This window comes from Mesoplodon bidens (assembly GCF_964165515.1).
Source record: "Mesoplodon bidens genome assembly, chromosome: 8".
NCBI classification, from domain to species: Eukaryota; Metazoa; Chordata; class Mammalia; order Artiodactyla; family Ziphiidae; genus Mesoplodon; species Mesoplodon bidens.
The window spans coordinates 98348992-98421080 of record NC_138165.1 but is presented as its reverse complement, the minus strand read 5'-3'; the positions used below and the strand labels follow the sequence as shown (position 1 = coordinate 98421080).

Sequence of the window (72089 nt, the reverse complement as noted above, 5' to 3'; positions counted from 1 at the left end):
CATTTTTTGCTGAAATGTAATTGAAATGGCTCATTGTTTTCTTTACTCTGAGTCCCCTATGAGCCAACAAATTGTCAGTACACAAATTGAAAGCAGTTCTAACACAATGACTGCTGAGTGTGTGCAATAATAAGGTGTAATAGAAGCTGGTAGGAAGGTTTTAGGGGGCAGTCTTGCTATCTTGGTTGTCAATAATGACAATAAGTTCATGTAAGGACATCGCCTTTCTCAAAATTCAGCATGTGTTTTCTCTTCAGAAGCTTTGAAGTATTTATTTTACTTCCCTGGTGATTTACCATTTGCTTTTTAAAAATATAAGACTTTATCATTTAGGTACGTTAAATATTTTATTTAAAATATTAAATATTTTAATGTAGAATTCACTGGGTTTTGCTATCACTATTATCTGACGCATCCTTATACATCAGATAATAAACGGGAAAATGCATGTAACTGTAGTTCTTTTGACCAAAGTATTAATGTTAAAGCTCATATGTCTTCCTATCTCTCTCCTGAAGTGTTCCGACTGTAAATGTTGGAGCACCTTGAAAGCATAGACCAGTATCACTAGCGGGTAAAGCCAAGTCCATTTATTAAAATATTATCGGTTCAAATGTCAACTTTGGGGCTTGGGAGAGCGTTGGCTGTATTTCTCTTGATGTTAAAGGCCGAAGCAGCTACTTTGGTGCCATCTTAATTCCATCCACCCCTTTCCCACATAGCCTAATTCTACAAAACATGAATAGAAGAAAAACCCATTGTGGTTGTTCTCCACCAATTCGATTTCAATTAAAAGAGTAGAATTGTTTAGTCACCCAGGAGCAAAGACCAGTGAATAGTGTTAAGCTTAAAAGGAATAAAGCAAAATTAAAAACAAAAACAGAAACAGGCCATCACCAATTGCTGAAATGCTACCCTCCAGACTGGTTTCACCAAGGGTTATAGCTTGTCCTCAAAATCAGTTACGGAAGCAAATTCACCAATTCAATAAATGTTAGTACTAAGTCCTTCTCCCATCCAGGCATTGTGCTATGCATCAGGATTAAAATACAAACAAACAAAAGCATACATAAGGAAAAGTCATGATTTCCTACACTCGAAGATCTCACAGTCTTGCAGGGGAAAATGACCTGCAGATGGCGCTCCAGCTCCCAGTCAATGATGAGCACCATAACCGTGGGCGTGGATACAGTGCTACAGGATCGCAGATATGAGAGAATATATCCCGTCTGCCTGAGATTGATCAGAAAAGGTTTTGTAACAGAGAAGCACTTATATCCGATGGACACTGAGAGGTTTGTAGTAGCAAACACTGGGTGGCCAAGGGATGGTAGGTGAGGAAGGACCTTCCAGGCAGAAGGAGCCATGTGAACAGAGGCACACGTGTAGGACAGGACTGGTGTTGTATATGACTATGCCCATGACAATACTGGTAGGAAATACAGAAATATGACAGCGGTTACCTGTTTCTTTGGATTTAGAAGTAAATCAATTTCAACTTCATCATTCTGTGTTTTTTCCAAAATTTGTACAAATAGACTGTTACATTTTTTAATAAGGACAAATAACTTTTTTTTTTTAAGTGCATGGCATATTTGAGAATATGGCTAGGAAGTGAAGAGATATCAAGATCCTGAGGGTGGCCAATGAGCCTGAAAAAGAAGCTGTGGTTAGGACGGTCCCAGATCCTCACTGAGTCAAGGAGATTGACCTATATCTGTGAGCAGTGGTTTTCAACCCCAGCTGAGGAGCTTGAAAAATACCGCCACCCAGGCCACACCAAGATTAATGAACAGAGAATCTCTGCGGGTGGGATTCAGGTCCCAGTAAAGTGGGGTGGATACAGTCAGACACGGATGCTCTAGAACGAGTGTGTTCCAGTGGGGAGAACCTGGAGTCGGGGAGAGGGGCCATGAGGAGGAAGAGGAAAAGCACAGAGGAGGGCAGTGACCACTGGCATCTTAGGGTAGGAGAGGGAGGACTATGACAGATGAAGGAAAGGAAAAGGGCATTTCAGGCAGAGTAAATGATGCACGAGGGCCTGGAGTATTTGGATAGAAGCAGGAAGCAATGTTGTGACTAGAACTAGGTGCAGAGAATGCTGCGGTTGGTGACAGTGGGTTTAATTTATTTTAAGATATCATTACCATTAAACCCCTGGCTTCTTATGCCATAGAATGTGATTTTGTAGCCACTCATCAGTTATGTCCATGACTATTGAGTCTACTACTGATTTTTCAATCAACTTCATCTTTCAAGTTTTAGATACATGGATTTTGTCGTTAGTTCTAATTGACCATTGCTTCCAAGCTACGATTTACTTTATTATGAATAATAACGTTACCATTTTAAACTCTAAAATCTGTTGGTCTAGAGCAGGGTTACACAGCCTCAGCACTATTGACATTTTGTGCTGCATCATTCTTCCTTGGGGAGAGGGGCTGTCCTGGGTAGTGTAAGGATGTGGAACAGCATCCCCAGGCTCTACCCACTAGGTGCCAGCAACATCCCCCCATCCTCACCATCCCCAGGTATGACAACCAAAAATGTCTCCAGTCATCGCCAAATGCCCCTTGGGGAATAAAATCACCACCACCACCCCTCCCCAAGGTGAGAATCACTGGTCTAGAGTCTAATTCTAGACCACTTCTCAAACGTGTGTGTGTGTGTGTGTGTGTGTGTGTGTGTGTGTGTGTGAATTTGCTGGGGATCTTGTTAAAAGGCAAATTCTGATTGTACTGGGGTAGGGAGCCTGAGATTTTGCATTTGTAGCGAGCTTTAAAGTGCTGCTGCTGCTGCTACTCTAAGAACAAGGCTTTTGAGTAAATAAGCTCTAGACCTTACATTACTAAGTGCTAAAGTAAGTACTGATTTCAGTGAGGACAGGAATCATGTTTATTGCAGCTCTCCGTGAATGCATTTGAGAACTGATCATAACTTCTGAATATTTAGAGGATCACTTTATACCATTTTATAGAATTCATGGTTATGAGAGTCCACAAATACACGAATGCCATAATCTTGTAGCCTACCACCTGCCATTACTTTATGTATGTAACACTATTCACCTGGAAAGCTTTTTCTTTAACTGCCACATTGTTAATCCTTTCGCATTGCAAGAAGTGCCTTTATAACTTGATCTTCATTGGAAGCAAATGTTTCCATCTGGTCATGTGATACTCTTATTCTAATCACACTCCATTATCTAACCAAAGTCCATTTTCAGATCATGGGTAAAATGTTGTCCCTTTAAATAGCCTAAGAGTCTGTCTTCGAGCTGACGTATATTCAAGTTGTCCACCCAGAGGAGCCTCACATGATGGAACAGATGTGATTCAGAAGAATTACACTGGAAGATGCATTTCTGAAAACTAAATAATATTTTCTCCAACTTACATAATTAGAAGTATATTTCCCCTGAAACGATACCCTTAGAAGACAGTATCCAGGAGACTGTCACTGCTAAGCGTGTGTTCAACATTTATTCAGTCCACAAACACTTACAATGGGACAGGGACAGTGCAGGAGCTGGCAAGAGGGCTGTGAGCCTAGCAGACAAGACGTGGTCTACTGGGGAAGACAAACACTGCAGGAGATCATTTCACAGCGTGGTAAGTGCCCGGAAGAAAAACAGTGATACAATGGTGACACCGGAGGAGGTGCAGGTGGTCAGGGCCGGCCTCTCCCAGGAAATGCTGCATGGACAGTGAGGTCCAGTCGAGAAGGAGACAGCCCTGCATAGATCTGGAGGGAGGACATTTCGGGGGAAGGCCAAGTGATGTGACCTAAGAATAGTGGACTGAGAGTGAAGGAAGAGGAAAGTACAAAATCCAGGGCCACAAAAGAACGACTTTGTCCCTGCTCAGCCCTTGGAAGTTAAGCAAAGTTCCCTGATCCTTTCTAGGTCTCAGTGTCTGGAAAATCAGGGGGTGAACCAAATTGCAATCACCTGGGAAACTTACCAAATGCTGATGACTTACTTCACCGGTCTAGGGGGCAGCCTTCGGCATGGAGACTTTGAACAATCAATCCCCGGGTGATTCTAATGCACACAGCAAGCAGCTTCAGAGCCCTGAGCTGGGTTATCTGGGAAGTTCTGTCTCACTCCTACCACCTGCAGGTTTAGAGCTGACCCTGTCACTATGTTAAGTGACCTCAGCCAGCCCAGCCTTTCTGGGCCTCGGTGTCTCCAGCTGCTGGATGTGGGAAATTGACCTGGATGTATCTATCCTCTTTCCTATTATCATTATGCTATGACATGGTTATATTGTTTGCTTATTTAACCACAGGGCTGAAATCCCATCTTGGGCCAGTCATCATTTTCCCAGTCTGAGGACGTAATGTGATATTCCCTGCAGGGTTTCTTTCTGTCTCTTAGCCTCTCCAAAGCAAACGTACTTTTCCATCCCTTTCAACTGTAGCGCGAAAAGAGGACTACAGCCATTATAGGCATTTCCTTTAGAAGCAGAGGCAAACAATAAATAGCTCTCAGCTTGCTATCCAGGTAAACTCAAGACAAATTTAGAAACGTCAAACTTGGACCCATCATTTGACAAAACAGAGTGAGAATGTTTGTTTTGTTCCTGAGTGATTTCATTTCCCCCATCCTTTTTTAAATTCTGTAAGATCTAATCCAAATAGATAGGTAGTGTTTGCAAAGGCCAAAGCTCACTAAAGGGCTTAACTCCTTTAATGACCGAGGCCACTGAATTCCAGCTCAAGCAGATTAGCCAAGTTAAGTCTTTGGCATTAGGGTCTCCTCTAACACCCAGGCGTGCTGAGAAGCTGTCAGCCCTCCTTCTCACAAATCCTCACTAAACTCCCAATAATAGCAACTTAATCTATGAAGAAGGCAACAAAGGAAGAGATCTAAGTACAGCCTGTGTTGCTGAGCTGTCCTCTAGAAATAGAATGTGATCCACATGGGTAATTTTAAACTCTCTAGTAGCCATATTAAACCAGTAAAAAGAAAGAGGTGGCATTAACTTGAATTAATATTTTATTTTACCCCATAATATTATTTCACCACATGATCGGTATAAAAACTTTATTAACAAGATGTTTTACATTATCTTTTTCTTAGCAACTCTTCAAACTCCCATGTGTATTTTATAGCACATCACAGTTCAAACTAGATATATTTCAAGTGTCAGTAGGCCAAATGGGGTTAGTCACCGGGACCTCAGAGGATCCTATTTGTTTTTGCAGTGCTGGCTACAGGAGGGGAAATAGAGCAGGCTGGTATAGCAGAGAGGGGTGGGACCCAATAACATTTCTTTAAACAAATACGAAGCAGTGTGATCCTACCTAGGAAAACATGTTGGCAAAGTTCTTTCTTTGTTAAAGAGGTGGTGCGGTGAGCTGGAATGGAAAATAGGCTCTGGCATCAAATAGATTTAGGTCAAATAGATTTAGGTTCAAATCTTGCTTGTTTAAGTCACATGATTTTAGGCCAGCTGCACACCTTTCCTCACCTGTAAATGGCGAAAACGTCTCTTCATTTTACTCTTATGAGAACTAAATGGGGAAACATTCAAAACATTCAGTGGAGCACTGATCACGGGCTTGTCACTGAGGAAATACAGGCATCCTTTCTGATGTGTGTGTCCCTGCATATGGCAGGTAACCAGCAAAGGTTTGTTGAGTTCATTATAAAATTGTGGCATAAACAAAAGCAGCAGTTGCAGACCTGACTCTGATTAATAGACATTCAAGAGCCTTAAACCATATGTGTTGAAATGAATCCTAAGGCTGTAAATTTCTGTGTGTTTTCCTCTAACTTTTCTGACTTTTACACAGGAACTGCTATTTGGAGCAAGTTGCCACATCAATTGTTAACATGGCTCCAAGATTTAGTGAAAACTTTAATTTTTCTTGAACTAAATTTTACTTTAACATTCTTCGAGATGAGTTGTCTTTATTAAAACAGAAGACTGTCATTGTCTTTTCTCTCAGACTTCCATTGTTTGATGAAAATCAACCTTCCTTCATTCTCTGCTTTGGAAAAGTCTCCTCCCTGATAAGGAGGAGCCCCAGTGTATATGAAACCAAGCGGAACCCTGCAGGGCCTTCCCGGGTACAAAAATCCCTCTGTGTCCCCCATTTGTTGTTTGTAGAGAAAAGGCTTTACTCTCCTAGGCCTTCTTCGAGTTCCAAAGAGCAGATTCAAGCAGTTAATGATTAGAACAATAGAGTCACAGGACTCCTAGTTCCTCCTGGAGGGATATAGATAACAATCGGATGCTTATCTTTGAGCTGTTCTGCAGAAACTAAGACCCCCCCACCTGGTGTAGGGTGATGACCAGCACTCACCACCAGCATGTAGACTCCAGACTGGTTGGAAGCATAAGGCTGATTGAGATTCCTGAAACTTCGCCCTCACCTCCAGCCAATCAGAGGAAGTTCCATAAACTGATCAGGCATCCTACAACCCTCTCCCCTAATGCTGTCTTTGAAAACCCTTGCCTAAAAGCCAGTAGGGAATGCAAGTCTTTTGAGCATGAGCTGCCCTTGCTTGGCACCCTGTAAATAAACCCTTACTTTGCTACAAACACCCACTGTCAGAGTTTGGCTTTCTGTACCATGGGCACATGAGCTCTTGCCTGGTAACACAGGGTCCTGTGAATCTTTCTGCCTGCCTTCGCAAGAAGAGTATGGACTGAGAATGGGAAGACGTGAAGAAAAAGATCATAGACAGAGCTGGCAGTGTCCGTAAATCACCAGATCACTACTTTCAAAATCTATATGATGTTAGACATTTTTTAACTTTCAAAAAGACAAAAAATAACTAACTTAAAAACAGTTTGGGGTTGATAGTGGAGGAGGCCACACATGAATGGAGGGCAGGGGGCATGGGAACTCTCTGTACTTGCTGCTCAATTTTGCTGTGAACCTAAAACTGCTCTAAAAATAGTCTATTTAAAAGGAGAAAAAAAGTTTTGGTTCAGGTAAAGAAGGCAAATTATAAACACAGAATAATACAATGGCCACTATGTTAGTGTGTGCAATTTAGTTCTTTTTTTCTTTTCTTTTTTCTTTTTTTTTTTTAGCTATAATGAGACCTAGTAAGAAAGGGGTTTCCAAGAAATCCAGCTGCTTAAACTAAATGGACATAGAAGCAAAGCTCAAATTAAGAATTGCAATTAGCAAGTCAATAACATTTGGATGTCAGACTTAGAGCCGACAGAACCAAAAACAGGCACAAGTTCTTGTGTGTGTGTGTGTGTCTTTGTCTATGCAAACCAATCTGCGTATGATTTCCAATGGATTCTAATATTATGTATCTAATAAGACTGAAAAGACACCAGAGTTAAACTTGTGCTAGTGTCCTAGTTTAGGTTCCATCAAAGCAGACCCTGAGACAAGTCAGGTCAAGTTTTGGGGGGAGGTGACCTCAGTAAGTGCTAGTGAAGGAGCAGGAAAGTGAGAAGGGGTAGAGAAAAAGCCCAATAAATAAATGGTACATAAAGGAGCAGGCATCTGGGGCTTAGTCTCCCTAGGGACCCTCTGAGGAGCCACGTAGAAGCTTCTCAGAATGGCCTCCCCGAGAGGGGAAGCTGACCTCTTTATCCACAGACTCTGTTCCCTCATTGGCAGAGTGCCGCCTGAGGTTATTAAGTTCCTAAGTCTTCCAGGCTTCCTTGATCTACCCAAATAGAACAGACACCAAAACTCTTTTGAATTAGAAAAAAAATCCGGACAGAAAAGCAGAGGGTAGGGGCTTCCCTGGTGGCACAGTGGTTGAGAGTCTGCCTGCCGATGCAGGGGACACGGGTTCGTGCCCCGGTCCTGGAGGATCCCACATGCCGCAGAGCGGCTGGGCCTGTGAGACATGGTCACTGAGCCTGCGCATCCAGAGCCTGTGCTCCACAATGGGAGAGATCACAACAGTGAGAGGCCCGCGTTCCACAAAAAAAAAAAAGAAAAGCAGAGGGTGCCTGCTCCTTTTTTTATTTTAATTTTTTATTTTTATTGAGGTAACACTGATTTATAACATTATATAAGTTTCAGGTGTACAACTAATTCAGAAAGGTATGTGCACCCCTATGTTCATCACAGCGTGACTTACAATTGCCAAGATATGAAAACAACCTAACTGACCATCAACAGAGGAATAGATAAAGAAGATGTAGTGTATATGCACAATGGAATATCACAATGGAATATCAGCCATAAAAAATGTTCCCACTACTTGAGCTGGGCACTCCGAGAGGGGGGCAGAGGAGACTGGAAGGGGATGGGCTGGGAGGGAGAAGAAAGTTGGTCTCTAGCAGCTCTGTTTAGAAAAAAACTTATCAATAGATGCATTTTGTTAATTCATAATGTTGTCCTGACATTTTTGTTGTAGTTTGGTTCCTTCCTCCCTCCCTCCCTCCTTTTCTTCCTTCCTTCCTTTTCTTCTTTTCTTCCTTTTTTGAAGTTAAAAAAAAAAACTGCTTAAGCTTTGTCAGTCCCTCACACTTCCCCTGGAAGGGAGCCTGTGCATCCAAACTGGCTCACCACCACCTGGTGGCAGCTCCTGGGATTGCAGGCAAAGAGCTTTGGTCAATGACATCCTGGGTAGAATCAATTTCAACCTGATTTATTTCCTTGGAGAAAAAGGCCACTGAAATGTAAAATGAAAATAAAGATGTTAAGGGATGATACTCTGTGTAGTTCCGGGGATTCTTCTATCCTTTTAATAGCCTCGGTCTTCTAATATGTATAGTGATACCACACGGGAAGGTAAAGGAATTGAATAATTGCCACATGTTTAAAAAAAAAATCGCATATCAATGAAGATTAATTTTGATGACACTGAAGTGATGCTGCTGAAGTGAAATGAAATATTTCATGAATTCAGAGCAAATGCCACAACAGCACATATGATATTAACCAGTGAGAATATTGAAAAATATTTTTCCTTTATTATGGGATTTCTTGAAGCTTTTACACTATGGATGTTACTGGGAATTTCCACAGAGAGGTTTTAGTTTGCAGCTTTCCAACAATGAACAGTGGCATCAGTCTACAACTCCTTAAACCAGTGTTTTTTATATCACTATTTGGTTTTTTATATCACTATTTGGTTATATCACTATTTGGTTATATCACTACGCCACCAGGGAAGCCCAGGACAGAAAGTTTTAAACATTTAATAAGTCACTAGAAGCTATAAACTATCCAAATGTATCAAATTCCCTTTACTATTGTAATACTAACATCTTAAAGGGATTCCCTTTTCCCTCTTTCCTCAGAGAAGGATGTTCTAATAATTTCTTAGGCCAAATCAGGACTGTCAAATTACTAGATTCCTGGTAGACAAGTACTTTGTAAATATGCTGACTAATTAGTATTTCAGTCTATCTATCATGCCTTGAGTATTCACTTTTAAAATGCCAAGAGTTTCTTAATCATTCTGTCAATTACGGATCAAGGGGAATGAAGCTTGGTTTGATGTCTGTGTCTAAAAGCAGGTCCACTGATAGAGCAATAACTTATTTTAATGTCCAAACTCCATGGCTATGATTTTGACTAATTTATCACATTGGCTGGAGAAAATGAAAGTCCTGTTTCAGGAAATATACAGCCTGGCCTAATTTCCCTGTGGAGATGGGAGTTGGGAGCTGGGAGCTGGGAGACTCTGCTTGGTACAATGCACTAGTGTTGCGCTAGGGAAATTCAAAGGCCCAGAGATTACCAAGAGGTACAGAAAGAGAACTCAAGGAGTGCAATTCAAATACACTGAATGGACTACATCTAACATCACTAAGATATCCTTAATGATCCAGAAAGAAAGTACCAGAGTTGAAGATCAAACTAAACCCTGGAGACCTTTTGTTTCAGTCATTCAGGTAGCTACTTAACTGTCTGAATAATAGTTATTATTATTAACCATTGTTTAAAAAAAAAAGGGGAAACTTTCCACCAATCCTCAGCATACACATTGAGATTTGCATGGTCCTAAGCTAACTGGAGCTTACACAGCCCCTTGTGGTTTCCCTCTGAGCCCTGGTCCTGCTTTTGAGCAATGACCAATTGCAAAGAGGAGTTTGCCATCCACCTCAGGAGCCATCAGACTTTTACTCCATATGTGTTTGATGTACTTTCTTTTCAGCACATATCTCCCCCCTTCAATTTCTACTCAGAAAGACCTACTGATTTTGCATTTGAGTGATGCAGCTCTTCTTGTCAAGCAAACCAATAAATTCAACTTTGTTTCAGACTGCTGTATGGCCATCTTTGTTTCTTTCTACACCATAAAATATTAAGATACCTAATAGGAAATCAAAGACCAATTACTGTAAACATTTTAGGGGCACTTATACCAGGGACTGAGAATCCATATACCTTCAGGGGCCAGGTCAGTAATACAGACAAGAGAAGGGGCCAGGTCAGTAATACAGACAAGAGAGGGGCTGGAGCAATACCAAGAGGATGAAAACTGGTAAGGATGTAGCTCTTCTAAAGCAGAAACTGATTCTCAGCTCCAGGACTTGTGGATTCCTGGCAATGTGACAATGCTAGTTTACTGTTGAACCATCTTCTAATTCTTTTAGAAAAGTTATAAATTTATATTTTAATGTGAACATTCTAATGTTTAAAAGAGTTAAATAAAACATAGCCACAGGCCAAGTAAGGACTGTGAACTGCCAGTCTGTGACTTTAGGATTAGAATATTTTAGACATTGTGTTGAGCAGTGGTGCTAATAAAAGAGCCTGCAGTCTAGAAAGGAAACAGATATGTGGGTATTGAGGTACTAAGTAAAATGCTATAATCAAAAGGTTCAAGGTTGACAAGGGGCACAGAGAAACTAGGAATCCTCCTAAGATCTAACTTGGTCTCATATTGCCTTTGCAATATGTATCAGACTGTTTATTAGGAATTTGAATGTGTGCAGGCCATGTCTCAGGTCTACAATGTTAGTACAGGAATCCAGAGTCCCAGTAAAGTAAGCCTGTTTCCTATTATGAGAACATTCATCTTAGTAGCTGGCTGTTGACCTCCCCCCTCCCCCCTCACCGAGCCCAAGAAAGTAGTCTTGACTAAAGATACACACAGTGTTTCTCTACCAGTGGTGATTTTGCTACCCAGAGAACATTTGGCAATGTCTGGAGACATTTTTGGTTGCCACGACTGGTGGAAGGGGGAAGATGCTGCCGGCATCTAGTGGTTAGTGGCCAGGGATGCTGCTAACCATCCTCCAATGCACAGGACAGCCCCATCAACAAAGAATTCTCTGGCCGAAAATGTCAAAAGTGGGCTTCCCTGGTGGTGCAGTGGTTGAGAGTCCGCCTGCCGATGCAGGGGACACAGGTTCGTGCCTCGGTCCGGGAAGGTCCCACATGTCGCAGAGCGGCTGGGCCCGTGAGCCATGGCCACTGAGCCTGCGCGTCCAGAGCCTGTGCTCCGCAACGGGAGAGGCTGCAACAGTGAGAGGCCGGCGTAGGGCAAAAAGAAAAAAAAGTGAAAAGTGCTGAGGGTGAGAAACCTTGGCCTCGAGTTTATAATCATACATCCTGCAGCAAATATTCGATATTTCATTTCTATCTGCTTTGATATACTGTGGATGAAAATATGTTATCTGCCATACCAGTAAACAAAGGATATTGCAGCTATCAAGACATCAGTTACTGCAGCTGCCCCCAGTGGTGCACCATGAGGGGATTCAGGATGGAGAAAAGCAGGATACTGACCCTAGATAGTTAAGGTGCATATCAAAAGAATGATTTCAATGAGCCCAGACTCTTGCATTTTCCCATAGAAAAACACTAAAGTCATTAACTTGAGATATCTGTTTTTCTTCAATTAACAGTAATTTTTTGATGTTCCCACCTCCAGGTTTTTTTAGCAAAAACTCCTCTATATCCTGGTTCCTCCCTTTACATCTTCAAAGCAGTCCCTCAGAGCTGTCAGAGAGGCTGCCTCCCGGCCTCAAGTCCTCAGCAAGTCCACCAAATAAAACATGTCTCAACTTTTAGGTTGTGGTTTTTTTTGTTTTTGTTTTTTTCAGTCAACAATACCATGGCTGAGAATTTTTTTCTCTCTCTCCTTCCTCCAACATTGCCCAGCCTAGCTGGGTCTTCTCTCTCTATTATGCAGAGAAATTCTGCTTGCCTCCTGTTTCTACTCCCAAACTGGCACATATAAAACCAATTCATAGCTCAGCTAAACAAATAGCCTCCTGTGAACAGGATTCAGGCTCCACAAAAGGCCGTTTACTATTATTATTGGGATTTCTACTTAATCATATCCTTGGGATCCCACCTTCCTAACCCAAGTTGCTTATCAAAATATTTCTTTCCAATAAATAAAGTGCTTTCCCAAGAGGAATCCGATGAATGAAGTTTTCTTTAAATTTTTACTCGTTGTTTAACTGATTGTTGTGAACTTTGAAGTGATATTTAACACAAAATCTAGCTCATTCTTGTGGACCTTTGTCATAAATTGTATGAAATTCTGATTGCATTAAGGTGTAGGGATTTTTAATACATAAAATATATTGTAAGAATTGAAACAACTCATGCGACTACACATCAGATTAAAACTAACAAGCGTGCTGTTTTCTCCTGTGTCCCAAAACAATGCGGAGTGTTGTGAAGCTGGCCTAGTTTTTCTCACTGCTCTTTGTCAATTTTTGACTAAATGGAGGTTGTGTTAAGGGAGATGCGGGGAGAAAAGAGAAACCGTGTGTGTATGTGTGCTAGTTTGAGGAAAGGAGGTGAGACCAGTTACCTCCATGGCTCACAAGACTGATAACATCAGGAAAACTCCTCCTGAACACACAGTTTATGTAACATTAAAACAAAACAGACCGCCTGGAGGGGTGGGATGGGGAGGGTGGGAGGGAGGGAGATGCATGAGGGAAGGGATGTGGGAACAGATGTATATGTATGACTGATTCACTTTGTTATAAAGCAGAAACTAATTTAAAAAATAAATAAATAAACTTTAAAAAAAAAAAAAAAAAAAAAAAACATTCACAAGTTAGAATTCAGGCAAAGAGTCCAGAAATTGACTTGATCTAAATTCAGAGAACTGGCCTGAGGGGCTACAATTCCCATCTGACTGCTCATTCCAGCTCTGTCATTGTTGGTTCTAACATTTCTCCTTTTCCTGCTGTCGCTCCCACTCAATAACTATGTGATATTAAAGTAAAGGTAAGGTTCTTCCTTCCTCACCTATGAGAACAGAAACCAGCATAATTTCTTGTGCCTGTGTTAAACAGTGCTGAAATGGTGCATATTGTCCTTACATTAAACAAGAAGCAGAAGTGTCTTATCTGCTTGCTCCAGGAAATAAATACTTGCTCCTGGAAGACTATGAGCCAACCAAAAGAGCTTACTTATCAAGACTAACATCTTGCTCATCAAGATTGGCTTCAGGGGGCTTCCCTGGTGGCGCAGTGGTTGAAGTCCGCCTGCCAATGCAGGGGACACGGGTTCGTGCCTTGGTCCAGGAAGATCCCACGTGCCATGGAGCGGCTGGGCCAGTGAGACATGGCCGCTCAGCCTGTGCGTCCAGAGCCTGTGCTCCGCAACAGGAGAGGCCACAACAGGGCGAGGCCCGCATACCGCAAAAAAAAAAAAAAAAAAGATTGGCTTCAGGACCCTTGCTCCACTGTGCCCACTAATGCAAAGCTATTGTGTTGTAACCCCTGCCAGTGCCAACCAGTAACTCAGCTTCCAAGACCTGCCTTAATGTCACATAACCAGGCCTAAAACCCTATAAGCATCCTCCCCTGACTTCCCCCTTCTGAGACACTAATACAACCTTTAAAGACATGGTCTTCCTTCCTGTAACAGGTGTAGTAAACTTGGCTTTGCTTGGCCAACAGGTTTTCTGGTGGTTTGAAGAGCCAACAGTTGACAAGTACTTCTTAAGAAAAATGGGGATGAACAATGAAACAAATGACTCTCTCCTAAAATGGAAATAAGTAGTTGTTTAAAGTCTAGACGTGGGAATGTAAAATGCAGCCACTATGGAAAACTGTTCATGGTTCCTTAAAAAGGAATTCTAAACTTAGAATTACCATATGATCCAGCAATTCCACTCGTACATTTAGACCTAAAGGAATTGAAAGGGACTCATGTTTTAGAACACCTATGTTCATAGCAGCATTAGTCACAATAGCCAAGAGGTGGAAGCAACCCAAGTGTCCATTGATGGAGGAATGGATAAACAAAATGTGCTATGTACACATTTATGAATAGAAGTATCCAGAGTAGAGAGTTAATACTTACTTTACTGTGTGGTTGGTTGCTCCCAGAGAAAACCTTTTTACATGTGTGGTCTCAGTTGTTACAGAGGTCTGGGAATTAGAACTTATTGTAATAGGGAAGAACAAATTACTTTAACCTTTGTATTTTATTGTTTTTGCGACAAGTTAATCACTAAAGGGATGTTGCCTATAAGCTTATATTATACATAATGGCCTACCTCTGGGAACCCTGCCGCCTATGTAATGAGCATTAAGCTAAAATATCTTTGTTTTGGTCACAGGAAACATCCTGACCAGGCCCACCTGTGAATGACTGCAGGGAGGAAGAAATTAACATATCCCCTCTGGAGGCTGACCAGAACCAGGAAATGTTTGACTTTACTCCCTCCCCTTTTAGTATAAAAAGAGCCTGGGGCTTCCCTGGTGGTGCAGTGGTTGAGAGTCTGCCTGCCAATGCAGGGGACACGGGTTCATGCCCCGGTCCGGGAAGATCCCACATGCCGCAGAGCAGCTGGGCCCGTGAGCCATGGCTGCTGAGCCTGCGCATCCAGAGCCTGTGCTCTGCAGCGGGAGAGGCCACAACAGTGAGAGGTCTGCGTACTGAAAAAAAAAAAAAAAAATTTTAAGCCTGAATTCTAACTTGGGGAAGATGATTCTTTGGGACACTAGTCCACCGTCTTCCGTCTGCTGGGTTCCCGAATAAAGTCACTATTCCTTGCCCCAACACCTTCTCTCTCGGTTTATTGGCCTGTTGTGTGGTGACCAGTACGAGCTTGGACTCTGTAACATTATTATCTTTGTTTTGCAGATAGAGAAGGAGAAGCTTGGAGGGGTTCCCTTTATGTGCTTCGTGGGTGAGCCATGGAGACACCAAGTCCATGCACTTTCTGCCACGTCCCCTGGTGTATGGCTAAGAGCAGGAGAGAAAAAAAGTCTGAGGACGAGGAAAGAGCCAAGGAAGCACCATGCTTGGTTGGAAGCCGGCAGAGTGCCACCAACCAGTGCTTTCAACGTCTAAATGGCAAAGGAATCTTGACTTTCTCCTGCATTGTAATTCTTGGCCCCTGTAAGTGCTCTGCCATCAGCTCAGCTTCCCTATGAGGAAGCTAATACACAAATCTCGAGTTAATCCCTTAGCCTCTCTGAGCCCCAAGATTTCCATCCATGCAAAAGGTAGGCATTCCTTAATGATCTACTGTTCATGGATGCTACAAGGAGTAAAAGGAACATCAGTGATCCCTGGAGGAAAGATCTGCAAGTGTTGTCACAATTTGAGAGAGAAATCTTGGGCTGGGTTGCTATGAATTAAACACACTAAACAAACCGATGTGGAAAGAGGGTGCTAAACTGGAATCCACAACTGTTCTCATGTTCACAGCTTTGTTTCACATTTCTTTAGCATGTGCAACCTTGGCATGTGCTATTATAACCTCCTAGCTTCTGAGTCCAAAGTGATGGTAAAGGCAGAAAAACCTCAGCCAAAAAAGGAAATAGACTTTCCCCTAAAGTGTCTGTTCCTTGATGATCTGAGCTATTTTTTTCCCATGCCAGCTTGCACAGCGACTTATGCTGCAAATGCAGCTGCAAATTCCATGCTGTCTGGTTATTTTAAATTCAGCCAACAGCAAACTTATCTCCCAAGTGCTTTATTGCTGGCAGTTGGAGGAGCAATTGCAATAGCTAGTTTATCCAATGGGCCCACTTTGAGAGGCGGCCTTCCAGGATTAAAGGAAGTGATGTCATGAGAATGAGGAGGAACTGTTATCCAAAAAAATAAATAAAGGAAATGATTCCAGTCACTTCTGCATTGCAGTGGGGGAGAGTTGTGTGAAAAGATGTGGGTTGTGTTTTCCACTAGAGAATCTACCATTTGTGCCTTACTGATTGAGGAAAGAAATACTTTCCTGGGCATGGTCTGGAAGACTATTACATTAAGAAATGAATAAAAATGAAAACATGCCATATAACAAAGTAACAGATAATCCTGGAAATAAACCATTTATGAGGCTTTAGAACTTAGCAAAATGGGAGCTGGGAAACATAGCTGGGGAAAAATATATCAGTAACAAAATAATTTTTAAAAAGAGAGGGGGGGTACTTTGACACCTGGAGGAGCCATAGTAGTAAAGGAAAGGCCCAGTGTCTATATTTTGAGGGCCTGGACAGTGGAGATGCGATGCCTGCCCCTCTTACACAAATTCTTTTTGTATAAAAGTAAGACGTTCCTTGGGCTTCCCTGGTGGCGCAGTGGTTGAGTCCGCCTGCCGGTGCAGGGGACACGGGTTCACGCCCCAGTCCGGGAAGATCCCACATGCTGCGGAGCAGCTGGGCCCGTGAGCCATGGCCACTGAGCGCGTCCGGAGCCTGTGCTCCGTAACAGGAGAGGCCACAACAGTGAGAGGCCCGCGTACTGCAAAAAAAAAAAAAAAAAAAAAAAAAAAAGTAAGACGTTCCTTACGCTAAGTAATAGGTGGTTAGGGTGTTATTTCTACTTTTAGCAAATTCATAGAGAAAAGTCAAATGAGGTGATCAGAAAGTGATAGAAATGTCAGATAGATGCTAAATCTGGGAGTCAATATCACACTCTTTCTTAAAACAGTCCTTGAAGAAGTGCTCCAGCAAAATGAAGGAATAAACAAAGAAAGCATAGAAGCCAAAAAATAGTGGGTCCAACTAAGAAAAGTGGTGAAAGGTGGCTTTAGAAGGAGAGCTGGGCCGCTGGCTGATTAGTCCTGATGGGAACAGAAGGATTGAGGGAAGGAGACGCTTCAGGGGAAAAGGGGAGGGACATCCCCAACAGAATATCTAATTGGCGAAAAAGTATGGGGAAAAACTGTGATTGTGATTAATGCAAACAGTGCAGGAATAGAAGAAAGAAAGAATAAAATAGAGACCATTAGAAACTCCAGGAAAGATGAAAAGGTGGATGAAAGAAAAGGCAATCAGAGCAATAAGCTGATTCTGCAGTGAACAATTTTTACATAGACATCACCATTTGAAACATACTGACTGATTTTCAACTTTTAGAAACAGCCTATAGACAATATATGGAGAACTAAGTTATGGTTACAGAAGAAAATATAAATGGTATTGACCTTGGCAGTGTAAAAGGAAAACGACAGATGGAAGGAGAGAGGACAACTAAAGGAAAGGTTAGGGGTGTTAATATCTTCTTTTGATAATTAGGGGATCACAAGATCTGGCTGTAGTCTAGAAGAAATAATGGTGCTTAAATATTATTCAAACCATAAGTGTAACTTGTTGAGACCATAGTGATATCATTTTATATGTTGAGAGAATGAAGGAATGGAGAATAAAAGGACCAGAGCCCAACAGTTAGTGACTAAAACTGAGTCAAAACAGCAGAATCCTATTATTTAGCAGCTTTAGACGTATCTATCAGAAGAAGTGACTAAGAGAGGAAAAAGTGATTGCCTCTGGGAAGCAGGCTAAGGAGGTGCAGGGGACAGATCAAAAGGCTATTATTTTTCACCATAAATATTTCACTTCTACTAGATTTGAAAAATAAAACTGTATGCCCAGATGACTTAGATTTTAAAATCATATTTTAAAAATCTGTCGTATGAATGAGGCCAAAAAGAATGCTTCCTTATTGTTACATCCCTTGTTTGCATAAAATTCACTTCAAAATATAATAAAGCTTTTTATGAGTATGCTACCAGTTGTGTAAAAGTTGGAGTGAGTGTGTGTGTGTGTGTGTGTGTGTTGTGATGGTTAATTGTGTGTGTAAACTTGACTGGTATATATAGATATAGATAGATATAGATATACCAGTATATCTATATACACTTATACATGCATAAAATATCTCTGGAAAAGCACAAAACATTGCTTGCAAGGAGAGGAACTGGGTGGATTTGTAGCTGAAAGTGGAGATAAAGTTCTCACTCCGTATCTTTTAATATTTAAAAAATTTAAATGTTAGAAATACACCACCTGCACATGATATAAAATAAAATAAATATGTAAATTCAATAAGATTTGCTATGTTTGGTTTTTAGCTAATATTTTTAATTAGGATCCCGTAAAGAATGTATTGTTAAAACATACATTTCTGGAAGTCTAAAAAAAACTAAAAAATGGAGCCAAAGTTTTTTTTTCTTTTTGCGGTACGCGGGCCTCTCACTGTTGTGACCTCTCCCGTTGTGGAGCACAGGCTCCGGACGCGCAGGCTCAGCGGCCATGGCTCACGGGCCCAGCCGCTCTGCGGCATGTGGGATCCTCCCGGACCGGGGCATGAACCCGTGTCCCTTGCATCGGTAGGCGGACTCTTTACCACTGCCCCACCAGGGAAGCCCCTTTTTTCTTTTTTAACATTTTATTTTGAGATGATTTTAGACTTACAGGAAAGTTACCAAAAAAATGACAGAATTCCCATATATCATTCACCCAGCTTCCCCTTCCATTAACATTGTACATAAATATAATATAATTACCAAAAGCAGTAAATCAACATTGGTACAATATCACTAACTAAACTTAGCAGAACTTGTAGCCAAAGTATTAACATTGATGCCCATACAAGCATTTAGAAATTGCTTGCTGACTGCAAGAAAAGTCTAGAAGTAAATAATCAGCCAGTAAGTTTCTAAAATGCTCTTTTGTTTTTTTCACTGTAGCACCCATAGCAATTTCTTCCATTGTCTAGATGGAAGAAAGGATCATCAAAGTTGTTGACTGTACCATTTTTCTTGTCCCTAAAGAGTGCCAGTTTCTGATTCCTTGTCCAATGCTCAGCAAAGCACTTCCATGATTTAAACTGCAGTCCATTTCCAGCTGACCCCAGGCATAGAGATGATGTGTGCTTACATATTACCTTCACCATCTCTTCCCCACCTTTCATTGTCACTTTCTGATTTGCCCTCCATCCAGGCAAACGACTTCTTCAGGGGAGCCTCAGGACTGATACTTCTGTACCCCACCAAGACCCACCCTGTTCCCCAGCTCCCACACACCTTTTCATGTCAGTCTTGCCTGGCTTCAGTCTCAAAAATGTTGGTACTGGATTGATATGCTGCTCCAAGAGGAATTCACCTGCCATATGGGAGTCCTATAGGCAGCGTGATACACTGGGACAGTGTTGATGTGGGAGGGGCAGGGAGTTAAGGAAACCTGAGTGTCTCTAGAACTGTCACTAACAAGTTTGGTGACCTTGGTCAAGTCACTCAACTGCTCTAGGTTTTCATTTTCCGGTAAAATAAGAGGATGAGGTTAGATGCACATTTATTAATATTTTTGGCATTAAAGATATCTTTGAAAATCTGATGAAATAAATCTAGAGAACCATACTTTCAGAAAAATGCACGTTGTGCCTAAATATTTTTGTATAGCTGAAAGGGACAAAAGTATGAAATTATAGGAGATCACAGACTTTCCTCTTCATTTCACATCCTAAAGAAGATACTGTATCAGTTCTACTTTCCTCAAGGCCTTTGTTATACAGTTCAGGGTGATGCGTAGAAAGGAGAATCAGAAGTAACAAGAGAAGTTAGATTGATTTACCTAAGGGTCAGGGCACTAATGTAGAAGGTGAGTAAGAATAGATCTAGGGTAGATAAAGTGTACTTAATCAAAATTAAAAACCTTCGTGCTTCCAATGGCATCATCAAGAAAGTGAAAAACAACACACAGAATGGGAGAAAATATTTGCAAATCATATACCCAGTAAGGGACTTATATCCAGAATGTATGAAGAACTCTTACAATTCAACAATAAAATGATAATCCAATTTTTTTTTTTTTTAATTTATGGCTGCGTTGGGTCTTTGTTGCTGCGCGCGGGCCTTTCTCTAGTTGCGTCTAGCGGGGTCTACCCCTCGCTCCGCTGAGCAGGCCTCTCCTGCTGCGGAGCACGGGCTCTAGGTGCCGGGCCTCAGAAGTTGTGGCTCACGGGCTCCAGAGCGCAGGCTCAGCAGTCGTGGCGCACGGGCTTAGTTGCTCCATGGCATGTGGGATCTTCCTGGATCAGGACTTGAACCTGTGTCCCCTGCATTGGCAGGCGGACTCTCAACCACTGTGCCACCAGGGGAGCCCTGATAATCCAATTTTAAAATGGGCAAAAGACTTGAATAGACATATCCCCAGTGAAGGTATACAAATTGCCAATAATATCATGAAAAGATGTTCAATATCATTAGTCTTATTAGTCATTAAGGAAATGCAAGTCAAAACCACAATGAGATGCTACTTCACACCCACTAGGATGGCTATAGTAAAAAAAAAAAAAAGATGGACAATACCAACTGTTGGTGAGGTTGTGGAAAAATCGGAAGCCCCATACTTTTCTGGTAAAAGTGTGTAAAACAATTTGGAAATTCCTCAAGAAGTTAAATATAGGGACATCCCTGGTGGCACAGTGGTTAAGAATCCACCTGCCAATACAGGAGACACAGGTTCGAGCCCTGGTCCAGGAAGATCCCACATGCTGCAAAGCAACTAAGCCCGTGCGCCACAATTACTGAGCCTGCGCTCTAGAGCCTGCGAGCCACAACTATTGAGCCCATGTGCCACAACTACTGAAGCCCATGTGCCTAGAGCCCATGCTCTGCAACAAGAGAAGCCACCGCAATGAGAAGCCTGCAACGAAGAGTAGCCCCCGCGCACTGCAACTAGAGAAAGCCCGCGTGCAGCAAGGAAGACCCAACACAACCAAAAATAAATTAATTAATTTTTTTAAAAAGTTAAACATAAAGTTATCATATGACCAGCAATTTTACTCTTAGGTTTATATCCAAGAGAACTGAAAACTCATGTTCACAGAAAAACCTGTGCATGAATAATCATAGCAACATTATGCATAGTAGCCAAAAAGTAGAAAAAATCCAAAGGTCCATTAATAGATAAACAAAAAGTGGCATATCCACACAGTCAGATATATTCAGCCATAAAAAGGAATGAGGTATTGAAGCGTACTACAACATAGATGAATCTTGAAAACATTAAGCTAAGTGAAAGAAACCAGATGAAAACAAGACCCCATATTGTATAATTCCATTTGTGTAAAACGTCCAGAATAGGCAAATCCACAGGCAGTAGGTTAGTGGTTGCCAGGGGACAGGGGAAGGAATAACAGGAAGTGACTGCTAGTGGGTACCAGTTTATTTACGGGGTGATGAAAATGTTCTGACATTAGTGGTAATGGTTTCACAAACTTGTGAAGACACTAAAGCTCACTGATTTGTAAAATAAAAGATCTGGGGGCAGAGGGGGAGAGAACAATGAGAAAGGGAGCCAGCATGGGTGGGAATTTGGGGAAGAAAAAGAGAAGAAAGTTTAAAGCACCTGCCTTATATGAGATATGGGAGAGATGGATGGGTAAAGAGGACTTTTAGGAAGTTTGATATGTATTGGGGATATATCTCCACCTCCCAGAAACTTTACAAATTACATATTTAAAAAATAATTTTGGAATTGGATTTGTGGGTTGGGGGATGGGATATTGAATTTAGACTGGTTCCAAAGAATCCATTTATTTGGGGTTTACACATTCATTCAGTCAACAAATGTTTATTGAGCAACTACTGAGTGCCAGGCCCTGTTCTGTGGACATTAGGGTGCAGTGGTGAATAAGACAGGAGGAGGTACTGCCCTCCTGGAGCTTACAGTCTAGTGGTGTGTGTGTGTGTGTGTGTGTGTGTGTAGCAGAATGGGAGGCTCAGACACAGGCAATGAGGAAAAGCAAAAACATGATCAATTTCAAGCGGTGATAAGTGTTTTTACTAAAAAGGTAAAGAAAAGGAATAAAGAGTGGCAGGTTCTGAGGGTTACATTTTAGGGGTTCATGGAGTCCTTAAGCCCATGGGTTTAGAGCCCCCAGATTCAGAATCCCTGGACGAGTTAATTTCTATATATCCCTTTTATCTAAAAAAGAAAAATCTGTAATATATGGAAGAGGTATGAGAGTAAATGTGACAAGAACTCAAATACAACGTTAGTAATTTGGAACCTGCCAATTTGGAATTTGTGCTAATGTAAAGAAGAGCTTGGCTGAGATTTAGTTTATATTATCAATAAAGAGTTTGTAGAGACTTTCCTGGTGGCACAGTGGTTAAGAATCTGCCTGCCAATGCAGAGGACACGGGCTTGATCCCTGGTCCGGGAAGATCCCACATGCCATGCCGCGGAGCAACTAAGCCCATGCGCCACAACTACTGAAGCCGGTGAGCTCTAGAGCCCGCCAGGCACAACTACTGAGCCCGTGCACCACAACTACTGAAGCTCGTGTGCTCTAGAGCCTGTGAGCCACAACTACTGAGCCTGTGTGCCACAATTACTGAAACCCATGTGTCTACAGCCTGTGCTCCGCAACAAGAGAAGCCACCGCCGTGAGAAGCCTGCGCACCACAACGAAGAGTAGCCCCCGCTCGCTCGCCACAACTAGAGAAAACCCGCGCACAGCAAGGAAGACCCAACGCAGCCAAAAATAAATAAATAGTTTGTAAAATAACGATGTTAAAGGGAAACCACTTAACTAACTCCCTCAATTAACTGCAGCATTTCCTCAGGGTCCACTGTGCCAGAGGCATTGAGATAGACAGGGAGGCCCACACTTGGTGGATGCTAAAACTGGAAGGAACTTTGGAGATGATCTAAGAATGACTTCAATCCTTTCATTGTACAGAGGAGGAAACTGATATTCAGAGGCTCAAGTGCTTAGCCAAATTTCCACGGTTTACTAGTCACAGAGCTGGGATCACAGTTCAGGTGCCCTACTTCCAGGTCCAGTCAGAACATTCATTTAAAAATAATTGATATGTTAGTGCAAGATTGTCTATTTACTAAATCAAGGACCTAAAGTTCCCTCTGAAACAACACATGGCTTCTTTGTTCTGCTTCTACCCGTTAACAATAATGAAACAGCATTTTGTTTGGTAATTTTTTTCACTTATTCAGGTTCTCTATGAAACAAAACATTGCTTCTTAACTGTGTTCTTAGTTAACAATAATGACTGATTTTTTTTCATTCATTCAGCACAATGCTAGGCACCCACTTGGAACAGGAACATCGTTCAGACCTCAAAAAGCTAAACATCCAGAGGAGAAAATAAGACATGTTCACAAATAATTAGGATGTCAGATAGATCTTGATAAGTCCATCAGATGCTACCATGTGTCAGGAGGTTCCAGAGGAGCAAAGTCATGTCTGCTTGGGAGAAAGGAAATCAGGAAAATACATTCTGACTTTACAAAGCTTCAGAGAAATAACTTCTGGACTTCATGGAAATCGTTGAAGTCTTTGGGCAACAAAAAACACAGAAACTGGGGCTTCCCTGGTGGCGCAGTGGTTGAGAGTCTGCCTGTCGATGCAGGGGACGCAGGTTCGTGCCCCGGTTCTGGGAAGATCCCACATGCCACGGAGCGGCTGGGCCCGTGAGCCATGGCCGCTGAGCCTGCGCATCCGGAGCCTGTGCTCCACAACAGGAGAGGCCACAGCAGAAAAAAACACACACAAACTACAAGGGGAAATCAGTAATTTCCTTAAAAGTACCCAAACAAACCTGTCTTTATTTAACCACAGGACACATTTTGTTAATTGACTGCTGAAACTTTTAGAATATTTAACCAATACTCTGGGAAAATATTTATAATTGCACCCAAGTTGACCTCAATTGTGACTACACTTAGAATAAGATAAATGTACTTTAAAAATTCAGTTCTTTCTAAACTTTAGCCTTCATATTTTAAGTTGGCCACCATAACTGTGTAAGAACCTTTTCAAATGACAGCGTTACATGTGATTAATGAGACTTGATAGTTGAAATGGAATAAATGTCTTTTTTAAAACCCTCAGATTTGTTCATGTATAATTTAGAGACACTAAAATTCGCACTTTTTAGGTGTATAGCTCCATGAGTTTCCACAAATGGGATGCTTTTACTGTGATTCCTACAGTTAGCTATAGCACAGTGAAGACCTACAGAACTGAATGGAGAGAAACAGCCTAGGAATCAATGATAATATAAAGCAAACATCTCTACATGCACTGTGTGCTCGGACAGGGGAGTGTGCCCTTTATGTGAACAATCTCAGCTCCTTCTTCCATCCCTATACAAAATATTCTTTTATAATCTCTACAGATAAGAAAAATGAAGCTCAGAGAAGTTGAGGTTTTTGACCAAGGTCACATACCCAGGAGGTGGCAGGATCCCAAGCAGGGAGAATTTCCTGCCTCTGTCACTAAGTCGTTTTGAGATTTGGGGAAATTCATTTGGCCTTTGGGGGCTTTGTTTTCCTCATTCTCATAAAGAGAAGGTCCTACTAGCTTTCTGGTCCCCCAGACCTCTTTGATTCCTTATCCAAGCCCCACCATCTTGGTTCACAAGTGGAAATAAAACATCTGACCAGCAGTAGCCTCGGGGCGGAGAGTCTCAGACGAACAGCCCCAGAAGTTAGAGAAACAAGTCAGAAATGCCACGCACACTTAGACGGAGCCCAGCGTTCACCCACGCAAACTCTTCCCCGTTTTCTCACCATGGGCAGCTGGCACGGGGCGAGGACAATGCCATCTAGTGGAGTTCAGGAGGCCAGAGAAACAAATGGTGAGGAAGTATGTTCGGCCTCAGGCCCGCAGAACAAGGCGGCCACTGTCTTCTGTACCAGCTTCTCTGCTCGCATCACATCCTCACCGACCACGATTACAGGGACTGGAGGTGGCCGAGCCATCCTCATTCTCCCAGTTTTCAGCTCTGCGGTTGGCAAACCATCCTCCAGCACATCGCCCCACTAGCTGCGTCCTGCCATGTCCCTTTCTCGCTGTCCCTTTCTCGCTGTGAACGTTCGTTATTGTCCGGTCGCCTCCGAGGGAAGCGGTAACGTGAGGATGGAGAGCTGGGAATAATGAGTGTGCCTCTTCTCTCCGCAGCTGTAGAGGGAGTCTGGAGACATACTTCTGAATTCTGACCCTGCCACCCAAATGGTTGTGAATGGGGGCACTCTATTATCTTTATTTTTTTGCGGTACGCGGGCCTCTCACTGCTGTGGCCTCCCCCACTGCGGAGCACAGGCTCCGGACGCGCAGGCTCAGCGGCCATGGCTCACGGGCCCAGCCGCTCCGCGGCATGTGGGATCCTCCCGGACCGGGGCATGAACCCGTGTCCCTTGCATCGGCAGGCGGACTCTCAACCACTGCGCCACCAGGGAAGCCCTTTTTTAAATATATATATATATATATATATATATGAATTTATTTAATTAATTAATTTTTGGCTGTGTTGGGTCTTCTTTGCTGTGCGTGGGCTTTCTCTACTTGCGGGGAGCAGGGGCTACTCTTCACTGTGGTGCACGGACTTCTCATTGCAGTGGCTTCCCTTGCTGTGGAGCACGGGCTCTAGGTGCGCAGGCTTCAGTAGTTGTGGCTCGTGGACTCTAGAGCGCGGGCTTAGGAGTTGTGGCGCACGGGCTCAGTTGTTCCACGGCATGTGGGATCTTCCCGGACCAGGGCTCGAACCCATGTCCCCTGCATCGGCAGGAGGACTCTTAACCACTGCGCCACTAGGGAAGCCCTCCATTATCTATTTTTATTTTATTTATTTTAAACGGGACTGAAGTCAGGAAGTAAACTGTATTTCCTGTATAACAGTTTGTTTCTCTTTGGGGTGCCGATGTTGAAGGACCTGGGGAGGAGTAATGCTTCCTCCTGATCATTCAACACCCTGTACTTCACCGTCCTTCAGACTTTAGAGCAGCCTTTTTTTTTTTTTTTTGCCATACCATGTGGCTTGAAGGACCTTAGCTCTCTGACCAGGGATCAAACCTGGGCCCCCTGCAATGCAAGCACTGAGTCCTAACCACTGGGCTGCCAGGTAGTTCCCTAAAGCAGCCTTTATCCATGTAAAACAAAACAGTATCACACCATGCACCAACCTAATAGGCTGAACCCTTTTCTCATTTTCGCCTGTTTCTGGCTTGCTTTTCAGGGAACTTCAGGTCACTGAGTCTTCTTTGAGGCCTTTAAGGACATAGCAGGTGCTCAGCAAATGCTTGCTGATTGTCTGTCATGGGAATCAACAGATAAAGATGAAAATGACCCAACCCTAGAGTGGGGATTTTAAAAACCTTATTTTATAGGATAAAATTCTTTTCTTAGTGGTAGAGTGTCTGATTATTTTTTAATCCTCAAATATCTAACTTATCCAGGGACTCAGTTTCTACCCTTGGAAGAGATTAATAATAACTTCAGAAGGCTCCTGTAAAGACAAAGAGAGATAACGCACATAAAGGTCATGAGTGAGTCCCAATGCATGGCTTCCTGGCACATTTTACTTGATGGTACTCAGAGTAAAGGATGATATTTGTACAGTGCATTGAGGGTAAATGGACAAGGCAACCAGAGGGATCTATCACTGCCCCAGGGGCTCCAGCAGCCCTAAAGATTCTTGCTACTCCAGTCCCCTCGAAGCAAACGCCAGGGATGAGGGAATCATTAGTTCATCCCACCTACAACATCTGTGTCCCAAGATCCACTTCTTGAAAAGCTGTTTTGAACTTTCATACAAATGGACAAATGTAATGAATGATCCTATTGATGTGAGTGGATCACTTTGCCTTCCTCCACTCAGTTGCCATAGGGGAAACTGCCTAATCACCAAGATCATAATATTATTTATGAAAGTAATACAATGATATATTTGGACCAGTGGTGAAAGTAGAAAAAAAAAAAAAAAAAACAACGGGCAAGACAGATTCACTTTGGCTTGGGGAGACTTGAGTTACACAGTTACTGGTATTGGTTTGGGATTTGTTGATGCCCGGGCTTTGGATTGGTGTCTTCGGAAATTCCCCTGGTCGTGCCCTTGTGGTTGGAAGACGTCCACAGAGAGCTGGAAAATGACATCATCACCCTGTTCAAAGCCAGCCTGCAGAATCTCTTTCCCAGTACTCTAACTCCTCATCAGGAAGGACAAAACTTCCCAAAGGTCCCTAAGCAGACTCCCTTATATGTCATTGACCAGAACTGGGCCACATGGGCACTCTTAGCTGAGACTAAGACTGAGAAAGCAAGTATCTGACCTGTTTACTGGGATGCCAGTCAGGGAGAGGGGGTTTTGAGAGGCCAATCAGTAGTGTCTGGCTTGTTGCTATGCAAAGCACTTCTGGTTGTAACTCAAAGGGAAAAGCAAGTCTTCATTTCCCAGTATTATCTGAACAGACTTCCCATTATTAAAATATACAAACAAAAAGGTTTAGTAACAGAGCATCTGTAATTTCTACAACATCTGCCAACCCTGTTGATATTTGGCTGCTTGGTCCATAATGATTTGCTCAGATTTCGTAAAACAGGAATTCTTACTTTTCCTCCTGAAAGTTTCAGGATTCTTTCAAATGCCTTCAGGTATTAAGCCCATGAGATCCCTTGTAAACTGTTTCTTCCCCTTGGTCCATTGTGCTGCTCTTCTCACTAATTACTTCACACAGAGACTTCGGGTACATTTATAGCTAAACATCTTATTGGGAAGCAGTCTTCAAGAAATGAGATATTAACATTTTTGCTATTTTAAAGTATATATAAAATATTTTAGAATAATATTAAAACTGATAAAACTGTTAAAACACATTTTAATGTTACACGCACGGTTTTGTAAATTAAATAAGTATTGGCTTATAATAAAAAGCTGCAGTCTCCTGTCTCACCTTTACCACCCTCTGTTCCCACTTCCAGTCAATAATTTTCTACACATTTAGCTTTCTTTATGTGTTTATATCTATATCCTAAATTACATGCTTAAATTGCTATTTCTTGACTTTTAATTTAGACTCCATCTGTTGGCTCTATTCTACGCAATAGGAGAATTTGACTTTGAATTTGAATTTGACATACACTGAATTTTGAATTCAATTGAAATTCATACATGGAATTTTACATACATTCCCGCACCTATTTTTCTCCTCCTCCCATCATCCCTCTATGGTTATGTCACTATCTTTTTTCTTAATCCTCTTTTTTACATAGCATTCTGTTCTTGTTTTATTGTTGCAAAATTTTCTCTTCTCTCTCTAAAGATATAAATTATCGTACGTTTTCTTCCGCTGCTGCCATCTCTCCCATGTTCCTCATCTGTTATATTTGCTCCTGTTGAAGGCTTTCTTGAAATGTCGGTTGATTCTTGGATGTCCATTACTGCCACTAAAAAGCTGACCAGCAGCTCTGTGTAAATAGAGTTTATTCATTGGTCGGCATCATTATATTGTGGCAGATGGGGACCCACAAGGACTGGAATCTATATGTCTTCTCTCTTGGGTTGGTTGCCTTCCCCAAACAGGAATTCTCCAGTCTCCCTTTGGGGGTAATAGAAAACTGGCTGCTCGGGATCATGGGAACCTAGTGTGAGAAGGAGGCTGTGGGAATTACCATTCAATATGAAGACTGTCACTCAATCTGCTGTAAAGGCACCTCACCACCCCATTCCCCTTCACTGAGCTTGGTGCCCCAAAGCTCAGAGTTTCTCTAGAATTTCCAAGAGCAAAGCTCTCGTGCTATGTTCAGGTAGGCGATGGACAAGCTGCAGCAGCTAGGGCAGGGAATATGGGAGTCTGCTTCTTCAAGAGATCTTCGACTACTCTCTGTTTCTGGTCCCCTCCACAGCCAACTTTTTTTGTTGTTTTTTGTTTGGTTGGTTGGTTTTTGGCTGTGCCATGTGGCTTGCAGGATCTTAGTTCCCCGACCAGGGACTGAACCTGGGCCACGGCGGTGAAAGCGCCGAGTCCTAACCACTGGACCTCCAGGGAATTCCCCTCACCCAAATTTTGATAGGTGGTGCCTTCCATGGTTTGACCTTTCCGAGAATCTGCAATGGGAATCAGCTTGCTTCTCACTGGACATTCCCCCTCAACTCTCTCTGGCATTAAGTTTCTGTTTTTTCTGTTCTGCCTAGTCAGTTACCACTTGTTCACCTGTTTTCCATTTTGCAAAATAGGGTTGACATCACTTTCTCCTCTTATTCCTCCCCTGTTCTCTTTGACTTTCTGACTTTTCACTATTTTTATCTCTTTATTCTCGTGTCAGTAGGGTTTCATGAAAGAGTAAAGATTAATGCAAGCATTCAATTTACCATGTTTAACTGAAGGTAATAAACGTTTCATTTTTAGGTATCAAATCTTAGCTGGGCGTATGCCCATTTAGCTATTTATGTATATATATGAGTGTGTGTGTATAGAGACAAGAAAAAATATATATTTATATCTTAGATGAGAGGAGGACTATACCTCAGCTTCCCTTGCAGCCTGTGCCAATACAATGAAAGTGGAAGTGAGGTGTGTACTTCTGAGCCTTGGTCTTAGCATACAACTCTGTGCTCCTCTGCTCTCTGTGTTTCCTCTGGGCTAGAATGTGGACGTGGCAGCAGCCAGCTTCACCTATGCAGACAAGGACAACTCCCTAGGAGATGGTGGTCAAACAAATGGAAGTAACTTGGGTTTCTGAATGAATAGACCCAGCATCCTGGACCATTCGCCTCCAGACTATTTTGTCAGAAAGAAATTAATTTCTTATTTAGGCCTCTGTAGTTTGAGATCTCTTTGCTATGGCAATGTATCCTGTACTCTAATGCAATCCCATTGACTGGTTCACAAAGCAAATCTACGGATAAGCTGCATATCTATTGCCTGGGGTGTTTAAAAATATACAGAATCTTGGACCTCACCCTCAGATTCTGATGCAGTCAGTCTGGGGTAAGGCGCAGAAATCTTTTTTTTTTTTTTTTTTAACTACCTATACTTTTCTGATACATTGCCAAGATTATGAACCACTGACCTTGCCCCCTTTCACTATAAAACATTTTCTTGACATTCCCATGGTTTTCCCACTCCTCCTTCATTTTCTTTGAGTGTCCTTAATGTCTTCCTGATTCGTTTGTTAAAAGTAAAATGCTGGGGCTTCCCTGGTGGCGCAGTGGTTGAGAGTCTGCCTGCCAATGCAGGGGACACGGGTTCGAGTCCTGGTCCGGGAAGACCCTACATGCCGCGGAGCAACTAAGCCCGTGCGCCACAACTACTGAACCTGCGCGTCTGGAGCCTGTGCTCCGCAACAAGAGAGGCCGCGATAGTGAGAGGCCTGCACACCGCGATGAAGAGTGGCCCCCGCTTGCCGCAACTAGAGAAAGCCCTCGCACAGAAACCAAGACCCAACACAGCAAAAATAAATAAATAAATTAAAAAAAAAAAAGTAAAATGCCAGTGTTATTGTAGTGGATAGTTGTTTGTCTTTCCAGAATCCATTCGCTCTGATTTTCCTTTGGGGATGCGCTTATTCTCAATTCTCTGACCATGTGGTTCAGGCAAACCAGCCAGCTACATAACATCGCCGGCTCTAGGGAGGGACACTCAACCACACAGCCCAAGCCAGGTCAGTCGGCATATTCCAACCTCTTGACCACAGTGATGTGTTCGGGGGTGAACACATGATCCAAGTCAGTTCAGTGAGACCCAATCCTAGGGAAAAGAACAGGTCTTTTTCCTCTGGGAATGCTAAGCTGGTAGGATGTAGGTGCCCATCTTACCACCATTGAGGCAGTCTGAGCATGAAGTCAACACAGTGGAGAGAAGAGAGGAGAGATGATGCAAGACTAGTTCTGATGATATCACTTGAGCATCTGGAATCGTGCCTAAAGCCCTAGACTCCCCCAGCTACATAACTCAATACATTTCTTTTTATAAGAAGGAAGTATCAGATTACATAGATATGTATATATTATATATTTATATATTATTCATAGTATATATATTAGGATTATTTCATATTAAAATTATACATATATATTTAAATATTTATATAGAAATACACAAACACAACATAATTATAAAATTAACTATGAAGTTCAAAAGAAAATAGAAAATGAACATGTAACATTTTAGAGATACTTTCAAAGAGAATAATCATTAGATCAGTGTATCTAACACATCACTTTCCTGTTTTAACTAGTATCTAGGGTAATATTGGCTCTGAATTTTTATGAAGTTGATGCAAACAGACCTTTGAGGGATTATGCAAATGCTCTTGTTATAGTGTCAATAATTTTCTGGTTACAGTTCTAGACTGTTCCAGAGTTTTCTCATGTAGAGTCTGATCCAGTTTTGCAGTCACTACAGGGCAACTTAAAACAAAATATGTAAAATATATAAGGCTTCCTGATCCAGGAAATCAGCAGTACAGATTTCCTGAGTTAAATGAATCTAGTAAACTTCACTTTGTTCATGACTAGGACATGACTGGGAAGCAGCTGTTTTTTTGTTGATCTCAGGAAAATTAATGTCTGCTTGATAGATTGAACATGTCAGCACTTTTCAATAATCTGTATTCAAGGTATAGGGCCTATTTGCTGCAGCACGTGGTGGGCCTTCCAAAGCCATTCACACTCTTCTCTCACAGAGGACTGGGGTTCTGTGTTTGTATAGCCCAGGAGCCAAGGATGATTTCCACACTTATAAATGGTGGAAGAAAGATCAAAAGAAGAATAATACTTCATGAATATTATATGAAATTCAAAATTCATTGTCCACAACTAAAGTTGTATTGGAACACAGTCACATTAATTCATGTACACATTATCTATGGCTGCTTTTGCATCACGTGGCAGAGGTGAGTTGTGACCAAATGGCCTACAAAGCCTAACATTTATTGTCTCAGTCTTCAGGTTTGCTGACCCCTGCTACAGAGAATGGAAAGTCAATACTCACTTTCCCAGAGATATTTGTAAGGGGAGGGGAAAACCATGTGACCCATTTCTGACCAATAAAATGTCAAGGAAAGTTTGCAAGAGGGATGGTAGAAAAGAGAGTGTAGATCCTAATAAAGTAAAAGAAGACAGTTGACTCCTCTCTCCTTCTTCCTGCCTTAAACACAGATGTGATGTCTGGAGCTGTGGTGACATTTTTATGACCACGATGAAACAAGCAAAAGGTTGACTGCATTTTTATCTGATATATTACTTTTTTGTTCAAAGATCTAATGCTTTCTTCGGTCTCTGGCGTTGGAAATGATTTGAAGCAGTCTATAGTTTTTCTAAACCTAGTCTAAACAATGGTCACCGGGGAAAGAATAACTTAGACAGATGCTTCCCATGGGAAACTTTCCATTTCTTTCGGAATTTGATTGTGGTCACGTAACCCCAGGCTCCAACTGAGGAGAGTTCAACTTTAGCCCGAGTTAAATCTGCCAAGGTACTTGGGGTGGGAAGGATATAAAACGTTTAAGAAGCTGCGTTCCAAAATTAAATGTGCTCATTTAACTGTGGCAAAGATGTAAAAGCATCAATCACTGCTAGTTCCTACTACTCAGTGAATCTTCTATAAAAGAGAGATAATTTTATTATTGTAAGTAAATACTCAGCTGGAATGTGGTACTCTTATATTCAATTCTCCTTTTTATTAAGTTTCATAAGCGACCATTTAGATCATGAAATCTCTAGCAGAGCTATTCCATCTATAGTCCTTCTGGGAGCAAGGTGTAAATAAATAACATTTATTTGAAGGACTTCCCTGGCAGTCCAGTGGTTAAGACTTCGCCTTCCTATGCAGGAGGTGCAGGTTCGATCCCTGGTCAAGGAGCTGAGATCCCACATGCCTCGTGGCCAAAAAATCAAAACATAAAACAGAAGCAATATTGTAACAAATTCAATACAGTCTTTAAAAGTGGTCCACATCAAAAGAAAAATCTTTAAAAAAGATTTATTTGAATGATATATATACTTATATTAAATGAAATAAATGTATTGTTAAAATAAATATAAATTTATAAATAATAGATTTATATATTTAACATGTACAAGGCAGAACAAAACAAAATAAAAACTTGGAGTATATGCTATATAAAGATTAGGGCATTTTCTAATATTTCAGACCTCTAAGTATACCTGGAGTTTCAAAAGTCCCAGGGTCTAGGCACCCATTCATTAAAAATATTTTAGAAGTCCATTATAGGAGAAAATAATTTCTCCTTGTAGAGAGAAAATGAAGCTCAGAAAAGATGGTCACAGTCACAGAATAACTCTCTCCACAGGACCCAGACTCTTGGGGAATACTCACTGTCATTAAGTTTGAGGCCAGTTGGACAAAAGGGAGCATTAAGGAGAACTCATGACAAAATCTCACTCACATGTATGGTGACCTTCCAGAGCCTTAAGTCCATCATTCGCATTGAATTCCCAGTACATGGGAAATTTCAGAGTATTATAGGCTATATAGCTAAGCTGGAATTATTCATTTTCCAAAGATTGGTTTAAAAGCTGCTCTCTAATACATTAAAAAAACAAAAAGCCTCCCTGCCATCCCTCCTACAGGTCGAGGTAGCCACTCGCTCTGCCTTCCTGCCTCGGGTGGCTGACCATCCCACTTTGCTTGTGATTGAGGGGTTCCTAGGATGGGAGCTTTCACTGCTAAAACCGGCAAAGTGCTAGGAAAACTGTGACAAGTTGGCCACCCTATCCTGACTCCTCTGCCTGAGATTCTCCTTTGTGTTCACCTAGGTCTTCCTCAGCTTTGCAAGCCCAAGTCGATTCCATTCCCTCCATGACCCCTCCCGGATCCCCCAGCCATAACTCATCTCTCTACATGGCCAAAGCTCTGGGCTGGTGCTGATCTTGTGACAGCTGCTTCCCTCTCTCTCCTGTAACACACTTTCTAATTATGGCCCCGTAGAGGGCAGAACACATGTCTTGTGCCTTGGTTCTTTTCACTGAGTCAGTGCTGGATCAAGATTGTCAAATTGACTGGGAAGATGCTCAGAACTGGACCCCAAGCATCTTCCTCCATGCTGTGCCCAGACTTCTTGCATTTACTCGTAGAAATACACCTTGCAGCTCGGGCCTTGGCCCCTCCAAGAAAATCTTTGAATTGCCAGGAGATGCAGGAAATTCCGATTGAATCTAGTAACTACAAACAAATCTGAAAATAATTCTTCAGCGGATTCTTGCCAAATAATTCTGGCAGGAAACAACCCTGATGGAACTCAGTGAATTAGCAGAAAACACATACCCCAGAGAGAGGATCAGACTGAAGTTACTGCATGCCTCTGTTTCACAAAAACTAGAGCCCTGAGCAAAGAGAAATCACAGACAGGATGGAAGAGAAATTTCTCCTTTGAAATAATGGCCCTGGGGCAGTTTCTAAGCCTATCAAGATGTGGAAAGGAAAATAATACCTGTAATAAAGTCAGGCCACAATGATGTGGTAACAGCTTCAGAGCAATTCAAAGTTCAGTACCAGTAGTTCCTTACGAAAAGGGGTTTCTCTGGCCACAAATGACCACTCAGGCACACTGCTTTGCATAAGCTCTGCCATTTAAACATCTAAACTCAGCAAATTACCCTTAGCCAAATTATCCTGATGGTTTGTTTCATCGAATTCTCAACAGTAACCATGCAAATACATAGTTCTAATGGTCACATTGCCTAGGCAGATTTAAACACCATTTTACTATTCTGTTTTCACTTGACTTGTTTTTTTTTTTTTTTTTTTTTTTTACAGTGCACGGGCCTCTCACTGTTGTGGCCTCTCCCGTTGCAGAGCACAGGCTCCGGACGCGCAGGCTCAGTGGCCATGGCTCACGGGCCCAGCCGCTCCACGGCATGTGGGATCTTCCCGGACCGGGGCACGGACCTGTGTCCCCTGCATCAGCAGGTGGACTCTCAACCACTGCGCCACCAGGGAAGTCCATTCTCTTGACTATTTGATCTTTGGGCTAGTTGCTCATATCATCTGTCAACCTGGCACAGTATTGGGGGAAAAAAATACTTTCAGCTAAGATTTTCAACTGTCCAGACGTCTAGGTAAGAGATAGTGGATTCATAACAGTAATCAGGTAAATAGCAAAGGTCCTTATCACAGTGGTCTGGTAGAGCTAAGAAAATGTGAACTGCTAACGCAGGAATCACTCCTTCACATTACCAGGAAAGGGCCAAGAAAAAGATAGATCTTCCTTCACTGGGGCACCATTTCTGAGATGCCATTTCACTCAGGCAGCACCAGATGTGTTCCTGTCACCTGTTACTGAAATGAAAGTCCTCCAGGACAAGGACACACCATGGAATGGAATGGGAACAGTCCTTTAACGTAAAATGTAGAATCGTGAGTCGTCCTCCTCCTCGTGCAGCCCCGTAGCTTTCTTATTAACTCTTCCCTACTTTCATGGTCCTTGACCTGACCACTGGCAAAAAGTAAGTTTCTCGGTTGCTTCTTGCAATTTAACTTACCCCTTCACTTCCTCTTATTTTTCTTTTTTCCTGGATTATGGACAAAGTAGAAGCCAATGTTTTGAAAAAAACCTGAATAACAGAAGAAGATAGAAAAGGGGAGGAGTGTGGGTGGGATGTCTGATCAAGGTCTTCCCTGGTTGGGAAGGTCAACCCTCCCTCTGGAGCTGCAGTGCTTTTCAGGTGCAAATATGCTTGTGCCCTGGTTTGAAACAATACACTATGTTGCAACTTCTGGAAACACTGTAGTGTCACTATGCCATATCTCCTATGTTTACTGGTAATAATAACCGCACTAAGTTCAATCAACTATATATTATTCAAAATACCATAAATCAAATCCACCTTTAAAAGTAGAGCTAGTTCCCAAATGAATCACATTTACTTTTCTTCTGAGTGATTTAAAATTTCCTTTGCCTGGGGCTTCCCTGGTGGTGCAGTGGTTGAGAGTCCGCCTGCCGATGCAGGGGACACGGGTTCGTGCCCCGGTCCGGGAAGATCCCACATGCCGCGGAGCGGCTAGGCCCGTGAGCCATGGCCGTTGAGCCTGTGCGTCCGGAGCCTGTGCTCCACAACGGGAGAGGCCACAGCAGTGAGAGGCCCGCGTACCGCAAAAAAATAAAAACAAGAAAAAAGTTTCCTTTGTCTGGATATTATTTCAATAACAGTAATGAATATATATACAGCTATACATCAATGCCTGTATCTATAGCGATATATTATATAAGCCCTTCTGCAAATCTCACTAAAATTATTTAATATGACTTACATTCCATATGCATGGATTCAATGTTATTTTAAAGTTAAGCGAATTTGAAATTACAAATTATGTGATCCTGCTTTTATAGAGTCAACCAATCTAAGATAGATCACAGCATTCCTTTATTTCCGCATCACATGTAAAATGCCAGTATCAGGTCAAACTAAATATCAAACTTCCTCTCCATCTTGAATTTTTAAATTCAAGTGTTGCTGTGGTGAACTGGAGAAAACAGGGAAGGAGATGTCAATCAGGAGACATTTCTTCTTAAAATGTGGAACATGCGGCAATTGTATAGAGAAAAATTTTAAAAGGTACTTAGGAACACACATAAACATACACACATGTGATAAAGAAAATGAATTTTAAAATACAGTTTGGAAAGGGGGGAAGGGATCAGTTAGGAGTTTGGGCTTAACATACACATACTACTACACATAAAATAGATAACCAACAAGGACCTACTGTATAGCACAGGGAACTATACTCAGTAGTTTGTAATAACCTATAAGGGAAAAGAATCTGAAAAAGAATAGATATATGACTGAATCACTTTGTTGTACACCTGAAACTAACCTACTATAAATCAACTATACTTCAATTTAAAAAAAATAATAAAATAAAATACAGTTTGAAAAAATGATCTCTCCCCTGCTAATGCTCTACGTAGTAACAGTTTCCCCCCAAAATCAAGACTTTTAATTAAACACGTATTCTTCCTATAACATTTTAAACTTTGACAACAAATATTAAGCCACTGATGAAACTCCTCACTCTGTCCTTCTAATGGCAAACACAACATGTTTCCATCTCACAATGGGTCCCCAGAGTTGTTCTCAGCGCTGAGAATGGCTGCCATGCCCACTGGGTTTGGGGAGTGGCCTGGAAATGTAGACGGTTTTAGAATAGAATCACGTCTAGGTGGACCTATAAGGAATCTTCACAATCATGTCCCACCTTCTCATTTGATAGGTAAAGAATACAAGGTCACTTACCCAGAGTCACGCAGCCAGTTACTGAAAGAGATGGCACACACCCCAGGGCTCCTGAGCCCTACACCCAAAGCATTGGCCCTGGCCAGAGGACCTGGCATCATGTCTGAGCTCCACCACCCGCCATCAGGGTTGCTTCCACTAGAGCTCTTAGCTGCTCTGAGCCCCAGTTTCCTATGGGATAAAAATAGTACCAATCCATAGGGCTATTTTAAGAGCTAAATTCCATGACGCAAAGTACTTAGCCCTGAATCTGGCACATTGTAGGTGGTCAATGAATGTTGATTGTTATCTTTACATGATAATATTTACTTAGTCTTCAGCTACAGTATTAATAAAATACTGGGAAAAATGAAAGTCAAACAGTATTTTACACCAAAATAAAACGGCGTGTTCTTTATCCAATAAAATACTTTAAAAGAGTACTGAAAACACCTGTTTTGAAAAGGAACAGCAGAAACACCAACAGGTCTCAAAAATCAAGGTATAAACTTTATCATTCAAAGAGCTGGCATCAAAGGGAGGCCATTTCATTTCTGACACATTAAACAAAAGAATTTTTAAACTTCTTCCTTTATTTTGGCAAGTGTCTGGTTGACTTGAGTTTATAAAACGTCGTTATTGAGACATAATTCACACACCATAAAATTCACCCATTTAAAGTGTAGAGTTTAGGGGTTTTTAGAATATTCACAGAGTTGTGCAACCATCACCACAATCTAATCTTAGAACACTTTCATCATCCAAAAAGAAACCCAGTACCCACTAGAAGTGATTCACTTGACTGAGAACCTGTAAATTTTTTGATTTCTGGATCTGAGAGGTTTCACACTTATTCCAACCACATAAAACCACAGCAATTTCCTGACTTGTTTCCTCTCACTGTCCTCTGCTTTTGCTTCACCCCGCACACTTGCACTTTTTCGTTAGCCCTGCCCCTGCTTTCTGTTTTGTCTTTTATCCCATCACGTGAATTTAAAGGACTGACTCTTCAGTAGGAGAATTTGCAATGCTCACCTTTTCACTGGAATTCCCTAGCTTGTATCCATCCCCAAGTCCAAGTTAATTCAGCCTTGTCAAGGTGTGAGAAAAGGAAAAGCACTCCATCCACGTGAAACACCACACCCACACAATTATAACTTGGGCAGAAAACACATTTATTGGTCAAAACTTTACAAACCGAGAGCTTTTAAAAAGCACACAGCCACACACCCAATAATGAAAATATAAAAATTCACCATCTCCTATAAAGAGTTTAACAAGTAATAAACTGTTATGCCCTAGTTTTGAATGATATAAAGGAGGAAGCCTCATAGATAAATTTCTCTGATTTTTACTTAGAGATTTAAATTATTTCTTAAAAACACCATGATGAAAGGTCACTGTGAAGAAATTTCAGTAGCAATCTGTGTTTTATAAATGACAAGAAAGTGAGACAATCGTTTGAACTCACTGCATGTCTTGGAGGAACACAATCAAATGAGGATGGTACAGGAAAAGGAAAAGTCATCACATAAATCTGCATCTCCAACTAGATGTCATCACAATGACAGAAAAAAGGCCAGGGAGAGACCACAGAGATAGAGCCAGAAGGAACCTCGGAGATCATTCACTCCTAACTCTATTTACATAGGAAGCCACTGAGCCCACTTCACACAGCCAATTAGTGGAAGGCCAGAGGCTAAAGGATGATTTGAACATAGAAGCCTGGAGAGCAGAAACGAATGGGATAGTTACTTTCTCTGGTTGTCTCAACATGACTGCATCCCCATAAAAGAGGGATTGAAATCCAACCAACAAGACGCTAAGCTCCAAGTTGGTTTGGAAATGGAATAGGAGAGAATCACGCCAATTCCCAAAGCCTTTGGGAATACAAGGAAGGTTGGATTTATCTTTATTCTCAAGAGAGTCTAAGATAATTCATAACCAGAATCTAAGAGCTATTAAAAAAAAAATCAGCTGTGACAAGCCAGCTGGAGGAGGCTGAAGCCAGAATGGACTGGGGCCTGGAGCGGACTGCGAAGTGGTAGAAGCTCTGCTTGCATCCCTGTCTGAGGCGTGGGATTGCTTTGGCTGCAGTAACAACCACAACACAGCTGAGAGGGAAGATGTGTGCAGGCTCTGTCACCCGCCCTGGGCCTGAGGCAGCTTGCCCCATCCTGCTGCTCCAATACATCAGGTTCCAGTGGCTAAGCCTGTTGTTGGAAACTTGGGCTTTGCCCAGGACGCATCACCAAAATAGCTCTTGCAAAAAGGAAAAGTCAACAATGTGGTGTACTGATCTCAAGAAAGAAAAATAGTCTTAATACCAATAAGACAGAGCTTGCTGCAGAGTTGTTAAATTCCTTGCCTTCAGTGTATTTTTAATCGTACTCTACTTCTTTGATGCTTTTGCTTTATAGGAGGATTCCTGGGTTTATTAATCAACAGTCACAGAATAGCAGTACCTCCTGTTCAATCTAGAACATGGGGTCAGTTCCAATGCGTATTAAACCTCACTGGGGTTCAACTGCTTCATCTGCAGAAGGAATAACTGACAGACTATGAAGTCCCTTCTAGCTCTAAAACTGGGCTTCCAGGGCACCATCCATCCAACTTCCTGGTCAATGCCTCAAGCATTCACGGAGAGATGGCAGAAGTCTGCTCTCTTTGGGCCAGGATCAAAACACACGCAAGGCACAGTTTCTGCCACCGAGGAACTCATCACCCCATGGGTTATCTATGGATTGAGATAAAACTTCTTCTTCTCATATAAGATATCAAGGCCCTAAGCTGATGGTGCTTGGGAAGGATTAATTAAAATAACTAAAATATTGGGTTGGCCAAAAAGTTCATTCGGTTTTTCGTAACATTGAAATCTGGAACAAACTTTTTGGTCAACCCAATACAAGGCATTAGAGAAATCCCTTTGTTTTAAATATAAAGAACTGCTTCTGTGTTTACCATCCCAGAGAAACAGGAGCAACTATTTGGTTATTTCGACACTGCCTTGCTTTTCTCCTTTAAAAAGATATACAAATTCTACTAGAAGGAACTCTCCCAGCCCCACAAATAGACATTTTATCACCTAGCTTAGAAAAAAATATATATATATGAGAACTAGCAAACTTGGGCTCTTGGAAAAAACCAACCAACCAACAGATCCCATCAACATTTTCTCCTGTTTCAGAGGAAGAGAAGACAAAGATAATGCACCACAAACATGTTTTCACATTTATCACAAATTTGGCAATCTGCACCAGTGAGGTAGTTTGGAAGTGACGCAAAGTTACAGAAGTAAGGGCACTGAATCTAGATTCCACCTCCTGTGCTTCCCTTGACAGAAATGTACCTTCTATTGGAAGTAGGGATTTTACTTTTAACCCTACACAAATAATAAAGGCTCACTCATCACCCCTGATTTATACAGACTTTGACTGTTTTCACAGTCATGGTGAAGGGTTTGCATAAATCACGCAGCATCCCTTGCCCTGGTTCCCCTTGAGACAGAGAAAAACTGGCTGGCTTTCCTAAGCACCAAAGCTGCAAACTTCAATGTGAACGTCATAGACCTAGCTGGGTAGGGACCATTTCAATACTTCTCGTTGCAAGACAAAGGAAATGACTCAGCCTGCACCTGGTGTGCAAAGGAAACAGGAGAAAGAGATGTCCAAATCAAATAGCATAAATGCACATTTTCTTAAGGCAATATGCCCAGTTTCTCTTCCGGTGTTCTGGGGTTACTTTTGTTGTTGTTGTTGTTGTTCTTGTTATTTTGTTTTGCTGTTTAAATTTTACATATAATTATATATTAGATGAGAAGCTTTAAAGTTGAGGAGATCTCCATCCAACCATACTAGTGAATACAATATATGGCTCACGTTTGTGTTGTAGCAAAAATTCCTATCGAAATATTCATTTGTGGGCTTCCCTGGTGGCGCAGTGGTTAAGAATCCGCCTGCCAATGCAGGGGACACGGGTTCGAGCACTGGCCCGGGAAGATCCCACATGCCGCGGAGCAACTAAGCCCGGGAGCCACAACTACTGAGCCCACACGCCTAGAGCCTGTGCTCCGCAACAAGAGAAGCCACTGCAATGAGAAGCCCGCGCACCGCAACGAAGAGTAGCCCCCGCTCACCGCAACTAGAGAACGCCCATGCAGCAACAAGGACCCAACACAGCCAAAAATAAATAAATAAATTAATTAATTTAAAAAATATATATATATATTTATTTGCAGTCTGTAGGACTGTATGGAACTTACAACTATGCTTTGAGTTTATGAAAGGACTTCTGGCTTTGCTGGATTAAGACCTCTGGAGATCAACTCCCTAATACGTACCTAAAAATAAGATTTTATGTATGCCAAAATTAAAGTTGCTGATGTCTAGATTTTTTAAATGGCATAATTCTAAATAAATTCATCAGAGCAGAACTTTTCCCATTTTTCAGGGCCTCTGCTTTCCACACATGGGCTTTAACTGCTTCCTAGACAATCCAGTGGAGGTTGGTGGTCATCTTGGCCGCCTCACTACTGAGTGTGAGATTAAAATTCATACCTTGTGAGATCGCAAAAGACTGTGTCATGAGATTTTCATAAACTTCTCCAAAGGAATGAAGTTCATGGATTTTATAATACTTTTTTTTTTGCGGTACACGGGCCTCTCACTGTCGTGGCCTCTCCCGTTGCGGAGCACAGGCTCTGGACGCACAGGCTCAGCGGCCATGGCTCATGGGCCCAGCCGCCCCACGGCATGTGGGATCTTCCCGGACCGGGGCACGAACCCGTGTCCCCTGCATCGGCAGGCGGACTCTCAACCACTGTGCCACCAGGGAAGCCCAGATTTTATAATACTTAAAGGCCTTTAGTTGTTGTGGTTACTTGGGCCTCACAGCTCTGCTCAGAAAGACTTACCCCTGACCAGCTAGGGCATAGTTTTATGTAAATGGTGCTCCTTTTATATTTGTTTGGTATTGAGTAATACCAAAAAAGGATTTATCGTCAAATTACCCACATCTATTAAAATAGGATGTGTCCTGGGAATTCCCTGGAGGTCCAGTGGTTAGGACTTGGCGTTTTCACTGCCAGAGGCCAGGTTCAACCCCCTGGTCGGGGAGCTCCCGCAAGCCACAAGGAGAGGCCAGAAAAAAAAAAGAGAGAGAGAGAATAAAATAGGATGTGCCCTATTCCCTGCTTTGACAAAAAAACTGATCTAATTTTAAGGCCTTGGGTCAGTGGCCTCCTGGACTGCTCAACCATATGAAGCCAAAGGGATGCTGGCCTAAAAGTCTTCTATAGAACAATTGAGAAGGTTCCCTTTTTCGTGTGTGAAATGCTTTTCTACTCACGGCATTACCCAGCATGATTGTGTTTTGCTGTTGCTACACCCAATCCAGGCTCTAGCCCAGGGACCAATGTTTTAAAAATTAGGGGTTTTAACACGTATTAACAGTAAGTTACAACAACTCAATAAAGTTGTCCCCAAATACTGAGAGTGGAGGAGTTATAGAAAGACATGTGGCAGTGAAGATCACTTGGAAACTAGATATTCTTCTTACTTATTGGATAATTACTTAATGCTTAGTGACTAATTCTCAGAAACCCTCCTCAACTTGCTCTTTACAAACCAGCCTGCGATATTGTCAATTACCGGCACGGGACAATCACACATAAATTACCTCCTTCGGAAAGTACGTCTTTTCTTAGAATAGGTTTCATACTATGGTACAGCTTTAAAATATTCTTCACCTATGGCAAGGTTTGTGTGTTCACCTAGAAATACGCCCATTCAACAAGTACTTATTTCATGCCTACTATGTATCATGAGCTGACCCAGGCGCTAAGGAGACATCCATGAACAGGAAGGACAAGGATCCCGCCCTCTCGGACCTGACATTCTGGTTTAGGGAGAATCATATAACCCGAGTCAATGGTGAACTGGTCACATCTCACCAGAGAGGGCGCTGTCTCTCAGAGCTCATCTTACTCGAAGAGGCCATATTGGAAGACAATTAAAACCCCTCCTTTTACTGTGAAAACCTTTTGGAATTTCAATGTCTTAAAACTCGTCCAAAGCATGTCTTCCAAAAGACCTCCTTACCTGTAGCAAATGAACATATCTCTAAGCAAATGGCAACAATGAATACTTCTAAGCATAATTAGAAAAGAGAAGACATGCTGTCATCCACATGGGTTTCCATATGGTAGATTCATCCTGTTTCCAAAATGGCATTAAAATTCTGCAATATTGTATAAAAATGTGTTGGTTGATATGACCTAAAGGATCAAATTATCTAAGTTTTAAAAGTAACATTATTCACTAATAAATGGTCTGTTCAAGCAGAAAAAAAAAATGATGTCCTCCAGTTCTACATGGCAAATTATTTTACACACTGTCTTGTAAATGTTCCAGCTGTGCTGAACAACAGCTGTCATATTCAGTGAAAATGCCACATTAAGTTATTGTAATATTTAGTAAAGGGGTCTAATTATTTTTTTTGAAGCTGTCATTTTTTTTAAGCACATGAATAATTTTGGGGGCTTTTTTGGCTGCATTGGGTCTTCATTGCTGCGCACAGGCTTTCTCTAGTTGTGGCAAGCAGGGGCTACTCTTTCCTGTGGTGCATGGGCTTCTCATTGCAGTGGCTTCTCTTGTTGCGGAGCATGGGCTCTAGGCGCACAGGCTTTAGTAGTTGTGGCTCGCAGGCTCAGTAGCTGTGGCTCGTGGGCTCTAGAGCACAGGCTCAGTAGTTGTGGCGCATGGGTTTAGTTGCTCTGAGGCATGAGGGATCTTCCTGGACCAGGGCTGGAACTCGAGTACCCTGCATTGGCAGGTGGATCCCTAACCACTGCGCCACCAGGGAAGTCCCGCACGTGAATAATTCTAAACCTTTTCTTAACTTGTAAAATAATTTTTACCTTCCTAAATGAGGAAGACGATTAAAAGGCTGATAATCATCTTCAACCTTACCCTATAGTCACCCACTGGGTTTTTAGTTACCATAGATAAACATCAACATCTGTCACCATACATAATACTTCTCAGTTGCAAATATGATTACTTTATCAAAGAAAAATTTTAATTTATTTAAAATATTTGTTCTTTCAATGGGATAGTCTCTCGCCCTCTTGCATGCCTTCTAAGAGGACAGTTATCTAAAAATGAGAGTTTCATTTTCTGGAATACCATACTTCCCTTTGTGCTCCTCAAATAATTTCCTTAGCTCGTCCATATAGGTCTCATGCAACTCCTCAATCTGCTCTGGGGTTGGGTGCAGGGTCTGATGAACAGGGATTGGGCGGCCAACTGCAAAAACAGAGAATACATCATACATAAGAAATCAAAACCACTCCACCACAAACTACCACCTCTAATGGACAACCCTAGAAAGATCTCCTGCTCCTCTTCCTCCTCCTCCTCCCCACCACCACCATCTCCATCACCCACCAACAACACCACAATAATCCACAGCCAAGGAAACTTTAAAAAATATAGTTGTGGGAGAGCCAGAGTCCCCGAAGAGGCTGCTCCTTTAACCCTGTCCTGTCTGAGCGAAGAACAGACGCCCTCCGGCGACCTACACGCAGAGGCGGGGCCAAATCCAAAGCTGAGACCCAGGAGCTGTGAGAACAAAGAAGAGAAAGGGAAACCTCTCCCAGCAGCCTCAGAAGCAGCGGATTAAAGCTCCACAATCAACTTGATGTACCCTGCATCTGTGGAATACATGAACAGACAACAAATCATCCCAAATTGAGGAGCCAGGAGTCAGTGCTGGGCCTCTGAGGTGGGAGAGCCAACTTCAGGACACTGGTCCACAAGAGACCTCCCAGCTCCACATAATATCAAACGGCGAAAATCTTCCAGAGATCTCCATCTCAACACCAGCACCCAGCTTCACTCAACGACCAGCAAGCTACAGTGCTGGACACCCTATGCCAAACAACTAGCAAGACAGGAACACAACGCCACCCATTAGCAGAGAGGCGGCCTAAAATCATAAAAAGTACGCAGACACCCCAAAACACACCACCAGACGTGGTCCTGCCCACCAGAAAGACAAGATCCAGCCTCATCCACCAGAACACAGGCACTAGTCCCCTCCACCAGGAAGCCTACACAACCCACTAAACCAACCTTAGCCACTGGGGACAGACACCAAAAACAACGGGAACTACGAACCTGCAGCCTGCAAAAAGGAGACCCCAAACACAGTAACATAAGCAAAATGAGAAGACAGAAAAACACACAGCAGGAGAAGGAGCAAGATAAAAACCCACCAGGCCTAACAAATGAAGAGGTAATAGGCAGTCTACCTGAAAAAGAATTCAGAATAATGATGGTAAAGATGATCCAAGATTCTATTTCCAAGATCCAAAATCTTGGAAATAGAATAGACAAAATGCAAGAAACAGTTAACAAGGACCTAGAAGAACTAAAGATGAGTCAAGCATCGATTAAAAACACAATAAATGAAATAAAAAATACTCTAGATGGGATCAATAGCAGAATAACTGAGGCAGAAGAATGGATAAGTGAGGTGGAAGATAAAATAGTGGAAATAACTGCTGCAGAGCAAAATAAAGAAAAAAGAATGAAAAGAACAGAGGACAGTCTCAGAGACCTCTGGGACAACATTAAACGCACCAACATTCGAATTATAGGGGTTCCAGAAGAAGAAGAGAAAAAGAAAGGGACTGAGAAAATATTTGAAGAGATTATAGTTGAAAACTTCCCTAATATGGGAAAGGAAATAGTTAATCAAGTCCAGGAGGCACAGAGAGTCCCATACAGAATAAATCCAAGGAGAAATACGCCAAGACACATATTAATCAAACTGTCAAAAATTAAACACAAAGAAATCATATTAAAAGCAGCAAGGCGAAAAAAACAAATAACACACAAGGGAATCCCCATCAGGATAACAGCTGATCTATCAGCAGAAACTCTACAAGCCAGAAGGGAGTGGCAGGACATAATTAAAGTGATGAAGGAGAAAAACCTGCAACCAAGATTACTCTACCCAGCAAGGATCTCATTCAGATTTGATGGAGAAATTAAAACGTTTACAGACAAGCAAAAGCTGAGAGAGTTCAGCAGCACCAAACCAGCTTTACAACAAATGCTAAAGGAACTTCTCTAGGCAAGAAACACAACAGAAGGAAAAGACCTACAATAACGAACCCAAAACAATTAAGAAAATGGGAATAGGAACATACACATCAATAATTACCTTAAATGTAAATGGACTAAATGCTCCCACCGAAAGATCTCCCAATCAGAATCTGTCAGGCATGCCAGCTCCCATCCCTTTTTCATTTTACTGGCTGCCTGCCATGGTCACACCATCTCTTTTGGTAGCAAATAAAGAGCTTTCCTTCTCAGCAGACGCTGGATTGTCAGGACGCTTGTGGTTTTGACTTTGAGTCAAATGAACTACTGTGCTGGCTGCAGCTGGGAGATAAGAGGACATCGCTGTGTGTGCACGTCAGCAGCTCGCTCCTCTGGTACAGCTGACAGCCAGACCACAGTGCTGTATTATCACTGCCTGGGAAACCTTAACTCATGAGGCAACAGCCCTCTATTCTGGCTCTGTTTAATGTCATCCTAAAAAAAATGAAAAGAATATATATCTTCACTGCTAAGTATCTGTACTAGAAAACATACATAATCACAAGGATTCCACTGTTTGTAATGGTGGAAAACAAAACCAACCAAAAGTCTTAATAGAAAAAAACATTAAACAAACCACAGACCATTCATTCAGTGGAATCCTAGGCAGCAATTTTTTAAAAAACTAAATAATATTTTTGTAACTGTGTATGGTGACTTATTGTGGTGATCATTTTATAATATATACAAATATCAAATCAACACTTGAAGCTGTTATATGCAATTATATCTCAATTTAAAAAATGAAATATGTATGTATGTACACACAGAGAGATGTTGAAAATGTTGTAGGTGGGGAAAAGTTGTAAAATAACATAGCATGATCCTATTTATTAAAAATTTCTATATCTAGGTGCATTATAAGCTTTTAGTGCACTAAGCAAATCTACAAGGTACACTGATAGCCCTTACCTGGAGGGAGGAAGGTAAAGATGGGGGAATTTACATTTTATCTGTATTGTATGAATTTTCTACAATGAGAAGGCATTGGTGTTATCTGTATAATTAAAAATGAACAAATTAATTTTTTAAAACCTAGCAATTTCTACATGTATTTTAAGAAATTTATGTCATAAATAACTTTTATCTCACTTGTGTCAGATTTTGAGAGACTAGATATACGTGGCTCCACCTCCTGCTGTCCTGTCCTCTCTGCTACTCATTGCGCCCTCTGCTGGCCTGATGCTGCTACCGATGCCAAGAGTTGAAAATGTACAGGATGTTCAATGAACGGCAAACTGCTTACTACATTTGATTAGCTTGGGCGTGAGGTCAAATGGGGCTGTAGGTAACAGAATGGCACTCGCAGGGCTTCCTTTGCCCATCCGGAGTCTCCCCATGAGACATCCAAGGTTTGATCCATGTTAGTAACAAAAGGTGATTAGTTAAGAAGATACCAGAGAAAGAAGGAAGTGATAAATATCAGTAGAAGGAAGTGTCACAATAGTATGGGAGGTAAGGGAGCACAGAGAAGGGAATGTATATACACAAACACACACACATATATTATAATATATTATATATTAATAAGATATCTATCTATATCTATCTATATTTATATACAATGTTACACATAATCTATATATCCTATGTATAGATATATAATCTCCTTATCACAACATTAGTATTCTCAAATTGCTAAGTTTTTAACCATATATAGCCTCAAGAAGCTCCTATACAGTTTTCCTTGAAAGCTTGGATGTCAAACATACATAGTAGACATCAATCCTTTGTAATTTAACATAACTATCTCGCTGTCAGTGTGGTTGACTTTTTTTTTCTTTTTTGCCACAGCTTGCAGGATCTCAGTTCCCCGACCAGGGATTGAACCCAGGCCAAGGCAGTGAAAGCACTGAGTTCTAACCACAGAATGGCCAGGGAACTCCCATGTCAGTTGTGGTTGAAATACAGACTAGGAGAGGCTGAACTGATGGGGTGGAATTGGGGGCTGGTGTTGCACAAGAAGCACCAGGCTAGACCAGATCCAGTGCTAGCTCACCAGCAGGTACACCGAGCTAGTAAGTAACTTCTTCTCTGGCCTTAATTTTCACATGTATGCAATAAAAGAGTAGGCGACCTTGAAGCTTCCATCCAGCTGTGATCTTTGTTGTTGTTTGAGGAAAGAAACTGAGAAATTTACATGCTCATTGAGAAATCTACCTGCAAATCTACTAGCAAATTTGTGGTGTTATAGAAATAGCTTCTGTTTTCTTAGTGAAATTATCCCAAGAAGAGAGGTTAAGTGCAGCTATTCTGGGTGGGAGGGGGGATTTATAAAGAGATACAGTGGTCTAAGAAGATGAAGAGTGTAGTTCCCAGCTTACCTCAATTAGGGCTTGTGAATTCTGAATTATTGAGTCTTATTTCCTGAGATATCCTATAGCTAATTCCAATCCTGTTCTTTTCCTATTAATGGTTTTATTCTATTTCAGATAGTTCTTCCAGAGAGCTCAAACACGCTCATATAAATTGAATTTGTCATCATTAGATTTTTCCCTTTAAACTGTGAGACAAACACCGTCATACTTGTCTTTCTCTTATTTACCCACAGAGAAACTGAGATGCTGAATGTTTCTAAACTATATATACACATACACAAAAACAAACAAACAAAAACCAAAGGAAATGAAGATTTAAACCCAGCACTTCTGCCCCTCATTACTAAACTAACCCAAAATTGGATTAGAGAGTAAGAACCTTTCTCAATTATTTTTTAGGGATACATACAGAGGTAACAAAACAAAAACTTGCAAATCTGAGAAGGGTCCCCAGAGCCCTAGAAGACCAGAGTTCCCTCTCTCCACAAAAAGGAGATTTTTACTATCAAGGAGAAGAAAGCTGTTTTCCAGTAAGACTGGGTTAGTTGCAGACTGCTGCCTGACTCCCTTTTTATAACACAAAGGAAAAACCAGATGCATCAGGCTGCTCTGGAGGTAGAACTCCTTGCCCTGGAAAAATCGGCTAACATCTACTTGTGGCAGAGTCAGGAATCTTAGCTCTTGTTTATGTTTCGGTGCTTTTTATAGCTGGCATGCTCCTTTGTTCCCTTTTCAATTCCATCCAACAATTCAGGATTAGTTATGTCTTTATTGCCTTACACAGCAGTCTTGCTCTAATTTCTGTGATGCTGTGTTGTATTTACCTAGATGAAGAATAAGCAGCTTCACGAGCTATTGTATTTACAGCTGGAGAAGAGCTTGGAGATGGGAGTTATTTTCTTCTCATTGAGGCAAAGAGTAGATATTTCACAATAAGGAGTCTTTTTTCTATTTCTCTGTAATTGTGAAAATTTTACAGAGTTTTCTGTCTCTAATGGTCTCGCATAGGAATTACTCTTTCTTTAGATGCTACATAGCCATACACAAGAGAGAGACCAGGCAGAGAGCTGGGCAGAGTGGGGTTTGGGAAGAGTCGAAACCTGGGTTCAAGTAAACCTCTGGCTTATGATGGAGCCTCAGAAGACGCCCAATGTTAAGTATGTGTGTATATAAGTATGTATATGTATGCACACACACACACACACACACTCATGAACATTTACTGAGCACTTAATACATTGTACTGGGCACCATACTAATTCCTTTATTATTACCTCCTTTAATCCCTACTTTACAATTTAAATTAGGTTCCCTTTCCTTCCTTTCTATTTCAGAAAATCCATTAGCCTGCTTTTTTTCCCATTAGGATAGAATAATGACTTGAAACAAAATGGACTACTTTTGTCCTCCAGTGGTTCCAAACCAGTTTTATTTAAATAAGGTACATTCCCTTCCCTAACTTTTTTATCAAAAAAAGAAAAAAAATTCAAACCTATAGAAAAAATAATACAATAAGCACTTGCATGCTCTTCCTCTAGACTCACCAGTTTTAAACATTTTGTGCACACACACACAATATGTATATGGATATACACATGTATTATTATTTTTATTTTTGTAGAACCATTTGAGAGTAAGTTGTAGACATCATTGATTCGATCATGCTATCAGCCTTAAAACTGCTCATGCTATAAAGACGAAGAAAAGTTGAAAACCTATTCCAGCTTAAAGTAGGCTAAAGAAAGTGAAAATTAAATGCAGCGTATGATCCTGCTATGGGGAAAAAAACTGCCCCCCACCCAAACCCATAGCTAAAAAGAATGTTATTGTGGCAACTGATGAAATTTGAGTATGGCATGTACACTAGTTAATAGTATTTAATCGACGTTCAATTTCCTGAATTGTACTGACATTATAAAAGAGAATAATCTTGTTCTTAAGAGATAGACATAAAAGTAATAAGGAACAAATGGTCATGTTGTTTGCACTTAAACAGTTCAGCAATAACAACAGTAAAAGGTGTATTTATGATACCATTAGAGAGAGAGAAAAACCGTAGCAAAAATGTTAACCGGTGAGTCTAGGAGAAAGGCACACAGGAGTTCGTTTTACTACTCATGAGACTTTTCTGAACATTTGAATTTTTTCAACATGACATTTTAAAACTTAAATCCAACACATACTAGGACACATGAAATTTCCTCTTTTAAATAGCAAGTTTCCCTTGTATTTTACTTTCTTACCCAAACAACTTTCTGTCATACCACCTGTACCGGCTCTACGACTTGAACCTAATAGTAACATCTTAAAAAATTTTAATATGTACTTGTTCTATTTCTGAAAACTTAAGAATTATAATCAGACAGGCCTAAGTAAAGACTAGACTTTAAGAACAGTGTGTAAAGAGTCACAGTTCCTTGCAAGAATGTTGCTTTTTTGTTTGTTTGTTTCTGCATCACAGTCCTCCAGGAGGGCAGGGATTTTGCCTTATTTGTTCTCTGCTATATTCTCAGTGCCCACAGGGTAGGAGCTCAAGACAATTTGTGAATCAACAAATTAGTCTTCAGTTATGCAACATTCTTGCAAGGAACTGCGACCCTTTACACACTGTTCTTAAAGTCTAAACTCATCTCCTTTTTCTCTCCCAGTTGTCATGATGGATGTGACATTGAAATCAGTTTCTCTCCATTATTATGTAATAAAATATAATCTATGTGAACGCTTTATTGTTCTTGGATAAACTGATAATAACCTGGATAAAATATATAAATGACATACTATTTGTGACACATAAAGAAAATATATGGTAGCTTCTTTATAAATTATGTCCATTATGACCCTCAGGAAAGAGGAAAGAAGGTCTTGATGGAGGATGCAGAGAAACCTGATGGTTTAGCAAAGTCTGGTGTAAGAAATAAGCAGAGACTGATGATGGCACCTTAGAATTAGCCAGAGCACATTTTTAAAGGGATTTTAACTAATAGGACATTAACAGACAAAACCATTACAGTCCTAGTGAATCTTAGTGAATCTTGCTCACACTGCAATGAATGCTCTGGGGACTTCCCTGGTGGCGCAGTGGTTAAGAATCCGCCTGCCAATGCAGGGGACACGGGTTCGAGCCCTGGTCCAGGAAAATCCCACATGCCGCGGAGCAACTAAGCCCGTGCACCACAACTACTGAAGCCCACGCTCTAGAGCCCATGCTCTGCAACAAGAGAAGCCACCACAATGAGAACACTGCAATGAAGAGGGGCCCCCACTCACCTAAACTAAAGAAAGCCCAGGCACAGCAACAAAGACCCAACGCAGCCAAAAATAAATAAATAAAATAAATATATCTACTTTTAAAAAATGAATGCTCTGGTTGAAGTTGCTGATGAAGTGGGGTCTGAGAGATATGGGGGAAAACTATTTACAGGATGGAGAATCAGAGCATCTCTGGACACCTGGGAGTGAGAGGATTATAGATGCAGTAATGATTTAGGGTGAATTCAACTAATATCTAATGAGTTCTTGTGATACAAGGTAGAGTTAACTCTTTTTTTTTTTTTTTTTTTTTTGCTGTACGCGGGCCTCTCACTGTTGTGGCCTCTCCCGTTGCGGAGCACAGGCTCCGGACAGGCAGGCCCAGCGGCCATGGCTCACGGGCCCAGCCGCTCCGCGGTATGTGGGATCCTCCCAGACCGGGGCACGAATCCGTGTCCCCTGCATCAGCAGGCGGACCCCCAACCACTGCACCACCAGGGAAACCCCAACAAACTCTTAATTAAGTAGAGGGGGGAGCAGAAGGACCCCAAAATAACTTGCCACTCTGGACGCTGCCTGAATTCTGCTTGGGGTGTGTCAGGGAGTCAGCAGAGAAACAGCTCTGGGTTTGAAGCGCACTGATTTAAAACAGAAATGAGCATAGCAACTTAGATCATGGTTTCAAAATCATGTTGTGTTTTATTCTCTGGCGCACGTGAATGATACGTAGATTTGCTTTTGTTTATGGAACTGTAAATAACTTATCCCTAACTTGTGTTTCTCCAAGTAAATAAAAGTCTTTAAATACACATTGTCTGAGGGTCTGGTTCACACAAACCAGGCTGCTTTTAGCCGTCTGACTCCCACCTGACCACCATAAGAGCATGCAGCTAAGTCTTTATGAAACATGCATATTCTTAGCTTGGTTTTTAAAAGGCTTCACATAATAGCAGGATTCTGAGGATGCTAGAGACTAGAATTGGTGTTTCTGATGTAATCGTTCGGGGGTAAGGGGAAGGATGCACTGAAGCAATTTTCTTTTGTTCTGAGTCTTTAAAGAGATGCATGCTTGACAGGCATTAAGTAAAAAACAGAGCTATAGGGCTTCCCTGGTGGCACAGTGGTTGAGAGTCCGCCTGCCAATGCAGGAGACGCAGGTTCGTGCCCCGGTCCGGGAAGATCCCACATGCCGCGGAGCGGTTAGGCCCGTGAGCCATGGCCGCTGAGCCTGCGCATCCGGAGCCTGTGCTCCGCAACGGGAGAGGCTGCAACAGTGAGAGGCCCGTGTACCGCAAAAAGAACACAAAAAAAACAGAGCTATAAACACGGAAGGACCTAGAGAGGTGAGCCAGACAGAGACAGACAAATACCATACGGTATTGCTTATATGTGGAATCTAAAAAAAAAAAAGATACAAATGAACTTATTTACAAAACAGAAATGGACCCACAGACTTATGGCTACCAAAGGGCAAAGGACGGGGGGAGGGATAAATTAGGAGTTTGGGGTTAATGTGTTCCTCATCCTCCTCCCCCATTTTAATCCCCCCACACGTGCCATTTTTAAAGATAAAATCAGTCTATATTAGAATACATGTATCTAGTTGGGGAAAAAATGCTTTTGCCGTAAGAGCTGATACCTATGTGAACTGAACATGATGAAGACATCTATTACACAGAAATGTTCACATATTAATAGACTCTGATGTAACGTGTTCAAAGAACTGCTATGTTGTAATCTGCTAGTACAGAGAAATAGATTCATCATAGAGTATTAGAAATTCTATTTCTAAAATTGAATTCTATTTGTAGTTCAATAGCAATATTTTTAAAATAATTGATTCCCATTCAAATGGAAAACATAGTCATTTCATAAATAAAAGACAGACTGTAAACGAAGCTCAAATAACACCTATAAGATTATTATTTTAGGAAGTTCTTACTCAAAGTTATTTCAGTAACAATAAACATAGCTCAAAGTAAGGTAATCCTTTTTACTCAGTTTAACAGGCCTCGAGTCTTTGATGTACATACCAACAGTGTGGATGGGTTTCCTATAGGGCATTAGGCCAAAATTGTATTGAAAAATTCCTCTGGCGTGGAACAGTGGCAAAGCAAATCCCATGATCTTCTGTAGTTTCTCCTGCACAGTTCGAAGCCATGAGCCTTCAGGGTTGCTAACTTGTTTAAATAGTTCATTTTCACCAAAAGAAAACACTGGCACCAAATAAGCACTGCAAATAACAAGGAGGAAGAATAAGCATTTTCAATGAAAAGGATTTAAATATTTCATTTAGTCCAGCTGACTTTTACAACAGATTCCTAACAATTCTTTAATGTTCCCAAGCCTCCCTACAGCGCCAAGTTCATGTTCCATACGTTGAAACTGACTTATACTTGAGGTCCTTTGGGGAGGTACCTCAGCAGTCTTAGTGGTTTGTGGAATTTTATTCTATAGAAATTCAAGGTTCCAGGAAGCTTCTTTGTCATCTGTGGTTTTGGCCATGGTTCATTTGTTCATTTGGCTGGGAATTTATACTGTGCATATAAAATTTCGTGGTTTTTTGTTTTCCTCTTATAGACAAGTTGAATTGCTGGATGCCATGACATTGAGTTACCTTAGTGGGAAGGCTGTATTTCATTCCCCATAAACATTTACATCTGCTTTCATTGGGAAGCCGATTAGGAGCTCCGTCTTTAAGGGCCAGAAAAATTACTTTACTTCTTTGTGTTCATTTAATAATGTGTTCACTTCCCTGACCCAGTTGCCTGAAGTGAAAAGCCACTTACCCATGGGTCAAAGCAATTTTCACAAATCCCTTCCGCTGGCGGATGAACAGAGTGAACTTTCCAGGATGGGCATCCAGTGATTCCTCTGCACCCCCAAGCACAATGACTGAGATGTTTCCACCTCCTTCCTTGCTTAGCACGTGAGACACACTTCTCCTGGAAACTGAGACCGACCCTTAGTGAATAAAACAAAAGGCGTTAACTAATTGCCCTTTTACACTCTTATCATAATAGTCTATGGCACCAGCAAATATTTCACAGAATTTCCTAGACTGCTTACATTTGGAGCAGTTTGCAGGTTTATAATTTTTTCATAGCCGAACCTTTGGTAATAGATTCCATTAATAAGATCTAACATTCTGGCAGGTGACAGGGTTAGGTCTTTAAAATGTCACTTGCTTATTACTAGGTCTATCACTTGTTCAGGTAGGTTGTGTACTGCTCATTTCTACAGATTCCATTCATATTGCATTATAAGTGAAAGGTGCCCCCAGAGTTGTTCAGTGTACAAATCTGCATAGGTGTATGTGGTAGTCTTGCTCCTTATTCTGGCAGATCCTTGCTCAGAACCAAACAGTATAACCTCCAAGAGGTTGCCCTGGATCTTTTGAACACACAATGGTCTGTTTTCAGGTATTCTTTATGGATTCTTATTTCTCAGACATGGATTTATAATGTAAATGGTTTCAAAAATTCAGACATCTGACAAATAACCTACATCAATTGCTAAACCCGTGCGTGATTCCCAAATGTCTAGTTTGACTTTGGTAAATTGTTTATTTAAGATGTAAGTTACATAATTGTTCAGCCTTTATATCAGCCTTTCCCATGTAAAAATAACTTTAAAGACTCCTTTTCAGATTTTAAATGGACTATGTACTCTTGGAGGAAAATACTATGAACTCTTCGAGGAAAAGAATCACAATGAAAACACAAACAACTTGTGACCCATATTTCAGAGACAACCACTTTTTAATGTCTTATTGTTTCCTTCCATTCTTGATTTTACCCGTTTTCTTTTTTTTAGTCATAAAAGAATGTGGGGCTTCCCTGGTGGCGCAGTGGTTAAGAATCCGCCTCCCAATGCAGGGGACACGGGTTCGAGCCCTGGTACAGGAAGATCCCACATGCCATGGAGCAACTAAGCCTGTGCACCACAACTACTGAGCCTGTGCTTTAGAGCCCGCGGGCCACAACTACTGAAGCCCACGCACCTAGAGGCCATGCTCCATACTAGAGAAGCCACCGCAATGAGAAGCCCGCGCACTACAACGAAGAGTAGCCACCGCTCACCACAGCTAGAGAAAGCCCGTGCACAGCAACAAAGACCCAATGCAGCCAAAAATAAATAAATATTTTATTAACTAAATAAACAAAGGTCAGAGCCTTGAGAATGGGCTATCCTGTATGTTAAAAAAAAAAAAAAAAGAACGTGTTAGTTTTATCAAGACACGACCCTTCGTCTCTTGAAGGAAATTACATGCTCATTTTACTGTGGGTTCCTATTATTGGGGGAATATAAAATTAGGACAGGATTCTGAATGATCAGCGACTCTCTGAAGAGAAGAGGCGGAGGAGGGTAGGTTAGAGGGTAGAGAACCTGAGCGCAAATAGGTGTGAGCTTTCCCTGAGTTCAAAGCCACGGCCATTCTGCTCTGCGTGCCCTGAGTCAGAGCTGGAGGCATTGCTTCCACTGGAAAGGGGGCCTCGTGGATTTCCAGACACCTGGCAGTCCTCATTGGCCTCTGGACACTTCTCAGTTTCCTCCTGAGGCTTCCCTTCTTCAGGCCATGCTTAAATGCTGCTATTTCTCAGGGCTGTTAGGGACTAAATGTTTACGCTCCTCCAAAATTCATATGTTGAAACCTAACCCCCAATAGGATGGTATTGGGAGGTGGGGCCTTTGGGAGGTAATTAGGTCATGAGAGTGGAGCCCCCAGGAATGGGGTTAATGTTCTTATAGGAAGAGGAACAGAGCTGGCATGTTCTCTCTTTCCACCATGTGAAGATACAATGAGAAGATGGCCATCTGCAAACCAGCAAGTGGGCCATCACCAGACACCAGATCTTCCCAGCTTTCAGACTGTGAGAAATAAATTCTATTGTTCAAGCTACCCAGTCTATGGTATTCTCTTACAGCAGCTGAACTAAGACAGGCTCCTTTTTCGTCCCTGTTGTTTTTAACCCTATCTCTACACGTGGCACATGGATTCAAACCCCACTTATGTGTGCTGAGTTCTCCCAAATCCATCTCCTTAGAGTTTTACTCTAAGAAACTGTAAACCCAGCTGGTTTGGGAGGGGACATTCTGTGTGGTCCTGCCCACCCAGAACCCTAGAGAAACAGTGATCTGCCTTCACTTACCACCACTCATCAGATATTCTCGGAAGAACGGACACCGGAACCAAAATGGAAGCACGTGAAGATACGCAGTAAGGCCAGGAAACAGCTCCTTGAAGTTTGAATAATTTGTACAAAAGTTTCCAAAGGCTCCAGCAACAAGCACTCCATGGGGGTGAAACCCAAATATGTAGTTGTGACTTGGATTCAAATCCCAAGTTTTGACGAGCTACAGTGCATTTATATTGACATAAAAGAATAAAATGTTCCCTGATTAGTTTCCAATAAGAAACAGAAGGACTCAGAATTAGTTCTACGTTCAAGAGGAAATGATGAACATGACTCATTTTCGTTTCCTGGGGTAGAGCTGTTTCCAAATTTTTAAACTGTTTCCTGAACCCAGAGCCCCTCATACACAGCCTTCTAAATTTTGTCAATTTAGGTTAGACTCCATTTAGTAACTTGGGCTGAATTGCAGGCTCTCTCCCTCTAAAAAGGGAAAAGCTTGAAAAATATGTGATAAAAACACATTTGAATTCTTTTCCCAGCTTAAAACCATACTATATAAAACAAGTCTAGGGCTTCCCTCGTGGCGCATGGTTGAGAGTCCGCCTGCCAATGCAGGGGACGCAGGCTCGTGCCCCGGTCCAGGAAGATCCCACATGCCACGGAGCGGCTGGGCCTGTGAGCCATGGCTACTGGGCCTGCGCGTCCAGAGCCTGTGCTCTGCAACGGGAGAGGCCACAACAGTGAGAGGCCCGCCTACCACACACACACAAAAAAATCTACTCACATGAATTGGAAAATAGTCCTTAAAGTACCTCCAAATGGTCCAGCTTCTGACCCAGTCGGATCTCCTGCCTCCTTGCTCTGGGGTTTGCCAGTCAAAGTAAAGCCATGTCAAATAAGGGATGTAGAGGAACCAGTAGTTGTATATGATCAGGAACACAATGACTCCAAGGCACACCTGTGCTGTAAGAAAGGGGAAGACCTCAGGAATCAGGGTCAGTTAGCATCTACTCACTGTACTGTACAATCATTCGCCCAAGGTAGGGGGAATCTAATATATACAAAGTGTGTTCAACTGAACCTTGGTTCAAGTGAGGTGATGTAACAAGACAGCAATGGTACAGTATGACCTAACATTTCTTGGATGTTTAGTATATACCAAGTACCGTATTGTGGATTCCACCAAAATATTTTTAAATTTAATCCTCATATAGCCACAGCATCAATGAAGCAGCCCTAGCACTCCTAACATTCTTTTTATAAGAGGGAAAATAGCAGCTTAGGGAGGTTAAGTGAATTGCCCAAACTACACAGAGGTGTAAGTGGCTGACCTGTCTAAATTCAAGGTGCATTCTCAAAGCCCATGGCCCTACACCATCTCCCCGACATGATACATGGAGGAACTGTCGCTGACAGGACGAATTCCTACTACAAGTGTGCACCTTGACTGAGCAGCCATTATGCACGTGCCCATGAAGAGGGCACATTCCAATGACAAACTTCATTTCCCGGAAGTCTATTGCCAGAGGTAGACATGGCACAGGTGGGACTCTACACCTTAGCTCACTTACCACTTCTCTTGACATTTCATAATGACAGAGCAATCCTAATTGCTTGTGCACCTAAGGCTGTAGCTTCAAATAGATGAAGCAGGAATTGATAAAACTTGACCTGGGCAGTAGGAACAAGAATAGTTGCCTTAAAGTAATACGTTAAGCTAAGCTAGACATTTTCTTTTTATGCCTGTGCTATGTGTTGTACTAAAAACTATTTATGAAAAGAAAAATATATCAGTGGGGCGGAGCACAAAGACTTAAAGCCTGGCACAGAGTAAGTGCTCAACCAATGCCAGCTATTACTATTGGGTTAAGGAGTGCCATTACCTCTTTCTTCTTTATTATGTGCTACAGTCTCTAATCTAGTACTAACTTTGGTCCCCCAAGCTCCTATCCATTCTCACCTTTATTAAGAAGAGCTTTGTCCCCAAACAATCCATCATGGTATCTGACATGAGCACCTCGATCTATTATTGTTTTATAGCTATAGATGTAGGTATAGATTTGGGTGTGGTTTTTTTTGGCAAAAACAGAACACATGTTTATATTTCTAGAAATATATAAATCAATACATTTCCCAGTATAGATTTAACCCAAATACTGAATTGAACCCATTAGAGGACTGACTTGCTCTCTCCAGGGTGGGTTAAAGGTTAAAAGTGTGTGAAAGGTTAAGGAAGCATGTGCCCTCCACCGTTCAGTGGGGTGTTTTCTTGCATTCTGAAAGTTTCCACGAGTCTAGAAGTGAGGCCAAAAGAGTGTCCTCTGCCCTCATTCCTACCAAGGTCACTCTATTTTGATTTACCTGCTTCCTTCTACCCAGGTCTGTGCGCTGACAATGTACCCCTGTTAATTAATTTTATTTTATTAAAATGTGCAAAACATTTACAAGAAACATAAATAGGTCTCATTATTCTCTACCCCAAGCTGAATCAGGTGAGCTATGATGGAGCAAGGGAGGGAGGGCATAGGTACTGAGTAGTAACTGTCTCGCATGGGCAACATTATTTACTCCTGCTTGCAACCCTCTGTCCCCATTTTGCAGTTGTGGAAACTGAGGCTCAGGGAGTTTGAGTGTCCAAAGGACTTGAACCTGGATCTGCCTAATCCTTAAACCCAGGCAGTTTTTTTTTTTTCTTAGAAAACCAAACTGTCCCCAGCTAATGGTCCTAACACCATAAACATGTGTTTATTACAAGTACATAAGCAGGTTCATAAGCATAAAGAATCAGGCACATGAAAGGTTTTATTTTCTTTACTATAAAGGTGGAGAAACTAAGACCAAAAGCAAATTGACTTAATTTCAACCACAGAGTGAGTCAAAAGTAGGTCCAGAAACAAAGTCCTCCGGCTACTAATTCAATGGTCAACTCACCCAACCACATTCCTCTAGGTGAATACACACTGCATGTCTCTAACATTTATTATGTGTTTTGCATGTACAGTGGTTAAGACGTGGATGGGAAATTGGACTCCTTATGTTGAAATGTGCCACCAACCAGCTTCCTGACCTGGGGTGAGGTCTTTTACTTCTTGAGCCTCGATTCCTTTAACTGTGAAATGGGCTAATAACAGCACCACTCTCCAAGGACTGTTGGGGGAATAAACAGAGAGATGTTACACTGCCTGGCACAGAGCAAGCGCTTGACAAATGGGAGCCATTTTTATAATAACTGTGTTTACTAGGATACATTTGGAGAATGTAAAAAGTAGAAGCAGACAAGATAACACTCATATTCCTGTCACCCAACAAAAGCTACTGTTAAATTTTCCTGTCTTTTTCCATCAAACAGGTTATGTTTTTTTAACACAGTTGATCACACATATTTTTTATTCTGTATTTGATCATGTACGATTATCTCATCTTAGCTGCTTGGTATTATAAATTTGGCATTAAAACCTCTCCATAAGTGTTTTTTTTTTTTTTGGTACGCAGGCCTTTCACTGTTGTGGCCTCTCCCGTTGCGGAGCACAGGCTCCGGACGCGCAGGCTCAGCGGCCATGGCTCACGGGCCCAGCCGCTCCACGGCATGTGGGATCTTCCCGGACCAGGGCATGAACCCGTGTCCCCTGCATCGGCAGGCGGACTCTCAACCACTGCGCCACCAGGTAAGACCCCATAAGTGTTATTTTTAATGACTGAGCAACATTCCATTGGTTGTCAGTACTAATTCAAATTCTTTTGTTTTTGAATATTTGGGCGTCTAACAACTTTTCTCTAATAACATAATCTTGCATAAAGATTCTATTTCATATCACAAACAGCACCAAAATAGTTTTTTAATCCCTTGAACCTAAATTGGATTGAAAGCAGAAAACACTATAAAAACCAGGTGACTAGATCACCTCTATTTTCTATTTTTATCCCACTAAGCAATCCAAGGTAACACGATTCTCCTAAACTGGAGGTCAAACAGAAGAGAAAGTTAAAAATATTTACTCCAAAACATTGTGCAGCTCGGAAAACTAATGTTGAAACTTTAAAAAAAATTGTTTAGATTCACAAACCAAGTTGCACTGAAGGCCTAAATTTCAGCTGCCTTTTGTTTTATTAGAAAAATTATTTATTTCTTCTCCTTTCATACATCTTATTGTTCAGGAAACAGTCTGAAATGATGTACTGTCACACACTCTGTTTAAAGGCAAAGCACCACAGGTAAAGCTGATCAGCTGTCCAGAGTTCTCAGCTTATGGGATCTCACTTCCTGATTTTACATTAATTTCTGAAGGTCAGAAATGTCATCTCCAAAAAATGTTAAGGGGTTTGTAAAAAATTAATCATTTTATTCAATATTATAGTTGTAAAAATGAAGTATATTTTCTTTAAGAAATTAAAAAAAAGAAGAAAATGCCACTTAACATCGTTGGTATGTCAGTATGGGCCAGCAGGAAAAAATACCGAGAAGCTTGTCTCTTTGATACCAAGAAGGCATTCTAGTCCAAGCTATAATACGCTTCCTATGTTTTCACTAGATGTTTCTTTTCTGCTGCTTTTCATCCTTTTCCATATTTCATATCAGAGGACTGGTACAACCTTTAAAGCTTCATTAACAGGAGCAAATTCAGTATCCACCGATTTCTTCTCAGAAGGCACTCTAACCCATCAGATAGCCCGGCAGTTTCATTCTCATGAATACTGTAGCCATGAAAAAACTCAGTAGGACACAGGAGAATCCAATGAATAGAAGGAAAAATCTATTGAGTTTGGGAATGTTTGGTGCATTGGATCGGTCCAGGATTATGAAACCTAAACCTCCCATTGTAAACAAGAAGCTGGATGGGAGTCCTTCCATAATATATTGTCCATTTACTCCGTAGGCCAAGAAAGCTACGGGTCTCTGATGCCCATGTTCATCAGTCATGGAGCCGACACTTGGAGGTTCGACAGTAACATCATAAATGATTCCTCGGGCGATGAGGAAGTAAGACACCACCACCGCTCTGGTGGTACATCGTCATGGCCGACGGCATGTGCCCCCAGGGCGGCTTCTTCAGCTTCAAGTTGGGACATTCGAGCACTAAGAACGGGACTCGGTACAAACTCTCCATGTTGGTGGCGGCAGGGGCAGCTGTCGGCCGCCAGCCCCACGCACCACCCAGGAACAGCTCTTCTTTTTTTTTTTTTTTTTTTTTCTTTGGCTGCATCACAGTGTGTGGGAATCTTAGTTCCCCGAGCGGGGATGGAACCGTGCCCCCTGCAGTGGAAGTGCAGGGTCCTAGCCACTGGACCGCCAGGGAATTCCCCTAAATTTCAGCTTCCTTGACTTGGGTACATTCTGGATAAGAAACCACAAGTCAGCCCCCAATCACTTATACTCACTCTATTTTTACTTAACTGCCATAGATTCTACTTTCTCTGCATCATTGAGGAAGCTGCCTCCTGCTATTTTTGTTTTTTGAGGTGAAATTCACATAACATAAATTAGCCATTTAAAAAAAAGCAATCCAGGGCTTCCCTGGTGGCGCAGTGGTTGAGAGTCCGTCTGCCAATGCACGGGACACGGGTTCGTGTCCCGGTCCGGGAAAATCCCACATGCCGCAGAGCGGCTGGGCCCGTGAGCCATGGCCGCTGAGCCTGCGCGTCCGGAGCCTGTGCGCCGCAACGGCAGAGGCCACAACAGTGAGAGGCCCGCGTACCGAAAAAAAAAAAAAAAAAAAAAAATTTAACTTGTATGTGTATCCCTTCCACTTGTATCCAAGAAGTTTTCATTTTTCCCCCTGGGAAAACTGTTTCTATACTTATTTTAGCCATTTAACATAGTATGGAGAAAGAAAACAACTGAGAGGCAAGCAAAATCCTTTAGCACGTCACATTCTTTTCCTTTTTATTCCTGAGGCATTGTATTTCAAAACATCAATCGGTGTCATCTGCTGAGTATAAGTATTTAAGTATAACATTCCTCTAATTTTTAAAATTCCTGCTTTAAGAAAACTTGCCTCTCAGAATTTCTTAGGATGAGGATGGGGCTCAAAGACAAATCTCAGAACACTTTGCAGAATTTTTCAGCCTAGTATTCCTCATATGTGGGTCTGCTCCATACCGCCTTTAAAAAGTATTGCCGTACAAGGATCCGCATTTTCCTTGTTTAAAAGTGAATTCATTATTGGACCTATTTCTTTGCCTAATGAAGTCAAATAAATTATAACAAGGATCCAGTTGAAACCAGTCCCATTTTCATACTATTTCAGAAAGCTTTACAAGCTGAAGGACAAAAGAAGCACAAATACTTTGTATACCTACAAACTGAAAACCACATAAATAATCCATGATAAAAGAGGCACAATAGTGTTCATGCAAGTCCAGGAATCTAGTATGAATCACTAGAGTGAATGCTAAAATGTGCTCCCTCAAAATTTTCCAGATTAAGGGAGACTAAAAAGATGTAACTACATACAACATGTGGATTCCTTTGCTATAAAGGACATCAGCAGGACAATCGCTGAAATATGAATAGGGCCTCTGGATTAGGTCATAGTACAGCAACACTGTTATTTTTCTGATTTGGATAATTGTATTGTGGTTATGTAAGAGATATATATTAGGAAATATGTGCGGAAGTACTTAAGGATAAAGGCAGACCATGTCTGCAACTTACTCTTAAAGAGTTCAGATGATGATGATGATGATATACATGTGTAAGAGAGAAAGATAAAGGAAGCATGGTAAAATGTTAACATTTGGGGAATTTGATGAAGAAATATAGAAAATTACAAAAAAACTTACAATTATTATTTTTGAAGTTACTTCAAAATAAAAAGTGAAAACAATTTTAAGGGCCCTCCCTGACACCTACAGAATCAAAATCTCTGGGGAATTTGCATTTTAACAAGTCCCCAGGTGATTCTTAGATATACTCTAAAGTTGAAAACTTCTGATATAAATAAAATCAACAGTGGAAGACTCAGCATTTTTTGACGTCAATTTTCTCCAAATTAAACTATAAACTAATCTCAATCAAAAAGCAATTCCAATGAAAACCCCAGCAGGCTTTTTAGTATAAACTGACAAACCAATTCTAAAATGCATATGAAAATGTAAAGAACCTATAATAGTCAAAACAACTCTGAAGAAAAGAACAAAGCTTGAGGGCTAACACTATCTGATTTCATGAATTATTATAACGTCACAGTAATCAAAACAACATGGTAATGGCATCAAGATAGATAAACAGATTAATGATACAGAATAATCCAGAAATAAATGCACACATATATGGACAACTGATTTTTGACAAAAGCACAAGCCCAGTGCAGTAAAGAAAAAACAGCTTTTTTTTTCTTTTGAACAACAGAGCTGCAACAATTAAACATATGCCAAAAAAATGAACTTGGACCTTGTACTACATACAAAAATGAACCCAAAATGGATCATAGATCTATATGTAAAACCTAAAACTATAAAACTTGAAGAAAACGTAGAAAATCTTTGTGAACTGGGATTAAGCAAAGATTTCTTAGATATAACACCAAAAACACAATCCATAGAGAAAATATGGATAAGTTAGACTTCACCAAAATTTAAAATTTCTGCTTTTCAGATACACAAAAGATAACCCATAGACTAGAAGAAAAAAATCTATGCAAAGTGTATGCCTGATAAAGGATGTGTATCCAGAAGAACACAAACTCTCAAAACTCAATAATAGGAAAGCAAGCAACCCAATCAAAAATGGGCAAAAGATTTAAACAGGTACTTCAACCAAGAAAACATACAGGGACTTCCCTGGTGGCACAGTGGTTAGGAATCCACCTGCCAGTGCAGGGGACACGGGTTTGAGCCCTGGTCTGGCAAGATCCCACATGCCGCGGAGCAACTAAGCCCGTGAGCGACAACTCCTGAGCCTGCATGCCACAACTACTGAAGCCTGAGTGCCTAGAGCCCATGCTCCGCAACAAGAGAAGCCACCGCAATGAGAAGCCTGCGCACCACAACAAAGAGTAGCCCCCACTCACCACAACTACAGAAATGCCGTGTGCAGCGACAAAGACCCAACACAGCCAAAAATAAATAAATAAAACAAATAAATTTATATTAAAAAAATGAAATAAGACTAAATTAAAGATTATTTTAAAAAAAGAAAACATACAAATGGCAAACAAGCACATGAAAAGATGTTCAACATCATTAGACATCAGGGAAATGTGAACAAAAGCTACAATGAGAGACACCACTACACACTTGTTAAAGTTGCAAAGATTAAAAGGACTGCCTATATCAAGTGGTGGCAAGGATATGGAGCAACTGGAACTCTCATACGGTGCTGGTGGGAATGTAAACTGGTACAACAACTTGGGAAGAAAGTTTGTCAATTTCTTAAAAAGTTAAACCTGCTCCAACCGTAACATGATCAACCATTCCATTCCTAGTTTTACCCAAGAATAAAGAAAGTATACATTCGTTAAGACTTGTAGGTAGAAGTTCACGGCAGTGTTATTGATAATAGCTACAACCCAAATATTCATCAATAGATGAATGAACAAACAAATTCCAATATATTCACTCACTAGAATACCACTTTGAAACAAAAAGCTATGAACTACTTAATACACATACAAAAAGAATGAATCTCAAAATAATTATATTTAGTGAAAGAAGCCAGACCCCCCCCAAAAAAGAGTACATATGCTGTGTCTCCATTTATATAAAACACTAGAAAATGCAAACTAGTATTATGAATGACGGCACCACATTAAGTGGATGCTTGTAGATGGGGGAAGGAGGGGTTACAGAAGGGATATGAGAAACCTTTGGGGATGATGGCTATATTCACTATCTTAATTGTGGGAATATTTTTTTCGGGTGTGCATATGTGACAACTTAAACTGTACACATTAAATATGTGCAGTGGGAATTCCCTGACAGTCCAGTGGTTAGGACTCTGAGCTCTCACTGCCAAAGGCCCTTGTTCAATCCCTGGTCGGGGGACTAAGGTCCCACAAGCCACACGGCACAGCCAAAAAATAAAATAAAATAAATATGGGCAGTTAATTGTTTGACAGTGTCACAATAAGGCTGCTTAAAGAAATAAGTAAATAAATAGACCCATTCAGTAAAAGATCACAGTCTCACCACATGGTCTTAGGTAAGATACATACCTCTTGAGCTTCAGTTTTCTCACCTAAAAAAATAAATCTAGGGCTGCCCTGGTGGCGCAGTGGTTGAGAGTCCGCCTGCCGATGCAGGGAACACGGGTTTGTGTCCCGGTCTGGGAAGATCCCACGTGCCCTGGAGCGGCTGGGCCCGTGAGCCATGGCCGCTGAGCCTGTGCGTCCGGAGCCTGTGCCCGGCAATGGGAGAGGCCACAACAGTGAGAGGCCCGCGTACCGCAGTCAATCAATCAATCAATCAATAAATAAAATAATCCCTGCCACAAGGAGTTGTAGATAGAAGATGATCAATAAATGTTGTCTCTTTCTTTTTCAGTTTTCCACTTTTCAGTTAGAAGGTTGGTAGCACACAAGCTAGTAAAGTAATGTTTCAGTTTCTTGAATATTAAGATTGGAAGATAGGTGATCCAGCAATTCCACTTCCCAGCATTTACTGAAGGAAATGAAATCACTATCTGGAAAAGATATCTGCACCCTGCCATGTTCACGGCAGCATTATTTACAATAGTCAAGACGTGGAAACAACTAGTGTCCATCAACAGATGAATGGATACAGAAAATGTGATATATACTACATATATGAAATAGAATATTATTCAGCCATGGAAAGGAAATCCTGCCATTTGTGGCAACATGGATAGACCTTGAGAGCTTTATGCTAAGTGAAATCAGTGAGGCAGAGAAGGACAAATACATAATCTTACATGTGTGGACAAACAAAACAAAAGAACAAGTTCATAGATACAGAGAACAGATTGGTGGTTGCCAAAGGTGGAGGTATGCGGGGGGGCCGGGGGGAGGCAAAATGAGTAAAATTGATCAAAACGTAAAAACTTCCAGTTATAAGATAAATAAGTTCTGGGCATGTAATGTACAGCATGGTGACCATAGTTAACAATACTGTATTGCATATTTGAAAGTTGCTGAGAGTAAATCTTAAAGATCTCATCATAAGAGAAAAAAAATGTGTAACTATGTGTGGTAATGGATTTTAACTAAACTTACTGTGGAAGTCATTTTGCAATAGACATATATCAAATCATTATGTTGCACACCGAAAAATAATACAATGTTATACGATTGGAAGACAGGCACTTAACATTTATCTCGAGGAAACAGTATTTGATTTCATGACTAAATGAAACATTTTACTTTAAAAAAAAAATATATATATATATATATATATATCCCGGGCTTCCTTGGTGGCGCAGTGGTTGAGAGTCCGCCTGCCGATGCAGGGGATGCGGGTTCGTGCCCCGGTCCGGGAAGATCCCACATGCCACAGAGCGGCTGGGCCCGTGAGCCATGGCCGCTGAGCCTGCGTGTCCGGAGCCTGTGCTCCGCAACGGGAGAGGCCACAACAATGAGAGGCCCGCGTACCGCAAAATAAAAAAATAAATAAATAATAATAAATTAAAATTAAAAAAATTAAAATATCTATCCCAAGTGCTAATAGCTTTAAACTCATTTCCTGATGGTGGAAAGAAAAATGCATTCCAAGATTTTGATTTAGAGACTTTAAAATACATAGTTAATAAAACTTCTCTTATCACCATTGGAAGGAGATACTACATGAACTCCTTACTTTAAAATAATTAAAATGGAAAGAAATAGGTAAGCGTTTATACTGCCTTTACTGTTAGAATTGAATTGTAGGGTAATCAATGGCCCTAGATGATGAGGAAAAATTATTCCTGGCATAAATTCTAGTTAATATGTGAAGAATGAATGATAGAATATGAAAATTACCATTTTGTAGTCCCAAATAAAACAGTTAATTTGGTCAAGGATCATTAATGGAGACTAGGTGAAAGGTCAACGGTCAACAGGGAACTTTTATCTGCAGCATGTCAATTACCACCCCTCACATTACTTCCTACCTGTACCCACTGACCACTCTCAGGCGCTAATAATGGGACAGCTAGACATCATGTGCATTCTGACATAATGCAACATGAGCACACAGCAGCACCTCGGAAAAGGACTTGCAAAAAGGTTTCACCTAAATCTAATCAAACCTTTAGCTCCAACTTCCATTTTAGAAGAAATACAGGGAATTGAGGAACATGTTAACCCTACAAAATAGCAATCAGAGAACTCCTGAAGGTGACACATCTTGCAGGACAGATAACCTGGCTTCTTCAATGCTTCACTGACAAGAAAACAAATGAGGGAAAAACTGTTCTAAATTAAAAACTAAATGCAACCCAGGGGGCTTTTTTGGATCCTGATTCAAGTAAGTCACACATAAAAGTGTATTGGGGGCTCAATTTTAGGAAATACGAATATTGACTTGGTTTAGATGATTTTAAGCAATTACTGTTAATTATGCTACATGGGAACAATGTTACTATAATTATGTAAAACAATTTTATAATAGGCATACTAAAGTACTTGGGATTAAAATTCAATGTGATTTGCTTTAAAATATTTTTGCAAAATAGGTAAAACTAATATAGCAAATTGTTAAAATTATTATAAATCCAAGTGATGGGTATATGGCAGTTTATACCCTTCTCTACTTTTCTGTATGTTTGGAATTTTTCATAATAAAATTTCCAAAATATATGATAATACAAAATAATATGCTCCTAGTAACACGAATGTCAAATGCATGCAATAAGAGCATTTAAATGAATTGTCTGTCAAGCCACTGTAGTTTGATTCAAATTAGGACTGGTGGGTCACGTCTAAGTCATTAGTCCATTCACATGTGACACATAAGGCTCTACCACCCACCTTGTGACCTTGAGCAGTTACTACACCTCCAAGCTCTATCTTTGGAAAATGAGTACAGGGGTTAGCCCCTACCTCTAGGGTCGCTGTGGGGATTTACATACATGAGTTGATACAAATAGGGACATGTGGGGTGGACCACTTCCCTTTTGGGTGACAGAGTGAAGACATCCAACCAGTACTTATTGTGTGCCTTCCATGGGCCAGGGACGTGCTGGGTACTCCCTCACTGAGCCTGTAAACTAGGATGTATCAGGGAGGAAGAAATTTTCCTCGACCCTCCTACGTTCCTCTGGCTGATCTAAGAATTAAATTGACATGAGACAGATTAATGGGAGAAAATCAAACAAAATTTTAATAATATGTATGCCTGGGGGATACCCAGGAAAACTGAGTAACTTGCCAAAATGGCCAAAACCCTCCCCTTAAATACCATCCTTAGCTAAAGACAAAAAAGGATATTGAACGTGGGTTGAGTCAGTTATGAGACGTTGTCAGGAAAAGCACAGTAAGGAAGGGTAAGGTTTTATGCAAATTTAAGTCCCTGCCTTCTTCATTGGTAGGTTTCTAGAGATTTGGTCATCATCCTCTTCCTGGTACAGCAAGGGAGACACCCTTACAAATAGAGATCTCCCTTATAAGTGCAAATGTTTCTTACAAAAGGGTAACTCCCGCTAGGTTTTCAGAATTTTTCCTATGTCTGCTGCTTCTTAGAAAATAACCAGCTTAAAATAATTAATATACCAAAGAGACATATTTTGGGATGGCAAATTCTGCTCTCCTACAGATGTCAATAGAGACCTTTCTCAAGTAACCACAGACATAACACAAATACAAGCAATGATAAGGGCCATGGAAGGAAAGGACAGTGGGCTATCAGAGATGTGCTGGATGATGGGCAAGAAAGTCAGTCTCCAGGTTCAAGGCATTAAATTGGACAGCGTAGTGGCTAAAGCAGGAACTCTGGGTACAATATTTAGGTTTGCACCCAGCCCCTCCACCTCCTACTAACTGTGTGACCTTGAAGAGTTCACTTCACCTCTTAGTTCCATCATCTGTACAATGAGCGCAGGAAGACACAGTCCTTACCTCATAGGGCTGTTGTGAAGATTACATGGTTACTAGTGTATGGTGCTTAGATTTGTAGAGGCAGATGGCAAGTGCCAAGCTGTAGCTGGCAGAACAGGACCTGACACACACGAGGCCCTCGATAAGTGTAGCTGTTACCTCAATGGTACTTTGGCCTAGAGCATAACAAAGTGTAATGCTGTCTCAACAGTTTGGCCTAGGAGGACTTAATGAGTTAATTATTTGAATTTCCTTTTTAAGTAAACTCTAGCTGTACTTGGAGAGTTTATTAAAAAAAAAAAAAATCCCGATGTGCAGGTTCCTTTCTGAAACAAATGAATTCAAAATTCTAGGGATAGAGCCTGGGCATCTTATTTTTTAGAAATTCCTCCAGTGATCTTAATGTGCAGCCAGGGTTGAGAACCACTGATCCAGGCATTCAAAATGTAAAATGGTTTCAAAATTGTAAACCTCTACAGTGTAATGAATTTATTATCACTGTGGCCTGGACAGTGTACAACCCATGATCTTATAGCACACAAATGACTTTAGCCTTCTGAAGAGTTTAAGTTCGCAGTAATTCCTGTCCTCTTATACCCCCTCCTCTTCCCTGACCCTCCCCATGCCCCCGCCCCCCTCAAGAGCAGAACAAACATCCAGAGAAAAAGCTCCCAGATAAGCCCCCTGCCCCATCTAGTGACTGGCTCCTGTGCATTTCTACATGGGCTTAACTTGGGAACTGGCTAGAACACACTCTCCTGGGTCGAATTATTTACAGACAGAGGCCATCCAACCCAACCTAACGTGTGGTGCAGTCTTCTTTGCACCAAGGTAGCTTTCTGCATCCGGAAAATCTTAAACACGGGAAAGCTAACACAGATATTTGTTATGAGGGTGGGGATAAGGAAGGAATCAGGTTTCAAATCCTTGGGCATTGCTTTTCCATTTATGAATCAATAATTCAAGAAACGAGTTTATCTACTTTTGAGGGGCTTAAGTGCAATGTCCTATAGCTCGATTGGGTCGTGGTTACACTTGGATGTATATATTTGTAAAAACTCATCGAGTTAAAATCTGTGCCTTTTACTGTGGGTAAAGTACACCTCGAGTTTTAAAAACAGCACAGGGGAAAATGAAGTCGCCAATCAGTGGCTTGCTATAAGGTTCACGTGGAAAGATTTATCAGAGGGGAGTCCTAAATTAGCTACAAATGCCCTCTGTGACCTGCCTGCTCTGGCTTACAAGGGAAGTAGTGATGTCCGGGACGGGGGAGACGGAGCCCCAGGCACCGCGGTGTTTCGCTCGGATCTTGCGCGGCCGGGAGTCCTTACCGAGCAGAAGGAAGGACAGGACCCACTGCAGCACCGCCGCCGTCTGCAGCCGCCGCGCCAGCGGGATGTTGAGGGGCGCAAACTCGACCTTCATGGCCCGGCCGGAGCGAGGACTGCGCCGAGCGCTGCCGCCTGGGACCTCGCTGCTCCGCGGCGCCTGCCGGGTGTGTGCTGCCTGCCGGCCCAGCGCCCGGCACCCAGGTGCAGAGGAGTTGGCGACCGCCCCGGAGTGGGCGCGGACTGGACTTAGTCTTGGGTGGGAGGGCGCGCCGGGGCTGAGGCTGGAGGCTGCCAATCACGCGCCCGGGCTCGGGAGCAGCTGCGGCGCCCCGGGCGCATTGGCTGGCGCGCCCGGGCGCAGATGAGAGCGCGCCGCGTTGGGGCACAAGGGTGGACGAGAGGGGTCACCTGGCAGCCTGCCAGAGCTCGGCGACGCGGGCTCCTGCAACCTCGCCCAAGACCTGGGATCTCACCGGGCTCTGACCATTGTTCAGCTGGTCGATTACCGTGCGCTAGGCTTCAGCATCCGCCTTTAAACCCACCTCTTCCTCCGAGGATGTCTGCAGCTGGGGAAGGGTTAGGATCTCCCACCAGCTGGAGGAAGGCGCAGGAGTTAGCTTCTCTGGAGCTTGGTACCCATCTGTTTGTTGGTCTGTGTTCCCCACACCACCCCCAAACTCTGGGGCCTCCTCATCTTTGTGTCTCAGATTCCTAGACGAATCCTGGAAAACTTTCGCTTATTCATTCAAAGGACATTTATTGAATACCTCCCACGTGCCG

At 41.6% G+C, this 72089-nt stretch overlaps 1 protein-coding gene and 1 pseudogene across 2 annotated transcripts; both read right to left on the bottom strand.

Moving 5' to 3' along the window:
* Positions 1–44243: 44243 nt before the first annotated feature.
* MOGAT1 (monoacylglycerol O-acyltransferase 1) lies at positions 44244–71403 on the bottom strand (the record flags this gene model as incomplete). The annotated part of the gene is made up of 6 exons (XM_081242503.1): positions 44244–44442; positions 53906–54105; positions 54662–54836; positions 57026–57230; positions 57795–57973; positions 71310–71403. The coding sequence occupies 6 exons, from the start codon at positions 71401–71403 to the stop codon at positions 44288–44290; spliced, it is 1008 nt and encodes a 335-aa protein (XP_081098629.1). The 3' UTR covers positions 44244–44287.
* Positions 61179–62370, bottom strand: LOC308621758 (oligosaccharyltransferase complex subunit OSTC-like; annotated as a pseudogene). The gene has a single exon. The product of its transcript is annotated as an oligosaccharyltransferase complex subunit OSTC-like (transcript).
* Positions 71404–72089: the final 686 nt, after the last annotated feature.